This window comes from Osmerus eperlanus, chromosome 20, assembly GCF_963692335.1.
Source record: "Osmerus eperlanus chromosome 20, fOsmEpe2.1, whole genome shotgun sequence".
In the NCBI taxonomy this organism is placed as follows: Eukaryota; Metazoa; Chordata; class Actinopteri; order Osmeriformes; family Osmeridae; genus Osmerus; species Osmerus eperlanus.
The window spans coordinates 11,609,391-11,673,724 of record NC_085037.1 but is presented as its reverse complement, the minus strand read 5'-3'; the positions used below and the strand labels follow the sequence as shown (position 1 = coordinate 11,673,724).

The 64,334-nt window shown below is 45.1% G+C and overlaps 3 protein-coding genes across 5 annotated transcripts; 1 reads left to right on the top strand and 2 right to left on the bottom strand.

Moving 5' to 3' along the window:
• Positions 1–28,751: 28,751 nt before the first annotated feature.
• khdrbs1b (KH domain containing, RNA binding, signal transduction associated 1b) lies at positions 28,752–40,014 on the bottom strand. 2 transcript variants are annotated; one of them, XM_062486452.1, is made up of 11 exons: positions 39,688–40,014; positions 37,923–38,044; positions 36,861–36,977; positions 36,518–36,664; positions 34,812–34,948; positions 34,176–34,407; positions 33,331–33,398; positions 33,056–33,114; positions 32,778–32,967; positions 30,617–30,691; positions 28,752–30,089 (listed from the first exon to the last, which is right to left on the bottom strand). In XM_062486452.1, the coding sequence occupies exons 1-9, from the start codon at positions 39,779–39,781 to the stop codon at positions 32,864–32,866; spliced, it is 1,080 nt and encodes a 359-aa protein (XP_062342436.1). In that variant the 5' UTR covers positions 39,782–40,014; the 3' UTR covers positions 28,752–30,089; positions 30,617–30,691; positions 32,778–32,863. The 2 variants fall into 2 exon arrangements, with proteins under 2 accessions (XP_062342436.1, XP_062342434.1); XM_062486450.1 differs by having other exon boundaries at positions 31,150–32,967; positions 39,688–40,013.
• An 11,079-nt stretch (positions 40,015–51,093) lies between these two features.
• LOC134006929 (CD276 antigen-like) lies at positions 51,094–55,223 on the top strand. Its single transcript, XM_062446042.1, has 4 exons — positions 51,094–51,202; positions 53,005–53,364; positions 54,027–54,296; positions 54,506–55,223. The coding sequence occupies exons 1-4, from the start codon at positions 51,151–51,153 to the stop codon at positions 54,589–54,591; spliced, it is 768 nt and encodes a 255-aa protein (XP_062302026.1). The 5' UTR covers positions 51,094–51,150; the 3' UTR covers positions 54,592–55,223.
• Positions 55,224–56,291: 1,068 nt separating this feature from the next.
• On the bottom strand, positions 56,292–64,285 carry zgc:91944 (uncharacterized protein LOC436941 homolog). 2 transcript variants are annotated; one of them, XM_062487076.1, is made up of 9 exons: positions 63,626–64,285; positions 62,765–62,850; positions 62,194–62,304; positions 60,775–61,017; positions 60,217–60,361; positions 59,055–59,137; positions 58,639–58,734; positions 58,380–58,498; positions 56,292–58,265 (listed from the first exon to the last, which is right to left on the bottom strand). In XM_062487076.1, exons 1-9 carry the CDS (start codon positions 64,051–64,053, stop codon positions 58,119–58,121), a joined length of 1,458 nt encoding a protein of 485 aa, XP_062343060.1. In that variant the 5' UTR covers positions 64,054–64,285; the 3' UTR covers positions 56,292–58,118. The 2 variants fall into 2 exon arrangements, with proteins under 2 accessions (XP_062343060.1, XP_062343061.1); XM_062487077.1 differs by lacking the exon at positions 60,775–61,017.
• Positions 64,286–64,334: the final 49 nt, after the last annotated feature.

The window sequence follows — 64,334 nt, the reverse complement described above, 5'->3', positions numbered from 1 at the left end:
GAGGGAGAGAGGGAGAGAGGCAGAGAGGGATGATCCACAGTTGGATCATTAGAACCGGGAGAGGAGGAGAGAACAGAAGTGGAGAGAGAGCAGACACAGAGAAGGACACCTGACAGACAGAATGTCAAAAAAACTCACGGATTGAGCGGGAAAAAACAAGAAGGCGAGAAACGAACCGAGCTGCTGTTTCACAGTAATGTGAGTGACGAACGTGCTTCAACTGACAACTGAAAGATTGTCTTGACTCACCCGTCATTAAAGAAGGCAACAAACCTAATTACTGCTAACCACATCGAGTCTTAGTGTTCACTGATGGTTCAATCCTGAACAGAACCTTCTGGAAAGCAGGAATGAACAAATGGAGGATTGACAGTTGACAGATCTGCGCTCCCAGCCCCTGGCTTAGCCTTATCACGCAGACGGAAAGCCCAGAAATAGCTTCCTTGCCTGGAGTTGATTAACTTTAATTCATTTTAATTTCCTCCCTCCCCATGACTGAAACATTCATGGCGGATCATGAAATATCCCATGAATATCTCAGATTGCGTCTTGAGCAATGGACTTTACAATTTTAAACAGAACTCAATATTTCAGGTCGGCACTCCAGGAAATGACACGTAGGATTCATCAAGAATCCGTATGTCAATTCCAAACCACGCTGAACTTGGAGAGGAAGGATGAGGGAGGAGGGGAGAAGTGTTGGGGAAGGATGGAGAAGAACAAAGGGAGAGAGGGGTCCGGGGTGGAGTTGGGTGGAGTCAACTAGACCAGGCTAGTTCTGCAACCCAAAAAGTGGGTAGTCCTCTTTTCAGGTATTGATATGCAGCATATTATACTGCACATCAATTCCATCTCTGTAGAGACAGGAAGAGAACATGACAGGGAGGCATAAGGGACAAAAAGGAGGAGTTTATAGGGAAGTGATGTGTGGAGAGAAGAAGAGGAGAGGGGAGACAGGAGGAGAGATCAGGAAGAAAAGTAAGGCGCTACTCTCAAATTATGAATTGGTAAGACATGAAAAATGTATAAATACATGTGTGTGCATGTGTGTCTGAGTGTGTGTGTGTGTGTGTGTGTGTGTGTGTGTGGCAGAGAGCTGTCAGGCACTTCTGCAAGAGAGTTTCAGTAAAGTGTCAACCTAATGGCCAAAAGTGGGGCACCGTGAATTATTCAGCAGATTTTTAGGAGGAGATACTTCCAATATCATCCCTGGGATAGAGTGGGACCTGTCTCCATACACACACACACACACACACACACATACATCATGGATGCACACATATAACACAAACACGCAAACTATAAATACACACAAATCCAGCGAACGTACTTGAGAATCGCAACAAACTGGCGACCGCATGTGGAACTGATGTAGACACCTCAACAAGGGATTGGATTAACATTTTCTGAAGTTGACAAACTGTCAACAGGATTATACAAGGCCTTCCACTAAAATCAGCTGCCATTTAGAAGACTGGGCTTGTGTAACATGACATTTACCACTGGGTCTCTCCCCATCCCCCCCACCTCTCTCTCTCTCTCTCTGCCTGTCTTCTCTCTCCACTCCTCTCTTTCTCCTTCTCTCCCCCTCTCCACTCCTCTCTTTCTCCTTCTCTCCCTCTCTCCACTCCTCTCTTTCTCCTTCTCTCCCTCTCTCCACTCCTCTCTTTCTCCTTCTCTCCCTCTCTCAACTCCTCTCTTTCTCCTTCTCTCCCTCTCTCACCCCGTCTCCTCTTTCTATTTCTCTGTCTCTCTCCTGTCAACCATGCCACACCTCCACCACCCTCTCTCTGGCTTCACTCTCTACTTCTCTCTCCCTTTCCCCTCTCTACCTCTCCCTCATTCTCTCTCTCTCCCCCCCATCATCACCCCACCTTTAATTTCTCCCTCCTTCTACATCTCTGCTCTCTCTCCCCCCACCACCACCACCAACCCCCCACCTCCACCTCCTCTCATTTTCTCTCCCCCCCGCCCCCTCTCGTTCTCTGACACCCGCCTCACTCTGACATTTAATTAGGTGCTGAGTGGAGCCTGCTCTCCTCTCCGGCTCGGCAAAGTCTCTGACCTTTTCAGGCTGGGCCTCTGGTCTGTCCATCACGCTCTCCAGCAGCCCAGCAATACTCCTCTGTGCCCCCCCCCGCAGGAGAGGCTGGACCGGTGGAGCTCTGCTCTCCTCAAACACCCGTGTCGTCAGTATCAGCTGTTTACCCGCAGCTCGTTACGTCTGATCGAAGGAGACTGATTCAATGTTTTGCAACCAGGGCTGGCAGTTGTTGCTGTTGACGAAACATGAGACGCACTGAGACAACACTTTCCTTACTTGAGATTTCGTCAGAATTCCCGTCTCATCTCTAGTCAGGGGAGGGAAGCAACTGTTGGGAACCTTTCATCTTTGTCCAATGAAGATGCCCACAGCTCGCACACAACTGACCTGGTACACACACACACACACACACACACACAGACACACACACCTCACCCTGGCAAACCCACACACTCCAATCCAATCAAAAGTTTCCTCTGCAGTGTGACAGATACCACATCAACATCAATCGCAGGAAGGCACAGAACTCGCTTCCTATCAGACCCAGTTTGTGGCCTTTTTTGTATCCCTGATGGAAAAAAAAGCAGTTTCCTGTCACAGAGGGAGACGCGCCCTCAATACCAACGGCGTCGAGCGGGGAGTCTGGCCGATCGCCTGGCTCAGAGCGCTACCCAGCTGGCTCCAGCGCTCCGGGCTTCGGCTCAGCGAGTTGGAATGTTTGAAAAACATCGACCACACAGATGGAGAATAGCTGAGAAATAAGCTGGAAAGAGGAAAGTGTTGTCGGTGTGTTTCTGTGTGTGTGTGTGATAAAGTAAACTAAAGTGTGACGGAGGTGTCTTGAGAGACCCCGGCGTTTACGTGGTCGGTTGGCTCAGTGTTGTTTGCCTCCGCTGTTCCTCCACAGGGCCGGCTCAGATGAGCCTTCCACATCCTCATGTGTGAGATCTCCCGCCTGCCTCCTTCTCCGAGACCACGGCCAACCAGAAGCTCCAGACCTCCGTCTCCAGAGGCAGCCTTGGCCCGGGTCAGGCCCAGGCCAGGCTGCCTGACAGACGGGCTCGTTACGCATCCCACCAGCCCTCTGTGACCGGTCTGGGTACACACCAGATCCTGTAAGCCATTAGTCACCAGACCAGCCTAGTCATCACACACACACCAGTATGGCTGAGGGGTCACAGACAGCTGAAGTTTTTCTGGAACCTTCTAAAACTGTCGGCACTTGTTGTAGACAATGCGGTAAAAGACGTTTTAGAGTCGTTAAATGAATGGGAAACTCAAATGAGACGCTGTAGACGTTCACGTTCTGAACTCGTTTGAAGGGACCTTGGTCGGATGGGTTGTCGTTTCCATACTTGGAGAAGGAGAGAGGAACCGAGGTGATGTTTGAGAGGAAAACAAAAGATTGGATTCAAACCGTCCCATTCTGCTGCTCCCATGGTTCCCTTGATCCTCACAGCTACTGTCTCATATATGGAAGATCCCCGCAAGAACTGCACACGCACCGCACATAGTTAGCCCTCTCCACAATATGTTATGTAATCCCGAATATACACAGCCTTTCTCTCACTCTCTATCCCTCTTTTTTTGCACTGTCTCTCTCGCCTCTCCTTCTCTCTTCTCATGCACTCTGTTTTTCACTCTCATTTCTTTCTTTTTTTCTATCCATCTCTCTTTCTCTCCCTCTCTCCTCCCAATCTCGCTCTCATTCCTCCATCTCTTTTTCTCTCTTTCCAGCTCTCTCTTTCTCTTTCCCCCCTCGACAGGGCCATTCTTTCTAGTGACTCCGTGTTCCAAAGGATGCTCTCAAAATGGCACATAAGACTGACTGTGGAGATGAGATCTGGGTTCTCTCTGGCGAGATAAGAGATGAGAGGAGATGAGTTGGAGAAGCTTTTTCTGGGCTCTTTGGGTCTGGCTCAGAACCGCAAATTGGCCCCTAGTTGTGGCCCCCTGTGTAAATAACAGAACTCATTAAAAAGAAGAGTTATTAAAAAGTGATGGAGCAAAGGATGGTTCTGAGAGAAAAACGGATTCTGTTTGATAAGAGGGATAAAGGGGAGGAAGGAAGAACACAGCAGTGTTGAGAGAGGGTGGGAGAGGGAAATAAACCGTATGGAAGTCAGGACTCGGGAGATTCTATTTAAGGACAGGATGGTTGAATTAACTTACTTTCCTGCGTCTTCCTGGAATAAATATTGACAGGAAGGTAAAATGTACGGGTTAGAAGGCTGTGAAAAGTCTTGTATTAGATGTAAAATGCACTTTTCAGCTGTTATATACATGATAATATGACTCCTTGATCCATTCCTTAGTAGATAATTAACCGGAGCTTGGGGATTGAGCAAATTGATGGGCAGATGGGCAGACTATTAGAAGCAAACATAAACGGTTTTTTTCCCCACATAAAATGTGTCCATATTATGATTTTGATCTGTTGTTGATGATTAGATATTGGAATCCAAATATTATGTTTGCCACTGGAAGTAGAAATCTGAGAATTGCTTGTGAGTTCATATGGTCTCATTAAAGCTATTAAAAAGAGAATCTCTGTTCTGTACCTGTTTGAAATGCAGACTTTTTCATCTGCTAAATCAAGAACCCTGGTCTCACTCTCCTGACCCTCTTCTGGACATCAATTATCAGATGTGGTGACTTGGACAACAGTATGACATGAGAGAAACAGTCCCCAGGGGAGATGGGAGATAGAGATGGAGAGGACGGAGTGTAAGAGGAGGAGAGACAGAGAGAGAGACAGAGAGAGAGAGACACACACACAGAGAGAGAGAGAGACAGAGAGAGAGAGAGTCAGAGTCAGAGCCAGAGAGTCAGAGAGAGAGTCAGTGAGAGAGAGAGAGAGAGAGAGAGAGAGAGTCAGAGCCAGAGAGAGAGAGAGAGAGAGAGAGAGAGTCAGAGCCAGAGAGAGAGAGTCAGAGCCAGAGAGAGAGAGTCAGAGAGAGAGTCAGAGAGAGAGAGAGAGAGAGAGAGAGTCAGAGCCAGAGAGAGAGAGTCAGAGCCAGAGAGAGAGAGAGAGTCGAGAGAGAGAGAGAGAGAGAGTCAGAGAGAGTCAGAGAGTCAGAGCTAGGAGAGAGAGAGAGAGAGAGAGAGAGAGAGAGAGTCAGAGCCAGAAAGAGAGAGTCAGAGCCAGAGAGAGAGAGGAGGTCAGAGGAGAGAGAGAGAGAGAGAGAGAGAGAGCATATACAAGGAATTTGAAAATGTAACAAATAGAGAGAGACTGGTTTATTTATTGGGAGAAAAACCTAACTGCTGTATTTTAGCAGCAAAGTATGTATCAGCCTGTCATGGCCTTAGAGAAAGCCGCAATGAGGACAATTTATAATATGGCAAACATAACATGTTTTAATTTTTGTTTTAATATTTTGTTTAAATTTTACTGTAATTTTTCAGAATTTCAAATTTAGTATTAGATTTTACTATTATTATTATCATTATATAACCTGTATGTGCGTATGTATGTATATGTATAGGTATATGCGTGTGTATATATACGTGTGGGTGTGTATACATGTGTGTATGCGTATACATATATATATGTAATATACATGTGTGTGTGTATCTATTTACTTATTTATACCGATTATTTGGCAACATTAATAATATACCAACTTGAATAATAATAACATGGATACAAGTTGTACACCTGTGTGGTGTAGATACACTGTATATGTTAAACTGCCGTGTGTGTCTCTGTATGTGAGTGTGTGAAATATAAGTATATATAAGGCCATGATTTACATTGATTAATATTTCTGTAATTCTACCGTTGCTTTGGCAATATGAACAATTGTTGTTTCATGCCAATAAAGCCCTTTGAACTGAAAAACTGAAAACTGAGAGAGAGAGAGAGAGAGAGAGAGAGAGTCAGAGCCAGAGAGAGAGAGTCAGAGCCAGAGAGAGAGAGAGTCAGAGAGAGAGAGAGAGAGAGTCAGAGAGAGTCAGAGAGTCAGAGCTAGAGAGAGAGAGAGAGAGAGAGAGAGAGAGAGAGAGAGAGAGAGAGAGAGAGAGAGAGAGAGAGAAAGAGAAAGAGAGATTCAGAGAGAGAGAGAGAGAGAGAGAGAGAGAGAGTCAGAGAGAGAGAGAGTCAGAGCCAGAGAGAGAGAGAGAGTCAGAGCCAGAGAGAGAGAGAGAGAGAGAGAGAGTCAGAGCCAGAGAGAGAGAGTCAGAGCCAGAGAGAGAAAGAGAGAGTCAGAGTCAGAGTCAGAGCCAGAGCCAGAGCCAGAGCCAGAGAGAGAGAGAGAGAGAGAGAGAGAGAGAGAGAGAGAGAGAGAGAGAGAGAGAGAGAGTCAGAGTCAGAGCCAGAGAGAGAGTTCTCTCTTCAGGGACTGAAGCAGGGAGCTAGTGCAGAGAGAAACCCACACACATCAATATTACCTCCTGCAAGTGTACTCAGAAAACGCTATACGCCTGCTCCCCTTGTCGATGTCCATCACGGTTCACTGTTGACTCACTGGCAGTCTGAACCACGCTAAAGATAACCCCCCCCCCCCCCCCCCCCCCTCGATATCCATCAAAGCTTTGAGAGACGAGGCTCAGATTTGGGTTTGTTCTGCTTTGATCATGATCCTCCGACTTCATGAGTCAGGTGGACGCTGAGAAGGGTGTGTGTGTGTGTGTGTGTGCGTGTGTGTGTGTGAACTGTGGGTGTCTATGTCTTTGTGTGCTTATCTGTGTGAGTGTGTGGGTGTGTGGATGGATGGGCACTGTGTGTGTGTGTGTGCGCCGGCTGTCTGGGTGACTCTTTGCCTCGAGGAACAAGGGAAGGGAAAGACCTCATTCTGAAAGTAGAAAGTGACTCATCACTCCTCCTTATCTCCACATCTCCTCCTCGCTGAGTCACTCTCTTGAGACACCAACAGCCTGAGACAAGGACCCCTGGCCCCCGCTAAGGTGGCCAGTCTCCTGCCTGTCCAGAAAGAACATGCTCTCGTGACACCAGTCTCACCTGCATCCTGGGACCCTGTCAGCCATCTTTAGGATCGCTCCCAGGAAAACCAAACGTGACACAGAAAGAAAAACAATAGTCATTTTGACCTGTTTTAGTTGCAGCTGTGAGTATGGGTGAATCTGCTGTTGACTGGACCGGGAAACAATTGCTTGTTTGTTTATTTGAAAGAGCGTACAGCTGGAGAGGCAGACAGCCTTTTTCAAACTGTGTGACCGAATAACTAGGGAACTAACAACACAAGGCATTACAGGACAAAGCAAAAATGGTCTATTTTGGGATGGCTCTGAGGGTGACAGGTTGAGGAGTGAGTGAAGTCTGTCATCGGGCCGACAGGACAGAGAGAGGACGGAGGGTCACTGAAGCGTGTCGCTGAGCAGACGATCTCGGAGCGCCGCGAGGGAGTAGAAGAAGAGGGGTGCGCTGACCGGACGCTGAACTACGGACGCTCGCGTGTGAGCGCGCCGTAGCGAGAGCCGCGGCCAAGCACATGCACTTAATGAAATAAGCCTCAACAATTAGCCAGGGATAGTGAATATTTTCCCCAAGGCTAGTTTTTTTTGCCGTCTCCCACTCATTTTCTCTCTCCCTCTCTCTCTAACTTACATCTTTCTCACTCTCACTCTTTCTCTCTCCCTCCCCCTCTCTAACTTACATATTTCTCACTCTCACTCTCTCCCTCCCCCTCTCTCTCTAACTTACATCTTTCTCACTCTCACTCTTTCTCTCTTCCCAGGAAGGAAATCACTGTCATATTCTCAATGTCCTTGAGAAAATGAACAAGCAGGATGGAGAGCTGCCAGCCTCGTGCCTGGCTGTGCTCTGTATCCTGACCTCTTCTCTGTCCTAGCCTCTCTAGTCCTGTCCTAGCCTCTCTAGTCCTGTCCTAGCCTCTCTAGTCAAAAAGACAAAGACACACACTTACACACTCTCAGACACCGAGGTGAAGACTTCTTAGAGTATCATTACTCTTGCACCTTCACTCAAACCCAACGCCCCCAATACCTGTAAGACCCGGTTGTGAAATTACGATGTCACTTTTAGCTCTCCAAAAAACACATTTGCAAATATATATTTTTTCTCCTCCCCTCCCCTCCTCTCTCCTCCCCTCCCCTCTACTCCTCTCTCCTCCCCTCCCCTCCTCTCTCCTCCTCCCTCCCCTGCCATTCACCCTGCACGGCGCCAATCAACGCCCCACTCCCTCCCCGCAGAGAAGCAACGGACTCTGAATGAAAGGATGGAGATAGCAGGAGAAGAGAGAGGAGAGGAGATAGAGACGAGGAGGGGAGGGCAGGGTGGAGGGCAGGGTGGAGAGCATGCAAGAGATCGTGCAAGGGAGAGAGAGAGAGAGGGGGAGAGATGGAGAAAGGAGAGAAAGAGAGTGGGGAGAGAGAGAGAGGGAGACAAAATGGGAAAAAGCTTCTAAATATACTCCAGCTCCTACTGCTGTTGAAGCTGCCTGTGGTGTTAGACTCTCACCCTGTCAGGAGAGCCTCACCCCAACCACCCAGTCATGGAGCACACACACACACACACGCACACACACACACATACTCACACGCACACATAAAGCAGCACAGGGTGTATCTAATGCTTAGTTTAGCACTCAGGTTCAGTTGAAACCCTCCCTCCCCATGCCTCTTCAGAGGACATGAGGCTGATTCTGCAAACGTCTGTACCCAGGCTAACCCCTCGGTGACAGGCTCTACCCCATCTCTCTGTCAGGCTGGGCACACACACAGGCCACAGTGAGGACTGTCAAGGAACTGTAACTTAAAGGTTGCTATGACGATGTGAATTAAGACTGCCGTGGGTTTAAGACTCTATCCTGCCTCTTTGGAAAAACGTATTTTCTCCTTTGGTCCCAGCTGCAATGGGTTGCTTATGTCACTAAATAGCAAGTCATTCTATTGATTTCCGCCAGACTATATCATTGATGAATGAGAGAGAGAGACAGAGAGAGACAGAGAGAGAGACAGAGACGGAGACAGAGAGAGACAGAGAGAGAGAGACAGAGAGAGAGAGAGAGACAGAGAGAGAGAGAAAGAGAGACAGAGACGGAGACAGAGAGAGACAGAGAGAGAGAGAGACAGAGAGAGAGAGAAAAAGAGAGAGAGAGAGTCCTTCGTTAGATCTGTGTTCAAAGTATGAACGGAAGAGAGAGTGTGATGTGCTGTTACCTCGGGACAAGGTGGGTTCACGTACGGGCTCCCGGAATGTGCTCTGAAAAATGGAGAAGTGGAGGGAACGCGTCAAAGCTAAAGAGGAGGGGAGTCGGGGAGGACGATGAGAGCAGAGAGGCAGAGATCCAGAGTTCTGAAAGAGTTATGGGCCCTTTCAGAGAACAGAACTAAACAGGAAACGCAAACATGGACAGAGGGGAGGAGGGTGGATCGAGGGTAAACGTTGAGCGGGAAGAAAAAAGAATTGAGACGGAAGAGAACAGAGAGAGAGGACACACAGAGCGAGCGAGAGGGCGAGCGAGAGGGCGAGCGAGAGGGCGAGCGATGAGAGCGAGAGCGAGCGAGAGAGCGAGAGCGAGCGAGAGGAGGCAGGGCTGAGGGGAGAGTCTGAGATGGTGAATGTGTTTTCCGGTTGTGTTGTTTCGTGCTTCCCTGTGGTAAGTTATTCCAGCCTCTAGCCATGCAGGGCCGCAGACGAGGCGCAGGCAGAAAGCAGTTGGTCATTTCACACCGCCCTGCCTCTCACCAAAACAACGTGGAGGCAATCACAGCTAATTGCGCTCTAATGTCTCCCTCTCCTTTTCGCGGCTCTAATTGGCTGAAAAGCCGTCTGGTCACATCACACAAACCACACACACACACACACGCACACACAGACAGACGCTCATGCACCTTCTACCTACCGGTTGATATAGCCCTCTCCTCCCCAGGTCATCATTTTCTCAAGTCGTTAACCCTTTCATGGGCCCGCTGTTAGCTGGCTCGGTCATCTCTGCATTCTTTCACCCCCGACATCTTTACTTCTGGACATGTGACCCTTTACGACCCCCAGAATAGGGAGTGCCTCCTGCAGACGAAACGAAAACACAAAAAAAGAGTTGTGGAAGACTCTTCTTTCTTCAGCATGGTTACGGGAGTGCACGCACGCACGCGCACACACGCACGCACGCGCACACACGGACAGACACACCTTTTCCTGGCTTGGTTTACACCTCCCTCTTGTGCCATGCAGTAAAGACAAAAGGCATGTAAACACAGCGGCATTAGCTAAAACCTCTCTTTGTTTTGCTTATTGGCTCACACATGTTTTGCACCTAGCTGCTGCAGGGAGGAGAAAGGGGGAGGAGGAAGGGAGAGGAGGAGGGAGAGGAGGAGGAGGAGGGAGAGGAGGAAGAGGAGGGAGAGGAGGAGGAGGAAGGGAGAGGAGGAGGAGGAAGGGAGAGGAGGAGGAGGAGGGAGAGGAGGAGGAAGAGGTTTGGGGTCTCGACAAATACCAGGAGTGTGAGTAAGCTGTGTTCCCCACAGTCTCAGAGATTAAAGAGAATGAGCGGCTTGATACTGAACTCAAAGGCCTTGGCCCTCCCTGCCTCTCTTCACCTCACCTCACCCCACCCAACCCTTTCTCAACCCCCACCCCAAACTACCTCTCTACCTTTCTACTCCCCTGTATCTAGGAGAACACGGAAGGTTCAGAAGGTTGAATACAAAAGCTGGTTAGCTCAGCTCCCTGTTTCAGTGAGGGCCGAGAGGAAAGTCTATCGAGGGAAGTACTGCGTTGTGTACATTCATACTGTGGAGGATTTCAGAGGTGGCTCACCGCACCACGCTCAGAGATCCAAGCTTCATCGTTTAGCTGCTGTCCAGGGCCTTGAACGGTACTTGTCGCATCCTTGTTTCAAAGGCAGATCGACGGATTCCATCTGTGCCTGCTTCTGTTCTGCTCCGTGTCGGTCTGCGTGCGCGTGCGCCCGTCTGGTTCTGCGTCTGCGAACGAGGTCTCTGCGCGCGCTGTGCGCGCCGAGCTGTCGTGTGACGTGTCGGCGCCGAGCCGCCAAGCGCAGAGACTGTGAGAGACTGTACCAGATGTTAAACCCAGAGAGCGCCCTGGGCTATCAGCCCTCCGACGAACACAAACGCACCCCCCTTCCACGCGGGGAGCCGCCACAGACCAATGAGGCCTCTTCATGCATTGTTCATCACAATCCTGAGGTCCGCCGCGTCGCGCGGCGATAAAGGAAAACTAGGACAGAAGTTCACGGCGGAGTTTACTTTGGGGGGGGGGGGGGGGAGGCGAGAGAGAGAGACAGAGTTCCGCCATTCCCTCCGAACGCCGTTCAGTTGACGTTGACGCCACCGCCTGTCACGAAGGAGGCCAGCTGTCCCCACTGACGGACAGGTGCTGGGGAAGATGGGTAAATTCAGGAGCTAGGATTAGTGAATGATGGACAGGTAGGTAAACCTTGTTGAAATACCAACTCCGTATTTCCTGTTTTGGCCACTGGGAGGGAGGCTGTTTGGCGTATGCTTGGCGTGTGCTTGCCGTTGAGTTGGGGTGCGACAGCTGGGCGGGGTGCTGGGGCAGTAGACCCGGGGTGCCTGGGAGGGGGCCTCAGCCTCCATGGCACCCTGGTCTAGACCTCCAGGATCAGGTGGCGTGATGCACTCTGACATGCAGGAAACACATGTAGCCGATGGGAATTTGACCATCTGTCTCTGTCTGTGTGGGGTGGGGACAGAATCACACACACACACACTTTTACACACAAGCGCACATCCAGACACACATACACACTCACGAACTTGCAGGCATACAGACTTACAGTTCACACAAACACACACTCCCTCCCTCACTTTCTCTCTCTGTCTCTCTCACACACACACACACACACACACACACACACACACACACACATTGTCCACCAAGTGAGAGGCGAGGCTGAAGTGGCGTTGATAAACGAACCCTACAGTGCCAGAGAGAAGGCCAACAAGATGGAGTGCCTGATGGATCACAAGACCAAGCTTTTCTCCCCTCCCTCCCTCCCTCCCTCCCTCCCTCCGTCCATCCCTCCCTCCCTCCCTCCCTCCCTCGACTGACCGATCTCCTGATCTCCGGCTGCTGTAGGAGCCAAATTAATGTTTAATTCCTGGAGTCACACTGATAATCACTCCAACGTGGATATCCATCCTTCCCTCCCCTCTCCTCTTCTCCACTCTTCTCTAATCCTTTCTTCTCCTCTTCTTCTCTCTCCTCTTTCCTCTCTCCTCTTTCCTCTCTCTTCCAATCAAACCTTCCTCTATCTAGTGACTCTTCATTTGCTTGTTTTCCTCCCCCTTAGACTTCCCTTTCCCCAGTCTATTCCTGGTGGGGGAGAGATGGAGGAGGTGGTGGGGGGGAGAGAGATGGAGGTGGTGGGGGGGAGAGAGATGGAGGTGGTGGGGGGGAGAGAGATGGAGGTGGTGGGGGGGAGAGAGATGGAGGTGGTGGGGGGGAGAGAGATGGAGGTGGTGGGGGGGGGAGATGGAGGAGGTGGAGGTGGTGGGGGTTGTCACCTACAGCAGGCTTCATTACTGTGCATCTGTCACTGTGCCGATGGAGGTTCAGTTGCCAATGGCGATGTGGCAAGCAGTTGAATAGATCAGCATCTTGCCTTCACATATTCTCTCTCAATCCCTCTTGCTTTCTCTTTTGGCTCCCTCTCTCTTTATCTCTTGCTCTTTCTCTCTTTCATGCTCTGTTTTGCACTCTTTCTCTCTCTATGGATCTTTCTCTCTCTCTTTCTGTATCTCTGATGCTCTCTCTCTCTCTGTCGCCCTCTCTCTCCCTGACTGAGAGGAGTTAAATATACCATCGTGTCTGTCATCACTTCCCCTGCAGCCTGAAGACAGAGACATCGTGCAGACAAGGAAAGTCCATTATCGCTTCTCACACTGTCTATTTATCTCTCTTCTTCCATCTCCCCTTGTCACTAGCCCTCTCCCCTCTCTCTCTCTCTCTCTCTCTCTCCATCTTTCTCTATCCCTCTCTATCTTTCTCTATCCCTCTCTCTAACATTCTCTCTCATTCCCTTTGTCCTTCTCTCTTCTCTCTGCCTTTGTCTCTCTTTCCCGCCTGTTTCTCTGAGAAGACATCAGCAGTCACTTCCCTGCAGCTCACTCTGAGGGGGGTGCTGTGCTCTGAGGGGGGTGCTGTGCTCTGAGGGGGTGCTGTGCTCTGAGGGGGTGCTGTGCTCTGAGGGGGGTGCTGTGCTCTGAGGGGGGTGCTGTGCTCTGAGGAGGTGCTGTGCTCTGAGTGGGGTGCTGTGCTCTGAGGGGGTTGCTGTGCTCTGAGGGGGGTGCTGTGCTCTGAGGGGGTGCTGTGCTCTGAGGGGGTTGCTGTGCTCTGAGGGGGGTGCTGTGCTCTGAGGGGGTGCTGTGCTCTGAGGGGGTACTGTGCTCTGAGGGGGGTGCTGTGCTCTGAGGGGGTGCTGTGCTCTGAGGGGGGTGCTGTGCTCTGAGGGGGGTGCTGTGCTCTGAGGGGGGTGCTGTGCTCTGAGGGGGTGCTGTGCTCTGAGGGGGGTGCTGTGCTCTGAGGGGGTGCTGTGCTCTGAGGGGGGTGCTGTGTTCTGAGAGGGTGCTGTGCTCTGAGGGGGGTGCTGTGCTCTGAGGGGGGTGCTGTGCTCTGAGGGGGTGCTGTGCTCTGAGGGGGGTGCTGTGCTCTGAGGGGGGTGCTGTGCTCTGAGGGGGTGCTGTGCTCTGAGGGGGGTGCTGTGTTCTGAGAGGGTGCTGTGCTCTGAGAGGGTGCTGTGCTCTGGAGGTGGTTAGAGTTTCAGAAATCACCCTGTAAAAACAAAGAAGATGTGCATGGCTCAGATTATTTGCAGATTCTTTATGCAAGAGGGAAGAGTCTGATTTGACGTACAGCTTTAAAAATGCATCGAGCAGAAACGATGTGCCTCCAAAGAACCTTGACCCATGATTCCCCTTCAAGTTACAACCAAACTTTCCTTCAGAGGGAAAATTGTTCCCTATTGGAATACACCAAAATCTCTTCTGGCAGATACTCTCTTGTGTGTGTGTGTGTGTATGATATTGTATGTGTGTGTGTGAGTGTGTGTTTGTGAGTGTGACAAAAAGAGTGTGTGTGTGTGTGTGTCTTTGTTTGTGTGGGGGGGAGGGAGTAGGGCGGATGTTCCAGCAGAGAGACTGTGTGTGTCTAAGTGGTGTAGCTGGCTGGTCAGACAGCCAGAGCATATTGAAAGACCCCATCAGCCTTGTAGAGACCCTCTCTCTGCTCAGGCTCCAGGCACGGGGGAGGACCACTTTTAAGACCTCTTTTAAAGGCCTTTCTTTAGAGATGCAGAAGCGTTGCACTCACACACACACACACACACACACACACACACTTTGAGATGGAGTGGACCCTGCTGATTCATTCAGGTGAAAGTATACCATCCACCCACACAAATGCACTTGCACATAAATGCAGATGCACACACACGATGCTTTAAAGTGTATGCTTTGAGGTGGGTGAGGATAAACAGTTGAGGTCTGTTGTGCGGAGCTGCTGCCATTGAAGAGGGGGGAGGGAGGGACGGATGGATAGAGGGAGGTGAGAAAGAAAGGGAGATGAGAGAGGGAGAGGAAAGAGAGAGGGAGGAGAAGAGGAGAGAGGGAGGAGTTCTCCGGCAAAGACAACTCAAAGCAACAGCAGCACACACCAGTAAAGCAGAGGTCAGATCCAGACCGTGTTGATGTTTAACACATCGCTCACATTGACACTGTGTTCTATCAGGTGCCTCAGACTGTTATTAAACAACCCAAGTAGCTCTGTGTTTACCTGCCGTAGCTCTTTGTTGTTATGACTGCAATCATTCAACGTCCACAAACTCAATCACCAACACGGAATTCAACAAGGTTTCAGAAGGAGGATCCAGAGGAGAATGGGAGCAGTCCTAATCACCAGTCTGAGCTCCAGGCTAGCCAGTATCCGTTCTGTAGATGTTCATGAGACCACATCTATTCCACCTGTATTCATCTCCATCAACGGCAGCCTCACACAGCTTTGATTGGCCGGGTGTGAGTAATGAGAGCGGTTGTCAGACGGTACAATTTAATTACGGGTGCGATGGGGGACGTTTTCAGATGGGAGATTCTAGAAGGGAGCAAAGACATGGAATAATGACACACCCTGCTCTCTGTATTCCATCATGGCTATTTGATTTATTAATTAACTATGGTTGTTTCTTCCATTCACAAGATGCGAAATGACGCACGCACACGCACACACAAACAGATAACAATCCATTCGCTCCCACTGGGTGGATGTCCACCCTGAAGGTCTTGAGTTATGGACTGTGCTACAAATATTTTGTTTGTGACCTACATAACACCACAGTCCCAAAAGAGTCACACTTACACACAGAAGCCCCCCCCCCCCCCACACACACACAGAAGCCCCTACCCACCCCACCCCCCCACACGCCACATCTGAATTAAAGTCAAATGAACTTCTTGTTTCAGTGCGAGGCCAGGCTAATGTCATGAACTGTGTTTGCTGTGTGAGGCCCTGTGTCACTGTGTGAGGGCCTGTGTCGCTGTGTGAGGGCCTGTGTCGCTGTGTGAGGGCCTGTGTCACTGTGTGAGGGCCTGTGTCGCTGTGTGAGGCCCTGTGTCGCTGTGTGAGGGCCTGTGTCGCTGTGTGAGGGCCTGTGTCACTGTGTGAGGGCCTGTGTCACTGTGTGAGGGCCTGTGTCGCTGTGTGAGGGCCTGTGTCGCTGTGTGAGGCCCTGTGTCGCTGTGTGAGGGCCTGTGTCGCTGTGTGAGGCCCTGTGTCGCTGTGTGAGGGCCTGTGTCGCTGTGTGAGGCCCTGTGTCGCTGTGTGAGGCCCTGTGTCACTGTGTGAGGGCCTGTGTCGCTGTGTGAGGGCCTGTGTCGCTGTGTGAGGCCCTGTGTTGCTGTGTGAGGCCTTGTGTCGCTGTGTGAGGGCCTGTGTCGCTGTGTGAGGGCCTGTGTCGCTGTGTGAGGGCCTGTGTCGCTGTGTGAGGCCCTGTGTCGCTGTGTGAGGCCCTGTGTCACTGTGTGAGGCCCTGTGTCACTGTGTGAGGGCCTGTGTCGCTGTGTGAGGGCCTGTGTCGCTGTGTGAGGCCCTGTGTCGCTGTGTGAGGCCCTGTGTCGCTGTGTGAGGCCCTGTGTCGCTGTGTGAGGGCCTGTGTCGCTGTGTGAGGGCCTGTGTCGCTGTGTGAGGCCCTGTGTCGCTGTGTGAGGGCCTGTGTCGCTGTGTGAGGAATAAGAGAGCTGGAACAGATCTCACTTCAATCCACAGTAGCTAGATGCCTCGGGCTCGGATTTCTGCCTGATCTCGCTTCAGTCCTGCAGATACTGCGGCACACACACACACACACAAACTACAATTGTCAGATGAAAGCCTGTAGATATATGAGTCATCTAGGCAGCGTACTGAAGTAGGTAAGTAAGTGAATGTTATTTATAAAGCACACTAACACAGCAAGGTTGACCGAGGTGCCAAACAAAAGCACAACAAAACCATGAAATACATATAAAACCAAAATACAAACAGTCAATAACAGTACAATAAGTAACAATACAACTCAAGAGGTATTGGGAAACGTTAGTGCATATAAGTGTGTTTTAAGTTTGGATTTAAAAACAGACAATGAAGGAGCCTGCCTGAAAAGGCAACACGACTGCGATACACATCACGATGTAACGTCTCTCCATAACTGAAGCGTTTAACATGACGGTCGCGGACGAGTTTTCAAGTTTCAAGTTTACATTTGGAATGTTTGTTGGATAAGGGAAGTCGAGATGGATCTCGGAAAATTGTAGTACCCAGACGTAATACACAGAAGTAAAAAAAGTACATTACCTAGGTGGTACATGTTCACCGCAAGAGCTTAAAAATATGACAGTATGTCGGCAGATATAAGAGTTGTTATATAAGGGTAAAGAGTGTGTTTTGTCTACTCTGACACATCACTTTGTTATCATCAACCACCCCCACCTTCCTCCGCCCTCACTCCTCCACCACACTCCGACACATATTGTATAAATATTCCTTTGTGACTACCAAGCTGCACCCCCCCCCGCCCCCTTGTCTGAACCCATCTTGAGTCAAATCAGCAGTCTGACATGCAGGATCTGAGGCAGCCCCCACAGAGACTGTGACACTCTCCAGACACCAGCGGCACCAGACACACTGTTTCCTGTTTGATCTGGGGAGAAGGTCTCTCTTTCCCTCTCTCTGTGTAACTTATTTCACTTTTATTCTCACACAGACACACCTTTCCCCCACTCTATTTGCTGCACTTTTCATATCACATGTAGACGCGCGTGCGCACAACACACACACACACACACTCTGTCTTTCTTAGAAACCCTGACGTTCTCTTTGAGGTTGCGCCACGTCACATTTCCATTTCCAAATCGACCGTGTCATTCCCCGTGCCAAAGTCCTCATCATTCATCCTGGGTGTCCACAAACAAGGCCAGGACACAGCCCCTGCCACGAAGCACCTGCTGTCTCTGTTTATCTTGGAGAGAGAAGGAAAACAGGATGCCCTATCTTCAGCTTCGGTTCCCAGCGGAAATATGCGACACCTCATGAGGCTGACTTTCTCGCAGAAGATCATGTGTCTGTGAGATTCACTCTGCTCTTGCTTTCTCTCGGTGGTATTTCCACACTCTCCAGTGGAATGGGGAAGTGCCGCCGGTGAAAAGCTGAATACAGCCTTCCGAAAGCTTTGAGTCACCTATCCATTACCACGGCCCCTAGGAAGGAACGAGAGAGGTGTATGTTCCCATAGACCCTGCCCAATATCAGCCTGTCCTATTTCTGCTGCTTCTCCTCCTCCTCCTCCTCCTCCTCCTCTTGTCCCTGAGTCCCGGCCCCGCTGTGTTTGATACTGCAACACAAAGCTCGTAATCCTGTCGCTGGGTTTTCCGTAAACGGGCCCCGGTGGTTGGTTCTCCAGGGCCCCCAGGGTCTGAGTAAATGACTCGGTCCTCACTCGCACAGTCAAATGAACACGGTAAGTAAGAGAGCTACCGCACAGCCAGTTCATTTGTGAAACGTATTAGGATTTATGAGCCAATGAAGTGTAAAGGTAATGTAAAGCCCCCCCCCCCCCCAAAAAAAAAAGCACTCCACATTCACGCCTCAAACACCTTTCATACAGCCCCCTATTTCATTCTGTCACCCATGTGCAGGTTCTCTGCCCTCATCTGAGGAGCAGGTGTGGCGAGGCGCTAGCCAGCATCTCTCCAGTCAGCCAGAAGGAAGAGATGGGGGGGAGGGGGGTGCCCGGACTGAAGGAGGAGTTCTTTTCCTGGTTCACTGCATCCTGACTTTGCCGGGAATCAACTGTGTAGATGAGATCTCCTGGGAGGGTAATCGAGGAAAAAAGGACTGCTTGGTTGGTGCACAGTGTGTGTGTGTGTGTGTGTGTGTGAGCATGGACACGTGTGTGTACGCTTGCGCATACGTGTGTGTGTGTGTGTGTGTGTGTCCTTGACTCTGCACGCTCCAGGGAGTCTTTCATTAAGCACCTTCTGAGAAGAGCTACTCCACAACACCATGACATCTCAAGACGCCTGGAGGACACTTCACAACCTGCTGCTCCTTACAGGCGTTAGTTAACATGTGATAAGACCCTTACACAATGCTCATTCACATAGGCGTTAGTTAACATGTGATAAGACCCTTACACAATGCTCATTCACATAGGCGTTAGTTAACATGTGATAAGACCCTTACACAATGCTCATTCACATAGGCGTTAGTTAACATGTGATAAGACCCTTACACAATGCTCATTCACATAGGCGTTAGTTAACATGTGATAAGACCCTTACACAATGCTCATTCACATAGGCGTTAGTTAACATGTGATAAGACCCTTACACAATGCTCATTCACATAAATACCTCTTCATAAGACGAGTGCTTATAACATTAGTAATGGTTAGGGTTATGGTTAACATTAGATAAGATGAGCATTCGTTAATAAGTAATAAGGCCCTTGTAAGACGTTTATTAAGATTAATGAACGTTAACAGGCCTTACTAACTTACGAAGGCCTTTTTACCTTTCAACCAACGCTTATTATTAGCAGCTGGGTCTAACCTGTAACCGACAGTGGATCAAGAGAAGAGACAGGAAGTCCACCTCTCTTTGGTCAGCCATCACAGCTCATACAGTGAATCTAATCTCTGTCCAGTTCTCAAGGCTCATGGTGAATAATGGCGGCTATTCAGCCATAACCGTATCGTGTCTGAAAGGAATAGAAAGGGGGTTTTGTGTTCTTTTCTACCGGAGAGAGGGCAGAGGAAAGGCTTCACAGGTGATTGTAGAGAACACGGCCCTTATCAGCAACACGAGTCGGAACAGTGCAGAGGCTGGGAGCAGAGAAGCTAATTATCACCCTCCTCTTAGTCTCAGCTGTAACATCAATACTCCATTACTGACCCGGAATGGGCCCCCGCATGCAAACTACACACACACACACACACACCTTGACATACATACACAATCAGACACACACAATCAAACACACACCTAGACATACACACACAGGCATACACAAATATAAACGTACAAATATAGACGTACACACACACACAAATGTACACACACACACACAGCCATACATACACACACACACACACATGAATGCACGCACACACACACACACACACACACACAAAGACATATACACACACACACACACGGGACATAAATGTGCGCACACACACAAACCGAGGAGTCAAACAGCATGAAGTTAGGAGGCGTTCAGAAATAACCTGTTCTTACTCAGCCAAGAGCAGAAGGTAACAAGATCACTTGGCCTCACGTTTCCCTGGATCCTGGTGTTCCTTCAGCAGGTTAATGACTGAGGTTGCACCACAGTATGCAAGTACAGGCCTACAGGCATACGATGACAAACACCCAAATCTCTCATAAAATCTCTCATAATGCTGTAAATCTTGGGACTCAAGACAGTTAGGATTCCTTCTCGTACTCATCTCCCACCCCAGTATTTCAATCGTCGCATTCCAAACAAGCTGCACTTGAAGAGTGGGCGTGTTTCTCCTGTGATGGGGATCGAGTGGGAGAGGAAGAGAGAGGAAGAGAGAGAGAGAGAGAGAGAGAGAGAGAGAGAGAGAGAGAGAGAGAGAGAGAGAGAGAGAGAGAGAGAGAGAGAGAGAGAGAGAAAGAAAGAGAGAGAATGACCGCACCTCAAGCACTTCCATTAGCGTGTGTAATGGCGCTGAAAGCTTTTGTACTGATAGCGATTCAGAACTAAAACACACACTCCAACCTCCCCACCATCACCCTCTCCCTCTACTGCATCTCTCCCTCTCTGTCTCCTCTGCAGCTGAGTCTCTCTCTACTGTTGTAGCTCTCCCACCCTCTCGGCGTGCGAACCTCCACGTTTCATGAGAGGGAGAACAAGACGGTGGTTCCTAGCATTTGAACTTTTGCCCCAAAATGAAATTACACTGACTAACCTTGCTATGTCACCAAACTAGAATATCAGGATACGGTTGCTGGCTGAACACAATATTCGGTAACACTTTATAATAAGTCAACGCTTTTTGGCATTTACAAAGTATTAACTAATAGTTAGTTAATTCTTTCTAAAACATTTTGAAACATTAACAATACATTATTAAATAGTTAATAATCTTATTATTAAACACTATGTTGATCATTAATAAACACTGTTAAATATTATGGATTTTATTCCTAATACAATTCATAAGGTGTTTGATAACTGCATTATCATACTTTATAGACAGATTGTTAATATAGTTGCAAACCAGTAGTTTAAAAGGTGTTAGTAGTACATGAGCTGCTATAGAAAGCATTAGCAAATGGTGAACAAACCATTTACATTACCTTTACAAAGCATGAGTAAATAACTAACAACATATTTACTTATGTCTTTAATTAATGTACGCCAAGTCGAATACATATGAACACTAATACTTAGCAGATATCTTAACAACTATTTTATAAAGACTTACTAATGATGCAACTTCTGATTAGTAATGCAAGTTATAAAGCATTTACTAACTGTTAGTTAAGGCTTTTGCGTGACCTAATCTAAAGTGTGAACCATCTATGCCTTATTAAACATTTATAAGTTATTTATTAAGGTATTCTTGTCCATTCTCGAACCTCACATTCACAAGGCTGAACATACGTTTCTCAAAAGGAAACAGACACAACACAATGTGATACACAAGATTACTATTTTATTGAAGTAATGACAGGCATGTGTCTTACTAACTAATTAGCTCTACTAACCGAGAGTGACAGCGGTCGATACGTTAAAACCTCAGTTTGATATTTCCCGGCATGACCGAACGGTCGAGGTTAGTAAGTTGTTTAATATATGCATTTTTAACTCTTTTCATTTAAAACATGTCGTTTTGTTCAGCTCTACTCGTCTTCTCACGGTGTGTTTCAGGTGTTAGCACCTAGCAACCAATCTGAAATCTGAGCAACCAAACCTAGCAATCTGCCTAGCGCTTGTCGTTTATCTCTCTGTGTTCACACTTTTCTGCTCTTTTAGAAAGTTAAGACTTTCCTCGTCGCTGTTGATGTCTTCATTGTCATCTGGATAGTAAAACTCATCGCTTCGGACAGTCACCGGGGAAGGTCAAAGGTGAGTTCATGGGAGTTGACTGCCATGTGGGCTCACGTCTAAACCAAATCAACGAGATCTCCTGTTTCTGTCTCCCCAGGAGGAAAGAAATAGGCAACATACGAGACAAATATTGATCATGTGAATCCTCTTGGGTATTTTGGGGTCGTCAAGTCAGCGCCCTGACACAACGCAACAGCCTCCTATTTTTAAAAGCGCGATTTATCAGCCACACATAAACCAGGCACGAGCAATCCACTGGACTCAATATCATCTATGCACAAGGATCTAAGGCTAAGCCAATCACTGTTTTTTTATGAGGAACTCCTTTGATCTGTTGTGATCCTTTGGGGGAAGTCGACGGAGAGCCTTGCAGAGCGAGGGTTCTGCATCCCAAATGGCGCAGCTGAGCTGCACGCAGAGCCTGATGTCGAGACGTGAGATCTGGCAGCTGCAGAGACACACACACAGACACACACACACAGACACACACACACACTCCACCTGTGTGGATGAGGAGCCCGGTGTGGAGCCTGAGCCGGAGGAGAGGGCACGAGACAAAGGAAGAGGGGAAGACGGGGCGAGCGAGTGAAGAAAGAGTTGAGCCAGGAAGAGAGAGAGAGCGAGAGCCAGGGAGAGAATCTCATTAGCAAGGAAGAGTAGTCGGGGGCCTTGGCCTTTAATGTGAAGCTATGTTTCTGAATCCTTGCCAGCAGTCTGCACAAATTCCCCCTTCTTTCTCTCTCTCTGTCCTCTCTCTCTCTCTCCACCACACACTCTCCGTCTTTCCATCTTCCTTTTTTTCTCTCTGTTTCTCTCTCTCTATGACCCAAACCCCCACCTCCTCTTTCTTTCATCCTCTCTCACCCTCTCTCCCTGCTGTTCTCTTGAGAAGACAGGCACAACTTATTTATGGCCCTTGTATTGTCTGTGTGCGTGGGCTTAAGTAATAATGGTGGCTGCTCGGCGGATGGAACAGAGACTCATTCTCAGCCCACATTTGAAGGATGAAATGGGAGCGTTGGAACCTGCCAGAGGCTGAGACCGAACGCCACGCTGAAGATGCAAAATGCAGTCTTTCTGTTTGTGTTACCCTCCCTCTCTCTCTCTCTCTCTCTCCCCCCCCTCCCTCCCTCCCTCCCTCCCTCCCTCTCTCTCTCACTTCATCGCACTTCCACGTCTCTCTCTCTCCCTCTCTCTCCCCTTCCCTCTCTCTCTCACTTCATCGCACTTCCACGTCTCTCTCTCTCCCTCTCTCTCTCTCCCTCCCTCTCTCTCTCCCTTCATTGCACTTGCACGTCTCTCTCTCTCTCTTCCTCCGTCTGGAGCTGGAGGGTGGATGAGATGAACCCAGAGCAGACTGGGGGGCACTGAGGCAGAAGTGAGCGAGCGCAGGTTCCTCCCATGATGCATCAGGATACAACACTGGCTGACCTATCAAGCGCGCGTACCACTCGAGAAACATGCCTCAGGCCGGCAATTAAGTTTTAACGAGGGTTAAGCATGTTCCTCCAGCACTCCATCTCTCGCTGAGGGTGAGAGGGAGAGCCTTGTGTCGGTCCTACATGGACGAAGACAAACACATATGCACAACAAGTCGACTCCTGAGCAGGTATCAGATCCAGCGTTCGGGAGAGTTCTTCTGCCTTCCTTCCTCCTTCCCCCGTCCCCTTCTCTCTCCAGCTCTCTGACTCTGCCAAGCAACTTCTAATGATGTCCCTGGTGACAGGTGTTGGCTTACCGGTATCCTTACACACACACACACACACACATTCTCGCCAGCAGCTGGTAGCTTTGCCAAATGTGTCTCCCTGACTTGAAAGGGATGAGGAGAGCAGATGTGACTCTATTCTCTCTGACAGCTCAGGGGGGAGAGAGAGAGAGTTAGAGAGAGACAGAGAGAATGGGAGAGACAGAATGGATCAGACAGGGAGAGGGGGAGAGACAGAGCTATGATCCTCTCTTTATCTGTTCTGTGTGGATTCATTGTCCATCTCTAAATTACATTAAACGTCCACGACTTCATCTAATCAATCAAAACACAATTGCTATTAATTGTTATTAATTCATTACAGTACACAGTCCAGCTAAAGCTATCTGAAACTCAGTGCATCAGTGGGATGTGTTGACATTGTTCAAACGAACACACGAAACAGTATGTAGTGATCCACAATTACCCTGCTTCCCATTGATGCCGTAACCACACCTTCATGGTTTTAGCAGGTGAGAGTGTGTGTGTGTGCGTGCATTTGTGTGAGATTGATGTAGATAAGCCTAATTCCAAGCCAAAGATAAGGGCATGTGTCTATTTGTGACAGTGATGACTTAATTTACGTCTTTATTATATCAACACTTACCCCATTTTTTTCACCAAGTCAACAGGCCACTGCTCGTCAGAAATGCTTTACCTCAATGGCTGTTAAATAGGCTGGGGGTTTCAAGGGAGCCCTGTTAAATAGGCTGGGGGTTTCAAGGGAGCCCTAGGCAATACAATATAGTGGACAAAACACAAGTCCTTATCACCCTTAACACCCTGAAACACCCTTAAATATCCAATATGCCTGTTTGCTCTTTCCAAAGCATGCTGACCATGTCTCCCCAGTGACAGGTGGTAATTAGGATGTTAGAGGGAGCACGATTAGGACACACACCCACACACACACACACACAGTCGGCGCTCCTTTCAGCTGCAGACTGAAAACGAGAACACGCCCTGAGCTGAGACAGGAGGATAAGGAAGAGGGAGAAAAGAGAGAGCATTTACATTTAGTCATTTAGCAGACGCTCTTATCCAGAGCGACTTACAGTAAGTACAGGGACATTCCCCCCCGAGGCAAGTAGGGTGAAGTGCCTTGCCCAAGGACACAACGTCATTGGGCATGGCCGGCAATCGAACCGGCAACCTTCCGATTAATAGCATGTTTCCCTAACCGCTCAGCCATCTGGGTCCTCCGTACAGAAAGAGAGGGAATATTGGGGGGAAAGGGAGGAAGATGAAGGCAGAGACACAGAGGACAAGACGATGTAGGAGAGGTGTGCAAGAGGGGGGGGAGAAAGATACGTGTAGAAAGGGAGGGAATGGGAGAGAAAAAAAGACAGTGGGGGAGAGAGACATGGGGAGCGAAAGACAGAGAAAGAAGGCGAGCTCAAGCCTAGCCTTGAGGGCAGGTGGAGTGACACCCTGCTCCTATCTCTCTCTCCCCATCTCTCCAGCAGCTCTCTAACATGGAAATTGATTTATAGAGGGGCAGTGATGGTACCATAGGGACGCTAGCACAGGTGCCTCTAGTCAAGAGGGGGACATGCTAATGAGAGAAGAGGGACTGGCCAGCTAACAAGAAAATGAACGAGAGATGGGGGAGAGAGACAGAACTGGAGAGCTGGAGGAAGAGACGTAGAGAGAGAGAGAGTAAGAGAGACGTAGAGAGAGAGACAGAGAGACTAAGAAAATCAGAGAAGGAAAAGGTCTGGAGAGAAGTGTTTTTCACTCAAACCATTTTACAAGAGCGATTTGAGGGCAGCATGCAAATTTTATACACCATGTTTCAGTGCACCATGTATTTAAGAACACTCTGGCCTGATTTTCTACGCCCCTGGGTAATTACTGTACTTTCATGTTTCCATGGCAAGGCCTCCGCGACTTTCACTTCGCAGACAGGTGTAACCAATTGAAGAGAACCATCTACCAGTTCAAATAAACCACAGGATGACTCGAATAAAACATTTCTGACACAGATGAGTAATAGTCTATAGTACTAATCCTGGCTCACATAAAGGCGTGAATACGCAGGTACTTGAGAGTCCTCTCACGTTGATGTGACGTTCCACTTAAAGGGCAACTTAAGTGGGAAAGTATTTGGTTCACTTTAAAAACAGCTCTCAGCAAGATGAGTAATGACCAGGCCCAAACGTAATACGCAGATTTTTTTTTTCACATTTTCTGCGATTATTCAGACTGAAAATCTGCGGAATTCCGCTAGCCTTGCTGTTCTTATGTCGGAGTGACCAAAGAAGTTCCACAACAGTTTGACTTTGCAAAAAAAGGATTGATCCATCCTCATAAAGATCGCCTGGAAACTCCCTGGCCCTGTCTCTTGCTGTAATTTTGGTCGATAAGTGTTTCCTTTTCAATTCTTATCATTTTTGGCTAACGTTTTAATAATAGAGACGTAATATGAGTTGAAAATTTTATTTAGCTACATTTTGCCTCAGACCAACGCGTTCTACTTGAAAATCTACAAGTTTTCGTCGGAATTCTGCGCCCGCGTATTCCGTTTGGGCCTGGTAATGACTAATCCTGAATATTGAAGAAAAAAAAAGTCGAATGAAAATAATGCAATGTAGTTGAAGATAGTGTGTGTGTACATGTGCGACGTGCATGCGTGGGTGTGTTTAACTGAAGTCCTAATGTAAGCCATCAAGAAACAACAATGTCATCTTACAGCTCGGCAGCCATTTTCTCTGGATGCTGCGTAATCCTCGGATGACACAAGTACGACGCATCATCGTAAACTCTGACTGAAGACCGTTATCACCTCCTGGGACACGTTTTAACAAGTGGTTCTTTCAATATTCCTTCTCTAAAAATAATATATTTTCAATTGGTTGGTGGGGTGGTGTATACTTCACAGCCTTCCCCGATCGACCCGGACAGGCCACTCAGCTGAAGCACTACCACCTGGTTGGGAGCTAAACGCTATGTCATTTGCGTTGTGGCATTTATTTATTTTTTCACCCCTGAAGCCCCGACGTGCAGTTGAGGAACACAAGTACAAGCCGGTAGCTCAATATCAACGGTATTACTAAAAGGTCTGGCTGTCGGAGGCTTCATATCGTAAACTACACTAAAAGATGGCTATGCTGCTCTTTAAATGTGATCCAGAGATTTGATAAATGTTATTTGGGAAACAAGACAGGTATGACATTTCCCAGTAATCCTCCTACACGGATACCCAGACACACTCTCATGCTCAACACACACAAACACAAACGCCTCCTTGAGCTAACTCTTTAATTAGTAACACACTTGCAGACACACACACACAGTTTTTGCTTCAGCACTAAACTTCCACTCTTCTACTTTTTATAGGTGGCCTATATTGGTATCAGAAGTTACCGTGGAGACGGCATATCCATGAGGAAGCAAGGCTTGCTTCCTCATGGAAGCAACTATTTATAATTAAAAGGCTTCACCAGTTATCCAGAACAAGCCTTTTAATTAGGCTAAATATACAGTTTAATAACTAATATTTATAGTTATAAAAACATTCCCTGCTTCTTCTCACGGAACTCCAATAGCAAATACTGAAAGATCCTGTAAAGAAAATTCCATGATTTCCTTCTCAGTATATAGGCCTACGTGTGAAATGAGTTCCTGAAAGCATGTGCAAAGCGCCAAAACTTTGTCGCACTGAAATGTGGAGTTAAGGCCGAATTCTACTACTCCGTTTTCCAAAAAACGGACACATGGGAACGCCCTCGTCTACGTGGAACGCCCTCTTGGAGCTACTGCTAGCTACTGCGCTAGCTAGCTAACGACGTAGTTGACTAACTAGCAGCTAGCAACTAGGTTAACAACTGTTTTAGCTAGGAAGGCACACAAACGCATGGTTGTGAATTATCTGCATGTTTAGCACATAACAGCAACAGAAAAAACATGAACATGCTCGACGATATTCCCTTTCCTAAAGGCTACAGATAAATAGATATTTAACTTACCCAAAGTCGAACGTCGAATTGTATTTCTATTGTCGGTTTTCTTAACAGAAGCGATACGTTTGTTAATAGCAGTGGCTAACTTTCGTAATATGGAAAAAAGTTAAATGTAATAAATATACACAAATCTACATTGCTTCTCAGGTCGATCTGAAGATTGCTGAATGCAGACGTTTTTAAGAGCACGTGGCACATTCGAATTTCCAGGAATAAACTTATGTTTGAATGATATGGACACATTCAAATAAAATCATTCAAACACGTCAAACATACGTGCGCACGTCTCTGTTGCCATCGGTGAATGCCATCTTATTTGCCGATAGCCGATGGCAGTCAACAAGCTAAATATTGGCCGATAGGCCTATAAATGTTCGGTCAAACGATCGGTGCATTCGTAGTTTATTCCATAGATATGGTTTACTCCATTTCATTATTCACTATTCCAGATTCCAGGAGCCTATTGTTTAACTTCTAGAAGGTTAACCCTTGTGTTATCTTCGGGTCATTCTGACCCATCAGTCATTGTGACCCACCGTCGTATTGCGACAGATTTACCGCATACAAAGACAAAGTGAAGCATTTTCTTTTAACCGTTGGGCTGTCTCAGACCCCCCACATTGCAAAGGTTAAAAGAAAATTATTTTAATTTGTTTTCTACTAAGTGGCAAAACCTGTTGCTTGAGATTCCAATACAAGGTAGCCTAGAGCAGCGACATATTGTTACTGAAAAAATGCATCTGTCATCTGGTCTCTAAAGGAAGTAATTTAGCTTGACACAATACTTACAAAGTAAAAAAATAAAATAAATAATATGCGCTTTGAATTCTTTCGTTTCAAACAAAGCTTTGTCAGGGGGAGGTAATGGCCGATTTTACGAGGCAATCGTGTTTTTTGCCCTCAGTGATGTGCGAGACTGCTTCACTGGCTACCGTGTAGGCCTAAATGTAACCTGTTAAACAGCATACAACGTTTCTGTAAAATGATTAGGCCTACAGTAAATTGAGTGGTAAATCTGAAACTATTTATTCCCCCCCCCCCCCCCCCCCCCCATTTTCACAACATCCATTATTGTTGTCAGGAACAAGACAACCCAGCTGCCAACTGTCACACTTCTTTTTTGACACATCCGACTCTGGCATCTCTCACACACCTCTCAGCATGTTCACACATCCGCCCCTGCTCATAGCCCACTCGCTGGTGGGCCTGATTTTCTGTCTCTCATCCATTCCCACCTTCCCACGGCTCAACCCTCCACCCACGTCCTCTCTGTCATCGAGACCGCCTGAGCCAGTGTGAAACCCCACCAGACAGCTTCGCTACACGGGGAGGCATGGGCTCACAGCTTTAAGTAACTCCAGCTGGATATGGTACCGACTACCGACCCAGAATCATTACACCGGAGAAACGAAACACGCAGGCTATGGATGTTGCCTCCATGATTCATTTATTTAATCCATTCGGCTTGTATACATTGTATTCAATAAAGAGAGGCTATATGAAACAAAATGATCGAACTGAACACTTGTGTTCAGAATCAGAATAACACAAATACATTTCACATCGTTCAGCTGACTTTATGTCGTCATCACATTTGCATGCAACCCCGTGAGGGACTAAGCTCTCCCTCCATTATCGTCCCTGTCCCAAGGCCGTCCTCCTTTACGCTAGTAAATACGGGCTCAAGTATTGGCTAATGCTGATTAAACTCTGCATGAAAGGTCTGAGTGATTAGTGTTGTGTGTGCTGCACGGTAATACCAGACTATGCTGGGGATGCCATTGTTTGGAAAGGAAAGGTTTAGATATGGTTTAAAGAGGAATGTGCTATGGACATCCGTCACCCTCTCTGTCAAAATGTCTATCGTGCAAACATTCCTGTTCCTCATAGCTAGATTCTCATATTTGGCGGTCAGGCTTGTGGGAGAAAGCCAACATTTGGTACCAAAGCTTTGCACATGTTTTGTTGGGGGGGGGGGGGCAGGGGGATATATGCAAATGAGTTTCACATTAGCATTTGATATCCACAGGGCTGCATCGTCTGTGTTGTGCTAAGGTTAGTGTGTGTGTGTGTGAGTGTGTGTGCACACATGCACACTTGTAAGCCAGGGTGATTTTCAACGTGCCAAAGCAGCAGTGAATTTAAGCATAGCAGATACAGATTCTCTTCTAGGGCATATTTTGTTCACATGCAAAGCATGTAATGCAGCATGGCAATTATGCATGGAGACAAACGAGCCGCCACCAAAACAAAACTGGGTACTTAGGAACGTAACACAAAGAACATTTTATGCATGAGTCATACGTGGAAGATACAGCTTAGCTTGCAGAAAACATTTCATCTACCAGTACACAAGGACGAGTACACATTCAAGTTCGCAGGTAGCAAAAGAGCTACAATTCATCAGAACATGTGTTTTTCTAAATATAAGGTGTTTCAGGGTAGTATTGACCTTTCTTGAAATAATCCACTAAGGATCGGTACATTAAAGTAAAACTTGAACATTCAAATAAATCAAACACAGGTATTCACTGTGTGAAAGGTCCATGGGTGATCAATCTGGAACATTCCGGCCTTTCTATTTCCATCCACATCTCTTCTACAGCGGGCTCCTACTCTTCCAGGCCTCCCTCGTTTTCCTGGCGGTACGCCCTCTATCCATACCCTTCTCTCCCCAACGAACGGTGCTCCTTTCTGGGACGGTTCGTCACTGGGGAGGCCTGATAGCTTCCCGTCCAGTCCCAGAGTGCGGGGGTGTCACTGCAGGGTGGAGGGAACAAGCGAAACAACGATTCACTCACACCGTCACAAGCGGAAGCATAAATCTGTTACGAAAAAGCCCCAAAAATGGGCTCTAGCTCCCTAGATCCAAGATGGCGCCGCAAACGGCAGCCACGGCTGGTCGCTCTGTTTTGTCTAGTAACTCAGTGTCTTGAGGGGGGTCAGGTGGCTGAGCGGTTAGGGAATCGGGCTAGTAATCTGAAGGTTGCCAGTTAGATTCCCGGCCGTCCCAAATGACGTTGTGTCTTTGGGCAAGGCACTTCACCCTACTTGCCTCGGGGGAATGTTCCTGTACTTACTGTAAGTCGCTCTGGATAAGAGCGTCTGCTAAATGACTAAATGTCTCACTGCCAAGGTCAGAGTTCTCTGACCAGGGAGGGACAAACTCCTCAACTCCAGGGAAACAACTATCCACCTTCCTGCCACAGTAAATTCCTTGTTTGTGTGATCTTACATGGCGAATAAAACAAAGTTTGATTCTGAGAGAGTGAACAAGCAACTCCTACCTGAGGCTCCAACTTGGGTGTGTCCTCATGACTGGTCTTTTCATGTCCAGTCGCTCTGGTGAGCGCTAGCTCTGCCTAGAGGTAAGAGAATGCACAGTCAGTCTTCTGAGAGTCCACAACGGGTCAGTGAGGTCACACACATGCAAATTCTACAAAAGCAGTCATGCGAGTTCTCGAGGGTAAATTCATAGGGGGTCGACACGTCCAATATTAGTCTGAAACGTTTACACAAATATTGCAAAGGAAAGGTAACAGCAGCTCGACTGTTCTTAAAATATTGAAATAGATTTGGCTTTGCTCATTTTTAGCTGCATTAACACTGTTCTTATATATTTTGTTAGTACACAGAAAAAAAATATTTTTATTAAATAAAATCCACTACTGCATAGGTATTGGAAGTTACGTTTTTCTTGTCGGTCGAGTTGTCTTTTAAAAAAACTAAAACTTTTGACTGAATTGCACGCATTTACCATCAAGTTTATGTCAAATGGATAAACACACTGCCAAATTAACACATTTAGGGTTAGGGTTACCTTTACACTGGAGTGCTCTAGGTTATACCCATCCTCTCCAGTGCACTGCATTACTCTGTCACTACTAAAGGGCACCGTCGCGCCACGGCAACCGCGACATGAAAACATCGTACTGTAAAACCTGCGCTAGAATAGTGGTTTGAATTCAGTTAATTTTCCAGACGCTAACAATAACATTTCTCATTAATTATGACCACAGGTAAGAGGATTGAAAAAGTCTTATACATACCCAGGCACTCAATGCTTTAGAACTCTATAGACATTAGGAAGCTATCCAGGTTATTTTAGAGGTCTTACCTCTGGGTCCTTTTTTAAAAAGTATAGAAAGAGAGAGAAAGAATAAGTTGTGCTCTTTTAAAAAAAATCCATCAAACATCATTTAGTAAGGGTTAACGTAGTCAGGCTGTAATGCATTCATTTAGATTTAAAATGTGGGAGTTTTTTTGGAAGGAGAAACAAAGCAAAACACCTATAACTAACTGATGAAGGTTGTTTAAAAAAGGGCATTTCAAATTTTACTATGACAGAAAAAGAAAATAAACAAAGTTATGTTTCATAAAAAAACAAACTAGGCTTTATTGACAAACTGCTGCAAAACATCTTTTGGACAGATTTAGTTACCTATTTAGGCAAGCTTACACATGTAGCATAATGCATTTTATGGAGAGGGTACAGATACTACTGGCAGAGTAAGTACAATTTGGACGTTTTTGAAAATATGTACAGGAGGTTGGATTAAGATGCAGGGTCCCTTCTCCATTGTGAAAGACTCATGTGGAGATTTTTGTCCCAATCCTTCATTGCGTACTTTGTGCATGCAGGTTAAAGAGAATCAGATCATCCATTGTAAAGTGCTGAACTGACTGTTTTAGCATGACAACTTGTTGTAATGACAGTTTGACTCCAGTTTGAGTCTTAAAAGCTACTTTTAACACAAGTTTAGGATATGAGGACAGTCCATCTCAACAGTGTCTATTAGGGCTATATTTCAAAACTCTAAAAGTACAAATGACAAATATTGTTGCCTAAATCTACATTGACCAACTTTTAAGACTATTTAAAACAAATGGGAATTTAAATCAAGAATATATTGTCATGAATCCCATTAACATTGTTTTCCTTCATTTAATTTAATATTTTTGGAGTCTATATTACATGACTTTTATGGTTCTTTTATTACGCTATATTAAGCAGAATTTTGAAATGTAGCCTAAATGGGAATCTGCAACTGTCCCTCAACAGACTTTTAAAAAAAACAATTAAATGTTTTACTTAAGACACTAAAAAGTGAACAATGGGCCGCCAACTTCACTAGAAATGACTCGTTTCAAACATTAAAAAAGGTTTGCGTTCAACAATGCAAAAAAGCTTAAGGAAGAGATGGGGGCAGAAAGAATAAAAGCTAAATAAACCAGAACGGAAATAAGAAAAGAAAAAGAGGGAAAGGAAGAAAAGAGAGAGATGTTCTCTTCTCTACACCATCTAAAAATCATTTTAGGATTTGACGTCACTTCTCAAACATGCTCCGGTCAGTTCTTGAAGCTATTGTACTTTTTTTTTCTTTCTCTCCTCACGGAATAGTCCAGCGTAGAAAATAGCAAAAACAAAAAACAAAAACTAACAATTACTTTTTGTCGGGTTGCTTTAAAGCGAGATCTGCCGTGGTAGACAGGCTGTTGTCAGGGCGACGCGTTAACCGCTAGGTGAAGTCAGTTCAGTATTGTCTATAAGGGTGTTCCCGGTACGTGGTCTTCACAGGTCTGGCTGGGGGCACTTTCCCTCCTGCTGGCCTCGCAGTCCCGTTCCAGTCATCTTGAGCTACAAAAAAGGGTCAAGACACACATTTATAAAAACACATAGTCCATTCACGCAGTCTGATGGAGGTTACGAGTGGCCGGTATCTTACCGTAGGAATCATAGGTCTCCTGTGATTCCCCGTGTCCGTAGTCATAATATTCTGGCTCTCTGGGGGTCGAAGGGGAGGGAACATGAGGAGAGGTACATCAATGGATAGATGTTCAGGGATTCATTCATGTCAAAGCAAAACAGAGGAAAAGTATGTGTCTTCAAATACCAAACCAAGAACATTAAAGTTCAAGGGCGGGAAAATCCCGACAAGTCATTATGGCTGAGGAACTGGTGAACCCCGGATAAGTAGGGCTGTCAGTGGGCATCACTCACGCCTGTGGCTGGCTGTAGTAGCTGTCGTAGGATTCATACTCTGGTTCTGTGTAGGTTTCATCATAGGACTGGAGAGAAGAGAAAGAATGGGAAAGGGGACGACGGTAAACCAGTGAGGCATTCATCCCGTTAAACATTTCTACATTTGAATCCTGATCCTCGAAAGGATCAAATCGCTTTGCCTCGGAAACGAAAGCCCGGTTTGTGCATAAACGAGATAATCAAAGCTACTGTGGTGTCGTCGTGTTGTGTCATCTGAGGGCCTCCAGGCCAGGATGCTTTGCATTTACATTTAGTCATTTATAGGGGTGTAACGATACTCAGCTCACGATTCGATACGCATAACAATACTGGGTGTACGATACAATACGCATCATGATATTTTGAACAACATTTTTAATGAAACAAATTCAATTAACAGATTTTTTTCCAAAACATTAAACATTTGCAATCATTTTCTTTGTTGTGCATACAATTTAGTTCACTCAGTTCAAGCGATTTCTGTGAATGCAATGAATGCACGCATGACTCAGGTGCAGAGTAGGTCGCATGCTGGTAGCTCAACCAATAGGATCAAACGGACGTCATATTGTAAAATTATTGCCATAACTCTACGGTACATATTGTAAAAATGTTGTATTGCGATACAACATTTTCACCCCATGTCATTTAGCAGTCGCTCTTATCCAGAGCGAATGTACAGGGACATTCCCCCCGAGGCAAGTAGGGTGAAGTGCCTTGCCCAAGGACACAATGTAATTTTTCACGGCCAGGAATCGAACCGGCAACCTTCTGATTGGTAGCCCGATTCCCTAACCGCTCGGCCACCTGACTTTCATGCTTACGTAGTCCTCGTAGGTGTCCGCGGCCGGGGGGTGCTGGTGTTGATGCTGATGGGGGGGAGGAGGGGGCATTCTCTGAGGGGGTCCGGCCGCAGGGGGCCTGGCTCGAGGGGTGGCTGCCCCTCTGGCGGGGGCCGCTGGAGGTCCTCCTCGGCCCGCCGGGGCACCCCGAGCCTGTCCGCCCCTGGTGGGGCCGCCGCGGGCCACGCCTCCGCGCGGGGGCATCCCCCTTCCCCTGCAGGAGCGGCAGAACACGTGTTAGCATTCCCACCCTGAGCTGTCATTCTTACCCGAGGGCTGTTCTCAATTGTCAGGGGAAATAAGTCACGAATTTTTTCAAATTCTTCATTATGTGGATCTTCGATAAGTGTAGTAGCTCTCTACTAATACTGTATTTTTCATCAAAAGTATAGATGATCCATTATTGGATCAACTATACTATCCCTATCGGACAGACCGATAGGGATAGTTAAGAGGAGCAGGGCCAAATAATTGTAATGTACCAGTTACTCGTTTCATGTGGCAAACAAACTTGAAATTTGAACTAATGTGAAGACGTCTGTATGACATACTTGTATGCAGACTGTGTAGGTGAGTACGTGTGTGTGTGTGTATTACTGTGGAGGTGTGTGTGTTTACCTGGGCGCTCCTGTGGGTGGGTGTCCTCCGCGAGCCCTGGTCGGAGGCCCCCCTCGGCCCCGGCCGACATGTTCCTGGCCCCCGTTCAGGTAGCCCATCTCCATGAACTGCTCCTGACAGATATCATCCATCATGTCCTGCGCACACACAGTGAGACACACACAAATGGCCGGAGGAAGGAAGAGAGAAAATAGGAGGAGAGACAGGAGGGGAGGGGAGAAAGAGTGAGAGGCGAGAAGGGAAAGTAACAAGAGAAAAAGAGAGAAGCAATTACCGAGCAGGTCAATAAACCACATTCCCCAAATGTCTAGCAGACCCTGCCAGTTGAAAGCCCACGTCACACACATAGATGCTGTGTGAATGCTGGCTGAAACCTGCACATTCAGTAGCCGACTTAATTGTCCATTGTAGCCTTCCTTCTTATTAGAGCGAGGGGACGAGGAACTACAAAAGGAAAAAGATACACAGGGCAGCATTCTCCTGGCTCACTAACACCAGCTTCTCAGGGGAAGCATTTTAGTTAGGCACTGTGACCCAATCAATTCTTTTCATAAATCTCTCTGTGAGCAGGGCTTTGGACTGCTGTAATGATTACGAGTAGAAAAAAAAAGACAGAAAAAAGAAAAACCCAGATTCCAGATCCACATGCGCGTGGGTCCTTTTCGCAATTTGTCAGGTGGCAATACACGAGGGGAGGGGGTGGGGGGGTAGGTGTTGGTCTGATTAGGAATTCATCTATGGCCACAAGCTCTGGGGGCTTTGACTGTCTAACAAGCCGGGCAGTTTATGCACTGGTTGCACATTAAGCGTTTCCAGTCTGAGGAATAATGCAAACCAACCTGGGACATTTCTACAGATCGTCTTATATCGACAGCTTGATTTATTCAGCGGTCTCTGGAAAACTATGATGAAATGCCATACTGAAACAGGCTATTGCAAACTTCAACCTGCCCGGTAACACAGCAGGTGCATTGACAGAACACAAAGGTTACCAGGGAACAGAAAAATAATCCACCCATCATTTCATTTCAAACGGCACTGGTCTGAACTTTGGAAAGTACACTACAGTGATAAGAGACAAAACATTTTATAACCAAAAGGGTTAACTACCAGAGTCATTACATCGAATGACCCCAACAATGATATTCAACTAGCCATCACCACACTAGGTCCGAGGAATTCTTACAAAGCCCCTGGATGAACTACATATTAACTTTCGTCAGATAGATAAGATCGTAAATTCCAATTAGGAGATTACGGTAGGAGGAGGAGGGGGGGGTGAAATCGGCCGTGGACGAGTGACGACCAGAAGGAAAGGTTTGTCCTGATGGTCCCTCTAACACCAGAGGGGCTTAGTGACGGGCAGACAGACAGAGATACCCTGCTGACACCGTGAAAGTGACCCACTTCCTCCTGTTAAGCTGCTGAAGCCTAATCACCATGACTGTCCCTTCACAGGAGGGGCCCCAGGTAAACACCCACCCTGTTCTACACATGTCCGACAAACCATTTAAGTTAGTTTCACACGACTGTGCCCCGGCATAAAAAGCTATTTTAAACCGTTTTCAAAAGAGAGTGCCTAGTTCTTCATTTGCATGCATCTAATGCATACAGGTTGAAGACACCCGTTCTGGAAGACCCAGAGAAACCTCATCCTGCTCCTGCTCTAGTTTGGCCTTGCCTTTCCTCTCGACGGCTCTACTCACAGGAAACAGGAACTTCTTGACTTCCTCCATGGCGTGGGCCATGCGGACGTAGGCCTCGGGCACAGGAGCGAACACCTCGATGAACACGTGCAGGTCCATGGACAGGTGGGCGTACTTGGGCTCTCCTCCTTTCCTCAGACCTTCCTCCTGAAGCAGAGACAGAAGCACAAGAGTCAGACACACATGCACACAGGCACACACACAGACAGAGAGATACACACACAGACACACACCCAGAACCGTATGGATGTGGATGAACTGGATGCGAGTGACTTGCCTGGCACCGTGAGGGATAAACTCGCACCTCTCAACATGTCCTCCACAGAGGCAGGATGTCTCTCACCTTGGCCTTGTCCCTCATGGAGCCCTTTCCCAGAACGGAGATCTTGGCCCCCGTCTCCTCCTGCAGACGCTTGATGGTGTTGCCCTGCGGTCCCAGGATCTTCCCCACGAAGTTGAACTGGAAAAACAGGTCAACATGCAGCCAAGTCAGGCCGGCAGTTACCATGAGGACGCCTCGCCTGCCCTCGTCCAACACTATGAGACCCTGTCTAGGGGTCTGGAGAGATGTTGTACAGGAGGCATTCCACAGAGCAACATTGATTTATATATTTCTTTTTCTTTTCTTCGATTTTATTATTATTATTATTATTATTTAGACAAAACAGTGCATATCGCTACTTTCCACGGTTCAATAGATTTCGGGAGGCGTCACCTTAATTAAAACGTACACAATAAATAGTCAAATTCCGGTGTATCCTGAATTACACCTACACTTCAACAACACATTTGTATGCTTCTGACTCAAACATCATCCTGTTATGTTTAGACGACATCAAGTAACCCGGTTCTGCATCCCAAATAAGAAGCCAATATTCTGCAACATGATATCCTGCTCAAGTCACGGGCTGCATTTCCTGAACCTCTTAACACATGTAATCTGGTCAATAGGACACGACTTAATCCTGCAAAGCCCAAAGCCCTGGTATTAGAACACAATACTCCATGTCTGAGATATGTAAAGGAGTGCGGATGATGATCTACTTTTATAATATTGACATTACATTCAAGATGGATTCCCACGGGTTTGAATGAGCAGATACGATATATACGTCATAACACAGGAACAAACATGTTTCCATGTGCCTCAGAGGGACCACACACACACACCTCAAATATATAATCGTAGGCCCCATCAACGTATATATAGTTGAATATTATTACCGAATATTGTTGAAACCTCAACATGAGGTCTTTATATATTCCTCTCATTTACTGTACTGATGTACCGACAATAAACTGCAAACTAGCCCGACCACTCTGTGCAGTTCGTTCTGAAAGCTGTGGAACGGTAGAAAGGTGTATGGATGAGGAGGAAGGGACAGGGTTGAAGGAGAGGACTCACCTTTGGGTACTGTTTGACTGGGATCAGCACTCGCTCTTTCAGCTTGATGTTCTTGACTGTGAAAAGGTCCAGGTATGTTTCCCCCTCTTTCTTGGTCTCTCCTTTCTGGATTCTCTCGATTTCTAGAAAAAAGGGAGAACAGGTCTTGTTGTTTTCAGCCACACGTTTCAAGCTCTGGTCGTAGGTAACCCTTTTCAACTCATCTCGAGAACAACTACCGTATTTTACCACAGAGGGATACAAGGTGACACATGACAAGCCCATGGCGAGCAAGATCTCATCATACCAAACCAGTTCACTCCCCCACATCGTAATCCTCTACAGTGCCTGCCTTGACAACTTCTAAGGCTGCAATATGCAAACCTGTCAACCAGTGCAGGGCATCTGCTGGGAGTCAAGGTTAGCAAGCTGCTGTAAGACTTGACTGCTGCCACCCCTCTAGTCCTGTATGAACACGTGACACACACTCGTTCACAAGTAGGCTACTGTTCCATCAGCTTTGCCTGCATGCAAATACTGGTCATTTGTTTCCGTGAACCAGGTACCTGTGATCAAAATGTAGCGGCAAATCCCCTTCAGCATGGAACAATCACATTTGGGTAACTAATTTGCACATTGCAGCTGGTCACAAGTACCTAGTGTACTTTTCCATCCATCTAGAGCTTGAAGTGATGACTGTCCATCAAAAGGGTAGGCTACTTTTTTTATAGGGCTGCAACCATCCAATTAGTGTGACGACTAAAAACGTCTACCAAAACCCAATTTCCTGCTCAGATAATGTGTCACAATGCATCGGAAAGTCCTCCAACATCCATATGAATGGAGTACACATCTGGAGTTGTCTGAACGGCAAACCTAGATGGACCATCTGTCTGTCTGGAAAGCAACGGCAGCTGTATGCCTCCAAGGCGAACCACTGTTGCGGTGTTTACTGTCCCTGTACTTACTGTAAGTCGCTCTGGATAAGAGCGTCTGCTAAATGACTAAATGTACTGACGTGAAAGAAGTGACCTGCCCACAATTGGTTAAAAGACACAATGCTGGTCAGGCCCTTACACTGTCGTGTCGAGTTGACCTAGTGCTACGCTGTAACGTTAGAGCTAGTTCTTGCACAGAACGTCAATGACAATCACACAATGTCAATGACGAATTCTTACAACCCTCTACCCGCCATATCCAAACAAAGACAAGTACATCGACATCGCTGATTAAATGTATTATGAGTTGCTTTGAAGAAATTGAAGAAATTGAATTCGGTGGTAAGCTAAATTGTATGTTTATGTGGTAGAAACGCGTTCTTCACATATACAACAATGGTTACTGTTGGTCAGAACGGACAAAAATAAGTCGTTATCTAATGGTAATGGGACTTCGGTCATAGAGAGTAGCGGTTGCAGCCCGTGAGCTAGTCGCAGTCGCCTGCTAGGCTACGCACCTTCTAGAAAATAACTTGTCTACAGACTAAAGAGACTGTAATACTTTCCCATTCAAACGATACATCCACAAATATCCTTTAAAATAGTTATCCTGGGAAGTTTTAATCAACTGTAGCCTTACCCACCACGTGCAAACACCCTGTACAACTGCGGTTAGCGCTTATGAAAGCGTTTATTGTTTGCGGTTAGCGGGCCAGTGTGTGCACGCCAGGTCCATTCCAAGCGCACACAATCCAACCATGGCGTGCCTTGTTCACCCACCGACAAAGAAACACTCTATCCACCAAAGGGAAATCACCTCGTCGAAGAACTCCAAACAGACATTTTACCTGCAGATAAAAGTTTCATAGCGTGCGTAAACGATGTGTCCAGGCTGTCCTTCTCCGCGAGGAGCTCGGGGAGATACTTGCTTTCGTTCTCCATATTGTGTTTAAATTCAGTTTCTGCAGATGGGGCGATGCAAAAGCTATAGTAAAAAAACAATAGCAAAAATAGTCCAAGTCTTTGTCTACTGGGTGGTATCCACTTTGCAGAGTTCGCTTTGCATGTGGCTGCTAAACGTTTGGCGAAGCTTCTGCCGTTTCCGTTATCAAGTTCGACCGTCGCCGCGCCTCGCGGAAAATGGAGACGCAGTTTCTAGTGAGCACAGAAGGATAAAGCTAGCTGAACTGACGCCGCCCACTTTTGCCTGTGATTTTAATGTTGTGTTGCTTTGACCCTACATACCAGAAGTATTTTCTACTAGACCCACCCACGACATTGATTTTTACGGATTGGGATGAGAATCGTGTTCTTGTTCGTGTCTGTGATTATCTGGGGAATGTGGGGCCGTTTTGTAGTCCATAAAAGTTGGCCAAGAGACAGGCGGTCTATTATCTTAAGGGCATATCAACCATGTGTAGGGAGTTACTGTTGAACATATATATGATTTTTTTTTAAATCACGATTCGGCACTATTGAAAGGACTAGCTCCAAGAACTGACTTAATTAAAATGGACTTACTGTGGATGGATTGTATTGAGTGTATCATGCTAGCTGGGAGAACGGGATACATAAACCGGTTTTAACAGTTAAGCATATAGGGTAAGGATTTGATCAAGTAGCTGATTGACCGTGGACCATGTGGTTAAATAGTGCACTAGACGGCAACTTCTGCCCTGAGGCGAGTGGCCAGTGGGAGAAGATGTAGTTCAGAGGTTCATTTCAGGATTTATACTGCCCCCTGGTGGTTTAAACACTAACTACACATTAAAGGGCCCTGGCTGCACAAACTACCTTCCGCTTGAGGAGTGAAAGTGTCTCTACAGATTAGTCATCTGAAAATAATGTCATTTAGAGCAACTATGTGTTTTATTATCACCTGGCTATGTAATATTTAAAACATGACTTTTTCTCTTTGTTTTATCTCTTTGTTATTTGTACGGTATGAAAAAAAACACCTTGTGTAAACCAGTGTACGGACTCAGGTATGAGCCCGGCGACTAAAATGTGTGTACTGTCTGAAAAGTGAGGATGTGCCCGTCTGTAAAATTATTTATTAATCCTCTTTTCGTTTTGAACAAGTGACGTTGCTTTTTGAACAAACAATAGGCTTTGAGCAATTTGTCTGTCACCTTTCACAGCGAAAACTATTAAAATCGACCTGATGTGTGCCCGAGCGCAAATCTATTCAAAACAAATGAAGGCAAATTCCGTGTGCCATAAATGCTTATGGGAGACCGCATCCTCCTTAGCTATCAGCTCTCAAGTTGATCTATCTCAGACCATTACAATGTTATTAGCGCTGGGGGTTGCAAGGTTGTCCTGAGTGCTCTTGTCATTGACAAAATGGATGGCCTCTGAGCTGAATATCAATTGGCTCATAAAAGGTGGAATTACTTTTCTTGGCAGGTGGTTGGGTCCCTATCAGATAGCTCTCTCTCTCTTTCTCTCTCTCTCCTCTCTATGCATACTCTGTTGACCTGACCATCCCTGAATAATCTTACAAAGGAGTCAACAAGGGCATTTGGTATTGAGAGTGTGTGTGTGTATGTGTGTGCTTTTGAGAGAGAGAAAGAGACAGAGAGAAAAGGCGAGACAGAAAGGGTTCCGTGTCATCCGTTGCCTTGCCCTCAGTACACGGTTTTCCTCTCCCCTGGCGGAAGAGAGCCCTGTCTGGGTTCAGAGGCAGGGTCACGCTCAGTTTAGCAGTGCTACGAGGCTACAGGAACCTTTCGGTTCTGTGGAAGCTGTCACACCTGCTTAGGTCTTTAGCATCTCCTCCCCCCCTCCTCCCCCACCACACACCTTTCTCCATCCTCCTTTCCTCTCTCTCCCTGTCCTTTCCCCCCCTGCAAGCCTTCACTCACGTTGCCTCCTCTTCCCGTCCTCGACCTCGGAACACAAAGTAAGTGTTCCGATTAAGTGGTCAAGTCAGACAGGCAGTGGGGAGGGAAACAACAACAGGAAACAACGTCTCCATTTTGGCTCGTTAGTGCCCCACAATTCTGTGGGTGTTGGGACTTGAGTCTTCCCAAACCAGGGTTTGGACCATCGGATCATTGTTGATGAATGTTTATGTGTCATGAGCTGGGGGTCTCTACACCAAATTATGAGGATAGAAGTTCTATTCACACATCTCATGGGTCAGCCAATAGTTTAGTTGTTCAATGTATCTCAACCAAATAGTGACACATAATGTTCATGTTTACCAGCATGGTCATTTATTAGTTGTTCTTGGAAAGAGAATGTCAATAACAATTCTTTCTCATGCAACACTGGATAGCTGGAGGAACTAAATGAGAACTAGATGAGAGATATTGTTGGTGTGTGTGTGTAAAATAATCATATGTAATTTCTTTGTAAGACACTTAACATTTTTGGGTCTTCCTTCTCATGAAACTGTTTCTGCCCCAATCTGATGTAATTGATGTACACTGAACCATTGCATATGCATAGCTTCAACATTGCAGAAAGGTCACAACAAGGTCAGAAAGAGGAGGACATAATACAGTGGTTGGAGCACTAATGTGCAGGTTCAAATTCCCCCCAGTACCATTCATTGCTTTGGATAAAAGTGTATGCTAAATGAATACATTACAAATGAGTTTTACTACAGGATAATCAACCATATTTACTATGCAATAAAGATGCTTTATAGACCAGTCGTGACCTTGCTTCAACAACTTGTGCAGTACAATGGAGCATTTCAAGTGCACGTAACACACATTAAACTTATCGCAATTTTAGTCTCTAAAATGGTGTATGTTATTGATTGTATTGTGTTCATGTGCTGGATGGAGTTTTTACACAACTTCACCATTTGCATCTGAAGTCTCACACTTGGAACCTGTAAGAAGCAGCTACAGCTACTCTGCGATTTCAACATTCCTGTCAGCAAATGTCAAAGATCGGGACTCTCTCTGTACGCCTTTTTCCTGGAAGGGCACACTAATGACTGTCAAACCTCTCTCCGGTCTCATTCCACTCCTCTTCCCCGAGGCCTGGAATGTTTCAAAGAAATGTTTTCTAAACCTGTCACAGCTTCTGTTTTAATGATAGGCAACTGATAGACTTCGCTCAAACCACTTCAAAGGTGCTACTTCCTTACCGAGATAACACAGAAAGAAGGGGGGTGTTTCCAGAGTGTGAGATGCTTTTCAGGTCTGTCTTTTGATCGTGGTGTGTGTGTCTGTGTGTGTGGTACAGAACAACATGTTCTGTTTAATGGAGAGGTGTGTGATTACATGTATCAGGTGCGGGGCTGGGGTCTCAACATCATGATCCTAATGACTTGGAGGTGATTGTGAATACCTTGGGGAGAGAGAGAGAGAAACATAGAGAGAGAGACAGAGAGAGACATAGAGAGAGAGAAACAGAGAGAGAAAGAGAGAGAGAGACATAGAGAGAGAGAGAGAGAGAGAGATAACGATGTTGCTTGTGGTTTATACAGTTGAGGCTCCCTAATGACAGGCAACCCTAAACACCAATGCAGGAGAGAAAGGCATTCCACTGTCAACTTTTCTTTCTCACACTCATGACAAATTCACAACATTTTTATTCATCATCTCTTTGCTCTGCATACAACTGAATATTATTCATAGAAATATACAATTATGGAGAGATGGCATTTTCCTGTTCACTTCCCAAGAACAATATTCTCGTTCAGTTGTCTCTCAGACTGTCACAGTGCCAAAGCATGACATTTGTGACATTTGGCTTATGCATTCCACATTTAAATATCTGAATATTCAATACTAGCTAATCATTTTGTACACTTTTTGTTAGTGATTTGGTTATAAACTGCAAATCCCAGAGAGAAGGTTTGTGAATAAAATTTACAACAATGCACTGTCTTTACAACAGAGCAAGAATTGTATGAAAACGTACCAAATATCTAGACAAGACACCTGTTTGTCTTACATATTTGTGTTGACATCAAAAAGAGCCCTCCATCAAACGCCTTCGGGGTTAACGTAAAGAACACTGAATGTCAAATAAATAAAATCATTTCTATGCAACCTGATTGGTTGTCAGGTTTGGCCGCTCCTCCGCTTGGGTCTCAAGGTCAGTCATGACTGTCCTGTCAGATTTGTCTAGTTTGGCCTTTAGGGAAAACACACACATGAGTGCCTTTAGGGAGATAGAGGGCTGAAGACCATGACTCACATAACACCTGTGTTCAGACAGGTACATGTGATTCAGCCTGATGTGTCTGCTGCAGAGGTTTAGAATCAGTCACTGAACACTGCACGTGTCTCTTCACATATTATCCAATAGCTGTTTTTCTGTTTTTCCTACTGACACTATTGTAGTTCACACCAGACCTGACTTGAAAATACAGCGACTATATGTGTCAATGTCATGTGTGTCTTCACAGCACTCTAAGCACTGAAATCACACTCGTTAAACCCTCTAACCACCACGCAATTATGGAACCATGTCTAATGCACCAGTGTATCTATTCTGGGAGTTCATCACAGTTCCCACCCTTATTCATATAGTTATGTTTAGAAAACTGTAGCCTGCAGTAGGTTTGTCCTTATCATGGCCCTACTGGAGTTAATAACAGTTTTAATTATGTACCAGGCCCACTGTGGCTCTTAGAGGAGAGAGAGATAGAGAAAGAGAGAGAGTGAGACAGAGAAAGAGAGGGAACGAGAGAGATAGGGGGGCGGTCTCTCTTTATTCCTGAGTGAGACATCGTTATGTCCGGGGTTTCAAGGTTGCTTCTTGCGTCTTCTCTCACCTCCTCTGTGGCTGTGAGTGTCTGTGGTCGCACGGTAATGAGAAAGATTACAATAAACCAAGGTCAGAGGTGGGTGTGTGAGAGGTGGGGAGGGCATGGGAGCTGGGCATAGGCAGACCATGTAAGAATGGAAGGTTATGAGGGAGGAATTGAAGTGGAGGGGGGAAGAACACACACACAGAGACACGGACACACACACACAGAGACACGGACACACACACACAGACACACAGAGACACGGACACACACACACAGAGACACGGACACACACACACAGACACACAGAGACACGGACACACACACACAGAGACACAGACACACACAAAGAGACACAGACACACACACACAGAGACACACACACAGAGACACAGACACACACACACAGAGACACACAGACACACACACACAGAGACACACACAGAGACACACACAACACACAGACACACACACACAGAAAGTTCTCAACCTACCTTTTCACAGAAGGTTGGAAAGTCTGTGTTATGTTTATCAATCTGCACAGGGAGTTGAAAGGACTTATCAGAAGCACGTCTGGTATCTCTGCAGCTGTATTCTGAACTCTGTCCTAGACGGGCAGGGCTCATACCATGCCTGAGAATGTAATGGGTTGACAAAGGGAAATAGCTGGCCTCAGGAAATGGAATGGTCCTTTTTACAGCCTCCCGTTTGTACAATAGTTGCATGCTTGGAGCATTCAAGAGGGCAGGTGCTCATTTTGGCCACTAGGTGCCATTGAAGGACTGTCCCAAACTCACAGAAACACACATTTATTTGTGTGTGTGTCTGTGATATTTGTGAATAAGTGTTTTTACAATGCCATAGGAAACAATTGTTTGTTTCGAGAATGTTATATTTAAACGTTTTATTTAAATTATATATGTGTAAATATATAAATATTAAATTATATAATTATATATATTATATATTTAAATTATTATATGTTGTGTCTCAATGTGTTATATTTTTATATAATATATAAAGTATGTTAGATGTTGTTTTATTTATCTGTCCTTCTACTGTGCACTGACAATAAAGTTTAATCTAATGTTTCAATCTATTCTTATGTTTTACCTGAATTATATCATATTTCAATGTGTTACTATATATCTCAAGGAGATTATATAAATATCAAACCATACAGGTACTGTATATTGACTGTATATTGAGTGAAATGCATACCTTATTGGGGAAAAAATCACTGTAATCAAACACACCCTGCTCATAGCAATGCCGGTCCTAGCACATTTGGTGCCCTACGCAAGATTTATCACCGATTTATCATGGACCTACTCCCCATTTGGGGGTAAGCCTCTCTGCACACAAGGAACGCTGAACACAGTATAATTTTATACTGAGTAAAGTTACATCTTCAATTTTTCCAACAAAGCCTAGTTTCATCTATAGGTCATGTGGGGAGAGGGTTCTCTACTGACAAGGAATGCTAAGCACCAGTATTTTCAGAATATAACGTTACATTCTAAATTTCTCTGACACACGAACAACACAAAAAAACACTCCTTCACTACAGTTCGTTACTGACGTCAAACAATGGAAGGAACCAACTGAAGTTAAGGGTGGAACCTATTCCCATATTTACATTTAGTCATTTAGCAGACGCTCTTATCCAGAGCGACTTACAGTAAGTACAGGGACATTCCCCCGAGGCAAGTAGGGTGAAGTGCCTTGCCCAAGGACACAACGTCAGTTTGCATGACCGGGAATCGAACTGGCAACCTTCGGATTACTAGCCCGATTCCCTAACCGCTCAGCCACCTGACTCCCCATATACGTATCAGAAAATGCCCACACAGCCGGGAAGGTCTAGTCACTCTTCTAGAAAAGAGGCCTTTTGTGTGGGACCCTGCTAAGAGATCACGTGATCTCAATGAATGAAAACTTGGAACAAGGACTTCCATTGAAATGTATTCATTTGATTTTATCTGTTTTTTTTCGATGGAAAGTAAAATGGAGCAACGCAAAGAGAAGACACTGAAGGAAGCAACACTACAATCCTTTGTTCATTCATCACATGGTTCATGTGGGACATACCCAGGTGCCTTTGAGTGATTATGTATGAAAAAAAGAGGGGTATGTCTACTGAAGCTTAAGGAAAGAGGGAGAAGTTGAATCTGATGACTAGGAAGTAAGGACAAAGGCTTGGATAGAATCAAAGGCATGAAAACCTCTATGTGTGTGTTTACTTTTGTATGTCTGAAGGAACAGAACGTGGTAATGGGGTTCTACCCAGCTTCTTGCTTGTCAGGGCAAGGGCACATGCCTTCACACTGTGATGGCCTCCTCAGCCGTTAAGTGGCTACACCTGGGCCCGGTGGTCTCTTCTCCTTTACGAGGACGTCGGGAGAGAGAGAAGATCTTCCGTTTGTCCGCAGCGCACTTTTGTTTTAGTTGTGGCAACCTTTTGAACTTTTGTTAATACACCTCCCAACACTGCTCACTTTTATGGGACACTCACACACACACACGTACACCACTGATTTACTGACTTACATACCTCACTTTTTGTTAAGTTAGATTAATATTCTTTAATAAATTACCACAGTATTAGTCCTTGCGCATGTGTTCCCCTTTTGTCTGTCTCACCCCCCCCCGAGCCGGGTTCGTGACAACACACACACAAACACACAATTCAATACACAGCAGGCTGGTCTGAAGGTAACCTTTTCCTCCATATTTATCTTTGTATCTCTCCTCTTCTCTCTCTCGTGTTGCTGTGTTGTATCCCCTGTGTGCAGGACGTTCTGTATCAAGATAATCGGAAACACAAATCTGTAGAACAGGTGGCGCAGGCGAGGTTGAGCCAGTAGGGTGTTATGGTGTGTAAGATGTGGTAGAATAGTGAAAGTAGTCTCCTGTGTAAAAGCCTGAGAAAGGCCCAGATTGAGTTAAATTATTATTATTATTTTTTTTTTTTTTAATTAAATTTATAACTCAATCTTGCTTGAGTTATAAACTTGCTTGCTTGGCTTGCTTTTTCCACAACTAAAGCTAGAAACTGCGGGAAGTCTTGACTCCAACTGGTTAAAAAAAAAAAAAACAAGATTAAGGGTGTCATGGAATGCTTAATTACCTCTCTTCAGCCCAAAAGGCTTCTAAGAGAATAAATGATAGAGCATTCGTGGTCAAAGCATTTGTAGGCTGTATTTTAAATACAGTAAAAACGGGAGGGGGAAATAAAACTGCGATAAATGAGACGAGTGAAACCCCCTTGCTGCGAGTAGTTAGTATAAGCAAAGGATAGGCTACGTAATAATAAAAAAAAGCACTGTAGGTGTAGCTAGCAAGTATTCTAATTAAGCCCTACTCAAGCTAAACGTTCGAGACAAAATCAGCTAAATCACAGACTTATTCAAACTCTAACCGCTGATGAGTGAGTAAAGTTAAAAATATTCTAGGAGGGCAGCGAGAGAGGGTATAATATCTCCTCCCATGCCACGTTACTGAACAACGCAGTTATTTTCAAAGCACTGAAACATTGCGACGCGTAGAATTGTGCAGGTAGCCATTAGCAAGGAGTAATGAAATTGAATAATCGACATATTTTCTGTTGTCTGCATGTTGCACTCTCAGGTAAAATCTTATTCTTATTACCTGTTTCAAATGTTATAACTTTGGCAATGACTTTGAAATCCACGAAAAGAATCATGGATGATTCTTACAATCAACGTCATTATGTTCCTCGTCAGAAGTCAGTCTGGTCATTTGCCTCAAATTTTGCACACCTGATATGCTTTTCACACCCCTAAATAACATCATTCGGACCCATATATTGTGTTTTATACGCGGTTAACAATATCATATGATTTTCTTTACCGAGGTGAAATCAGTTTCATATTCGAGATTCAACAGACATTCATATTCTTACCTCCGTTCAGGCTCCGCGTCATATTTAGGGACCGGGGTAAAAGAGTAGACAGTCAGAATGTTTCTTCAATATCTTTGTCAAAATCTACCATACAAACTTCAAACTTGTTGCACATTCTTCTACTACTGACTGACCAATTTGTCCAACCTTTGGATTGGTGATAATGTTGATTATTGATTAACCCATAGCCAATAAATCAATAAAAATACCAGTATTTCCTCATAAAGTTGATAAAGTTGATTACTGATTAACCCATAGCCAATAAATCAATAAAAATAACAATATTTCTGTTTCCTCAATATCTTTGTAAAGAATGAACATAGAAACTTCAAACTTGTTGCACATTCTTCTAATACTAGTAGACCAAGTTGTCCAAGCTTTGGTTTGGTGATAAAGTTGATTGTTGATTAACCTATAGCCAATAAATCAATAAAAAAAACACACCAATATTTCAGTGTTTCCTCAATATCTTTTTCAAATATGAACATAGAAACTTCAAACCTGTTTCACATTCTTCTACTACTAGCTGACCAAGTTGTCCAAGCTTTGGTTTGGTGATAAAGTTGATTACTGATTAACCCATAGCCAATAAATCAATAAAAATAACAATATTTATGTTTCCTCAATATCTTTGTAAAGAATGAACATAGAAACTTCAAACTTGTTGCACATTCTTCTAATACTAGTAGACCAAGTTGTCCAAGCTTTGGTTTGGTGATAAAGTTGATTGTTGGACCAAGTTGTCCAAGCTTTGGTTAACCTATAGCCCATAAATCAAGAAAAACACAGTTTCCAATATTTCATCAATATCTTTGTCAACAATAACCACAGAAACTTCAAACTTGATTCAGATTCTTCTACTACTATCTGAACAAGTTGTCCAAGCTTTGGTTTGGTGATAAAGTTGATTATTGATTAACCCATAGCCAATAAATCAATAAAAACACCAATATTTCAGTATTTTCTCAATATCTTTGTCAAAAATGAACATAGAAACTTCAAACTTGTTGCACATTCTTCTACTACTAGCTGACCAAGTTGTCCAAGCTTTGGTTTGGTGATAAAGTTGATTATTGAATAACCCATAGACAATAAATCAATAAAAACACCAATATTTCAGTGTTTCCTCAATATCGTTGTCAAAAATGAACATAGAAACTTCAAACTTGTTGCACATTCTTCTAATACTAGTAGACCAAGTTGTCCAAGCTTTGGTTTGGTGATAAAGTTGATTACTGATTAACCCATAGCCAATAAATCAATAAAAATACCAATATTTCTGTTTCCTCAATATCTTTGTCAAAAATGAACATAGAAACTTCAAACTTGTTGCACATTCTTCTAATACTAGCAGACCAAGTTGTCCAAGCTTTGGTTTTGGTGATAAAGTTGATTGTTGATTAACCTATAGCCAATAAATCAATAAAAAAAACACACCAATATTTCAGTGTTTCCTCAATATCTTTTTCAAATATGAACATAGAAACTTCAAACCTGTTTCACATTCTTCTACTACTAGCTGACCAAGTTGTCCAAGCTTTGGTTTGGTGATAAAGTTGATTGTTGATTAACCTATAGCCAATAAATCAATAAAAACACCAATATTTCAGTGTTTCCTCAATATCTTTTTCAAATATGAACATAGAAACTTCAAACCTGTTTCACATTCTTCTACTACTAGCTGACCAAGTTGTCCAAGCTTTGGTTTGGTGATAAAGTTGATTACTGATTAACCCATAGCCAATAAATCAATAAAAATAACAATATTTCTGTTTCCTCAATATCTTTGTCAAAAATGAACATAGAAACTTCAAACTTGTTGCACATTCTTCTAATACTAGCAGACCAAGTTGTCCAAGCTTTGGTTTTGGTGATAAAGTTGATTAACCTATAGCCAATAAATCAATAAAAAAAACACACCAATATTTCAGTGTTTCCTCAATATCTTTTTCAAATATGAACATAGAAACTTCAAACCTGTTTCACATTCTTCTACTACTAGCTGACCAAGTTGTCCAAGCTTTGGTTTGGTGATAAAGTTGATTGTTGATTAACCTATAGCCAATAAATCAATAAAAACACCAATATTTCAGTGTTTCCTCAATATCTTTTTCAAATATGAACATAGAAACTTCAAACCTGTTTCACATTCTTCTACTACTAGCTGACCAAGTTGTCCAAGCTTTGGTTTGGTGATAAAGTTGATTACTGATTAACCCATAGCCAATAAATCAATAAAAATAACAATATTTCTGTTTCCTCAATATCTTTGTCAAAAATGAACATAGAAACTTCAAACTTGTTGCACATTCTTCTAATACTAGCAGACCAAGTTGTCTAAGCTTTGGTTTTGGTGATAAAGTTGATTGTTGATTAACCTATAGCCAATAAATCAATAAAAAAAACACACCAATATTTCAGTGTTTCCTCAATATCTTTTTCAAATATGAACATAGAAACTTCAAACCTGTTTCACATTCTTCTACTACTAGCTGACCAAGTTGTCCAAGCTTTGGTTTGGTGATAAAGTTGATTAACCTATAGCCAATAAATCAAGGGTATAATATCTCCTCCCATGCCACGTTACTGAACAACGCAGTTATTTTCAAAGCACTGAAACATTGCGACGCGTAGAATTGTGCAGGTAGCCATTAGCAAGGAGTAATGAAATTGAATAATCGACATATTTTCTGTTGTCTGCATGTTGCACTCTCAGGTAAAATCTTATTCTTATTACCTGTTTCAAATGTTATAACTTTGGCAATGACTTTGAAATCCACGAAAAGAATCATGGATGATTCTTACAATCAACGTCATTATGTTCCTCGTCAGAAGTCAGTCTGGTCATTTGCCTCAAATTTTGCACACCTGATATGCTTTTCACACCCCTAAATAACATTATTCGGACCCATATATTGTGTTTTATACGCGATTAACAATATCATATGATTTTCTTTACCGAGGTGAAATCAGTTTCATATTCGAGATTCAACAGACATTCATATTCTTACCTCCGTTCAGGCTCCGCGTCATATTTAGGGACCGGGGTAAAAGAGTAGACAGTCAGAATGTTTCTTCAATATCTTTGTCAAAATCTACCATACAAACTTCAAACTTGTTGCACATTCTTCTACTACTGACTGACCAATTTGTCCAACCTTTGGATTGGTGATAATGTTGATTATTGATTAACCCATAGCCAATAAATCAATAAAAATACCAGTATTTCCTCATAAAGTTGATAAAGTTGATTACTGATTAACCCATAGCCAATAAATCAATAAAAATAACAATATTTCTGTTTCCTCAATATCTTTGTAAAGAATGAACATAGAAACTTCAAACTTGTTGCACATTCTTCTAATACTAGCAGACCAAGTTGTCTAAGCTTTGGTTTTGGTGATAAAGTTGATTGTTGATTAACCTATAGCCAATAAATCAATAAAAAAAACACACCAATATTTCAGTGTTTCCTCAATATCTTTTTCAAATATGAACATAGAAACTTCAAACCTGTTTCACATTCTTCTACTACTAGCTGACCAAGTTGTCCAAGCTTTGGTTTGGTGATAAAGTTGATTACTGATTAACCCATAGCCAATAAATCAATAAAAATAACAATATTTCTGTTTCCTCAATATCTTTGTCAAAAATGAACATAGAAACTTCAAACTTGTTGCACATTCTTCTAATACTAGCAGACCAAGTTGTCCAAGCTTTGGTTTTGGTGATAAAGTTGATTATTGATTTTAACTGCTACTATGTTAAGACCGCTTCTATTTAACCCTTGTGCTGCCTTCGGCTCACATGACCCAAAGGTTCATAACGAACCATCGTTGTGTTTACCCAATTTTACCCAATACAAAAACAAATAAAAATCATTTTCTTTTAACCTTCGCAATGTGGGGGGCCAATTAACTATGTACATATAATTCAAGACGTTGTGCATCCCTGGTAATAATCACTTTGGATCTATTGAATCATTTGTTTAAAAAATATGACTCTCCCCCCAAAAGTGGTGTCTTGGCTCAACTTGCCCTGATGAGGGGTAAATTGAGCCTAGGAGATGATAAGTTGAGCCACATGGGGGTAAATTGTGAAAATGCTTATGTTAAAGTAAAACTGTTTTTTTTATACCTCATTTAGTCTACTCAATACCAAATACCTTCTTAAAGGTTTTATATGAACGAAGGTTACAACCTTAGACAACAACTTTCATGTGACATTTTTTTTATTTTTAGGGATACTTGTTGACATTGTGTGTATCCACTTGGTGGTGGTTTCAACTAGGAGGGCCAAGCTGGGGCCAGTTGTACTGTTACAGGGGACAGTTACATTAAAAATAAATGTTGTCATGTAGTTTTCGTCATTCAGACTCAACATTTAGGGGGGACACAAGGGGGTCCAAGCTTGTTGTCACAGGGGCACTGGCCCCCCTCCCCCCCCCCCCTAGAAACGCCCCTGTATCCACTGTATGTGGGATTGTTAAAGCAATGACCGGATTTGTTCTACCTCCAGTTGCGTTTCAGGTGCGGACCCCAGAGTCCACAGTAGTGGGTGCGTATGGTGGTCCAGTTGTACTGGGCTGTGTGTTCCCCAGCATGGACCCGGGACTCCCTGTAGACCCGGGGCTTGTGGTTACATGGCAGACACAAGGGGACTCCCGAGTGCTTCACAGCTACTACCATGGGACAGACCAACTGGACCGCCAAAGTAGGGAGTACCACAACCGAACCAGGCTGTACCATTCTGAGCTGAGAGTTGGGAATGCCTCCCTCATGCTGGAGCGAGTGCATCTGGAAGATGAGGGCCGGTATATCTGCTCCATCAGTACCAAGGACGGGGTTGGCAGGGCCGAAGTCCAGCTCACATACGCAGGTTAAAGATGGAGGGGTCTCTTGTCATCTTATCTTCTCCTATCTTCTATCTCCTATCTTCTCCTCCTTCTCCTTGAGGGTTTAGGTTGGTTGAGGAGCAGTTCTATGGGCGTATGTGAAGCCCTCTGTGACATGCTTGCGTGTAAAAAGGGCTATACAAATAAATTTGATTTGATTTTGATTTGATCCTCTCCCCTCTTCTCCTCTTCTCAACTGTGAGAAGGGTCTTTTTCTTATGACTGCTATTTTTAGCCAGGAACATCTCCGTTTTAGGCCTTTAGCTGGTTTAGGCAAGTTGCCAGCAGAAATTCCTAGAACTGGGTTTCCCAGTTGTGGACAAAGAGCTTTTCATCAGCCTCTTTGTTTATGGTCAGGCAGTGCCCACTGAGCTACCATAGGGTTCATTTAGCCTCTTGCAAACAATGTGGCCTGGTACAGTATGTAATATCCAAGAAAACATGAATATTATGACTTAGACATTTACATTACATTGAGCAAATGCTCTTATCCAGAGCGACTTACAGTAAGTACAGGGACATTCCCCCGAGGGAAGTAGGTTGAAGTGCCTTGCCCCTTTTTAACATCCGTTTTCTTTTATCTTTCTCACACCCTTTCATTCTTTCTCACGCACACACGCCCATACTGTAACTATTCTCTTCATAGCTTTCTACAACGAGCCTTGTCTAACCATCCAGGCCCACCCCAACAGTGTGACCTTTGTGTATGAGAGCGAGGGTTACCCAGAACCCCAGGTCCAGTGGACAGACCCCTTGGGTCACAGCCTGGACTTCAAGACCAACGTTTCCTCCAGGCAGCCGGGTCTCCTCTCTCTGCGGACCCAGCTTGTGGTGCAGCAGGGTGGGGCAGTCAACTACACCTTCTCCCTTGGAAACCCTCTCCTGAAACAGGTCATTCGACGGCCTGTGGCTTATGGTGAGCTTGATTTCTGATAATTTTTTTGTATCATGTAAAAAAAGTACTTTGTTGCATATTGTGATAGCCAAACAACACATTGCAACAAATACCAATGAATCTAAACCCTTAAACGTATTTTCTACCAAGAAGAAATAAATGATTACTTACCCTATGCTTGAAAATTCTACAACTTTTGACAGTTTAAAAAACTGTCATCTCATCTCCAGTACCCAGTCGGAGTGACATGGACCAGAACCGACATAGATTCACTGGACTGCTTCCTGTCTTTGCTGGACTGCTTTTGGTCTTCTGACTTACCGCCAGATCTTTCCAGGGGTGTCAGTTATGGTAAAATCGGACTCACGGTAAACATTTATTCATTTCATTTGGTCATGTCCCATCGGTTATTCTCAGACCAGGAAAATAGGCAAGTTCCTGTTTTTCAATGGCTTTCATTTCTTCCATACCAAACCCAATTCCTTTATGTGATCCTGTGTGTAGTCTAAAATTGGTACATTCCTTGACATAATGAATGCTTTGTCTGTTAGCACATGACAAATAATAATGTTTTTAGGGCTAACATGAAGATTTCTGTCAGGCTTTCTCAAATAGGTATATTTCAGCCCCTATAGTGGCTGTAAATGACAGAAGACAGAATAAAATAAAACAATTTTTTTAACAAAAGTCTGTCTGCAGACTGTACACCATGTTCATTTAATAAGATCACTTGCCTAAGTAGTATTGTAATTTGAATGTCAGAAAAGGGTTTTATAGATACACTTTAGTATTTTTATTGACAATCTGCTGTTCGCCACATACTGTCTTCTTACTTTAGTTAAGCGAATCACGTAGTTTGAAGCCTTCATCTTTTATAAAGTTTACTACTACCATATAAATCATGAGTAAAATTGGTATAGTTCAATAAATAAAATACTACTTAATTACTGTTTGACTATTTCCAGTATGTATGATCAGGTGTCCATGAAGGGTCTTGTTTAATCTATTATTTAATTGTACATCCTGTCAGACATTGGGTAAACAATCCACATGCTGGTTTATATTGCCTTGTCAAGTAATGTAGCAAAATGTCTCCTGCTTCTGATAACCCCATTACTCGTCACAGGGTGCCACCCCAAGGCTTGTTTTATTTTGGGGGGGAAGATTAAAAAGGTTTGAGGTAGTGATTTATCGCCACCTTGTGGAATAACTAGCTCTGAGTATCCACTTTCAAGGCAACTGTCTACAGAAAGCCTCATTCCTTTCCCATACCTTTTAGCACATGTTTATTGTTTGCCATTTTTACCAATTAAACTACACTCAATTGGATATAAATGAAAAGAAAGTAAATTATTTTTTAAATGTATAAAGAATGAAAAACTTAAATCTCTGTTGGGTTCTTGATCTCGAGCCTAGAGCATGTACTCTGCTCTAGGCTTCTGTCCTCTCTCTTCACTTCACGTGTGACATTGAAAGAGACATTTGAAAGGTAAAAAAACGAAAACAAGTATTTTTTTTTGTAAAGGTTGAAAAATATTTTCAAATAAAGGTTTTGAAAAGTTTTTTTTTTTGAGGTTCAAACAATATTTTGTACGAGAAGTTTTGAAAGGTTGGAAAAAAGTTTGCATCATTGATGAGAACTCTACCCTACTGTACTGTACTCTGCTCTAGGCTGTGAATGTGAAAAAGTCTCATGTGTCTTTGCGAGCATTTCACAAATGTGAATGTGAGTTTTCAGTAGTTTGAATGTGTTTGAAAGTTTGTTTAAGGACAGTCTGAATTATTTCTTAAACGGCCCCTCATACATGGAGTTGGTATTTCACAACTATTGAGGCCACTGTACTCACCCCTTTGCCCTAATAATGTCTCGCCACAATATTATTGCAAACGTCTAGAGACGTGATTGGAATTCATTGCTTGGTTCTTGTCCTGACATACAGTGTGAATTATTGAATCAATTTGATTAGCCACAGGCTGTCTACAGTCGACTCGGAAAAATAAGCTTTACACGTCATGACTTGTTTACATGTTTTATTATTTTTCCTATGTCAAGCAAACCGAGAGCATCTTAAATCTGTAACACAAGCAGCTTTTTAAGTCCTGCCTGAGACTTGGAACACGTCAACACGGGCCCATCATCATGAGCGCTACATTACACTGTTATAACCTCAAAAGAGATGTGGTGAACAGTAAGAACGGCTGTCGGTTCAGGTCAACTGACTCGACACATTCACGACACGTTCCGGTTCTGAGGTAATTAAGCCGGTCGGCTAGCATTAGTAGCTGGACAACGAGCAGTTATCTGAACAGCGGTTTGCGTCGCGATAGTGTTAAGTCAGGTGTCTTGAGCAGGCGTAATGTCCCAACGGTTTTCTATCAGCACGTTAGCCTCCGGGTTTGTCTCTACCTTGGCATAGCTTTGGCATTAAGAGGTTAATGGTGGCAGGTTCAATGGGGCAGGAAAAAAGGCTTCGTTCATTTAATGACAATTTACAGCCTTGTTATAACTCAGAAGGCCTTTGGGCCAATGGGGAGTGAGGAAACATTCTAACATTTAGAAAATACTTTAGTAAATACAGTTACCATTACTGAAAGGGGCAAAACAGTTCACAGTGAACCACGCATACCCATGGGGTCACCCATCACATTGCTTGTTTTCCTTCTTTCAGTTAAAGATTATCTAAACTTGGAAGTGCATCTTCGTAATCATACAAACATACATCCACTTAGAAGCTTTAGCTTATTCTATAAACGAGGAAAAGTGCTCTTTAGCTAATTAGTAATTATGACTTTCATGATAACATTACATCAATTGCATTGTTAAAACCCAAATCTAACAGTAGACTTGCATTTAGTCTAGCTTCCCTTGCTGGGTTCAGATGATGGAACAGGAGTTCCTCAATAACAAAATAACAGATATGATAAAATACAAATAAAGATGTTAAAATGAAACACATAATAAGCATATCCAACCCAGGATGAGGTTTGCTATATATAAAATTAAAACATAGTTCTCAAAAGTTTTGGCAGAACACATGATATGGAACTATGCTTTGATTAACACGGAGAGGTTCTTTTTTTTTTTTTTTTTTTTACATTATTATTTTTTACTTACAATTCTTCACTATCGTTATCCATTATCTTTGGGTTTACCTGAGATTCCATTCGTCCCTCAGGGCAATACTCTTAAAACACAGGCTTTCAGACTGATTGATTGAGTTGATCAATCGATTGATTGATTAGGCATAGTCAGTTACATACGTAACCAGACATTCAGGCGTGCAGAAGGCATCCTCATATTAGCATTATCTGATTGGACATTTCCCACGAAACCATGGTTCAACCACACTCTCTGGTCTTACCCAGAATGCACCTGACCTGCAGGCTCTGCCACTTTCAAACCACTCATGACCATCACACAACCTCTCCAAACAACTTAAAGGAATTTGCTAAGAGAAAAAGAGAAGTTAGGCTTTAGCTTCACGAGAGGGAACTATCCTTATACACTCCCTCTAGGGACTGTGTTTGTTAAGACTGTCTTGGAATGCACTATATATATTTTTATATATATATATATAGAGAGAGAGAGATGGAGAGATAAATATTGCCATTACTAGAAGCATGATTACTGTTAATACATACTGTGGCCTCCTTACCACTAGAGGCACTAGACCGAGATTTAGCACCTTTCTCTTCCTCAGCTCTCACTAGCTCTCGGAGTGTCATTACCTCTGAAGGCCACTAGGGGGCGGAAGACACTCACAAAAGCCTTTTTCTTCTTTTTTTGTTGTCTTTTTTCTTATATTCAAATTTCTGTTTTTCCCCACGTTCCTCCAGCTTTGATCACTCCTCATCCACCGTCTCCCTTTTCGATTCGTCGGCTTTCTGTTCCAGGACCTGAGGGGCGGGGCTAGGCAGGGTCACAACCTCGGCAGCTGTTAGCAGAGTCGGATCTTGGTGATCAATGTCCTTCCTGGAGGACAAGTCATCCTGCGAAGAAAACAGGGTTTCTTTCTCCGCATTTCTTCTGTTTTACAACCGAAATCTAGGTTTGGCTCGTCTCATTGGATAACAGATAATGCCGTTTCGCGGGCTCAAACTCACCTGCTCTGCGAATCGGGGGTTCACCTGCTCCCCAAACTCCTGTGACTCCGCCTCTTCCCCGTTTGAGTGACAGCTGGGACTCGGAACCTCGATGCCGTGGCTTTCCAAGATGGCCGCCTCTGACAGAGACAGCGACGGAGGGAGGAGATGAGAGAGGAGAAGAGAGGGAGAGGGAGGAGAGAAGGGGGGTGATATGGAATCAATGTTCAGTGTGTAGTAATATACTATATAGCTACATCCTCAATGGTTGAGGTCTCACCAATGTTGGCCCTTCTCTTCATCTCCTTCCGCCGGTTGGCGAACCAGTTGTAGACCTTCAACGCCGTCACCCGCTCAAACTCGGACAGCTTGCATCCTGGGGGGTGACAAGACAAGCTCAGGCATGAGAAACAGGCATATAAGCCCACACCTGGCTATCATTTGATACATGTCCACACTGTATCCACAACTCTTTTTATAAAAGTGTGTATTTTTTGTGTATGATAATAATTCTTATATCATATTATTTCATATTACCATAACCATATTTTGGATCAAAATGAGTAATGAATTCATGATGAATATGAAAATCTGACATTTAGCATACACTTTACAAGGACTTTATGTGTGTTTATATTGGAAGAAGCTTGGAATCACATGCAGATCTGCTGTATGAGGGAACCCCCAGATAATTACCAGGTTTTTGGATGACAGAGTTGCAGGCGTTGGCAATCTCCTCTCTCTTTGCCTCATCAGGATACTGATTCTCCATGAAGAAACTGTCACATGCAACACTCAGCCTATTACAACACAGCTATGTGATCCCCAACCAATAAGAATGAGTGGAACCAAACACGTAACCAATGGCACTGCGGCAGAGTAGGAATACAACATCTAGCTAATGACACCCTCTCTGACCATCATGCAATCAGAAGTTCTCTCCAAGTGGTAACACTTTAGATTAATGAACACATTAGGGTTGATTGCATTCAGTACTTTTATCACTTCAGGTTCCCTTCTCTTCTCCTAGGGTCATAAATAAGGTAGACCTTGGTGGAAACAGTCCTACTGGGAGGAGAAACCCCTGCAATACTTAAGTCACTCCCTCCAGCCTCTCTTAGTCACCGAGGGTAACAATTCCTGTGTTTTCAAAGAACACGCCTTTCTCTCCCCTGTTGGCACCTCGCCCTATTAGGTCCCTCCATCCATTTATGTATTGACCCCTCCCACTATCTGGATATGAATGACCTTACTCTGCAGAGACAGAAGGATCCCTCCCTCCATCCCTCCTCATCTCACCCAATCCTACCCTGCATCCTGTCTGTCTCTCTATGTCTGTCTCTCTCTCTCTGTCTCTCTCTCTGTCTCTCTCTGTCTGTCTCTCTCTGTCTCTGTCTGTCTCTGTCTGTCTCTGTCTCCCTCTCTCTCTCTCTGTCTGTCTCTTTCGCTCTCTCTCTCTGTTATCCTAACCTCTGTATTGTCCTTCAGCGCAGGTCTAAACTAGCCCATAAAGAACAGCACTGCAGCAGTACTGCGTAATCCGGGAGCTGGGAGTGAGGTACTCTGCTTCTAACCACACACACACACACACAGCTAATGCTCACACTGGCCACAGTGAGACAGACATGGATTCAGTCTTACCTTACAATGCTGTCTAGACAATTTTTGTAAAGCTTGAAAACATACTTGACTATTGGTGGGTGTTAAAAGTCAATCAAAAAAAGGTTATATACAGTACTGTGCAAAACTCTTCTTGCACCCAAGATTTGTTTTACATGAAAATTTTCATATATAAAATTGTGCCCAAGACTGTTGCACAGTACTAGATAAAGGGATTGGGATGTTCTGATTGGCCGACCTCTCCATGATTGACTGGCACTCCTTCCTCCAGGTAAACCTGCTGCCCCGACGCAACCTCAGGGGCCCGCCCCTTTCCCCAGGTAGGATCGCCGTCCTCCAATCAGGCTCCTCCTTCACCAGAGAGCGCATAGACAGCGTGGCACCTGTAGGGAATGGAGAGCGACACACAGACACAACTCACACCTTCCGGAAAAACATCGAAAGCCGACCAATCAAATCAATCCAAATGGTTGCGCAGACGATAAGAAAACCTGTCGTGACACGAGATGACTAAACAGAACAGAGTTGCTGGGATGTATCTCAACAGTATAACAGCGTTTCCCTCTCGTTTTATTCCAATCAGATATTTAAATTATTCATAAAGTTCCCATTACAACTGTAAGCAGCAGATGGTGTGCCGATCGAGATTATTGAGGTGCATCCCAAACACCACACAGAGAGCCAGTGGTCACACACAGGCATGCAGGCTATGTGATGATTAGGTATCAGGGGGGAAAGGCTCCTACACTGTCCCACAACCATAGTGTCTAGGCCCCGGCCTAGACCTGGGCTTTACCTGGTTGGGTCTGGGCCTGGGCTTGGGCCTGGGTCTGGGCCTGTGCGGCTGCCGCTGCAGCAGTGTACCATGGGAGCAGGTGCATCAGCAGCTCCCTCTGTCTGCCCCAGGGCGTGCTGGAGACACCGGCGGCGATGGCCCCTGCGCCCGCCGCGCCCGCCGCCGCACCCGTCCCGTCTCTGTCCCCTCCCCTGGCCCTGGCCACGGGACCCTGGCCGTGCTGGCTTTCACTGCATCTCAGCCCTTCAGGTCAGGACAAAACCAGGGGTCAGGCAGGCCACAGCCACGGATGGGCAAACCAATAGTAGGTAGATAAGAGACAAGAGGTCGGCACACTTCTTTGGAGGGCGTTTTTTTTTTTATTATCATTATTATTTGTATTTTTTTCCGAAGCGCTCTCGTTCAATCTCGTTCAATCTGAATCAAAAGCACAAACTAGTCGCGTTCAGGACACGCTCAGGTCGAGAGGACATCAGCCGTGTCTGTCAGGACAGACGTACAGGAGACCAGAGGAAGGCTAGTTAAGCCAAAACAATTAGCAGTCCTTTGTTAGTAAGGGTGTTATTGTTAGCCTGTTAGCCATGTTGGAATGAAAACCAGCACCCGAGTACCCCTGGGATCTGAAGGGAATGCTAGTCGGAGGAGCCACAGCAGAGATTGAGGGGTGGGAGGGGAGGGGGTGAAGAATGAACAGGGAATGCACTGATGGACAGTAGGTGGTCCAGGGAGGTATGTTAGATGCAATAATAACAGAAATGTATACGAATTACCATTACACCATTAATAATATTCATCATTTCAGTCTAAATTAACAAGAGCCAATTATAATGAGTTTTTTTCCCCCCGTTATATCCCCAGCGTTTACATAGACATACTCCCAGTTGATCATCTCTAACCTCGGGTTAAGGTGGTTGGCTCAGGGCAGGTTGAAACCTGCCTGTGTAGCAGTTATACAGCCCACCAGAGGACACAGAAAGGTCGATGGTGCCAGCTGTTATCTAGGAGCATGTATGGACACCACAACCACCCGCTGGAATTCCATCTGAAACATCAGATGACTTCATTATCGATTAGCATCTAGAGTGACACTTCTGTTTTTATCTTTCACATCTTTCCTATTAGAGCGACCTGATAGGTTGTTTGCCCCCCCCCCCCCACACTAACTCCTCCCCCCCGGACCAGGACGGATGGAGGGGGAGGAGGGAGGGGGGGTGTACAGTGCCAGCCATTGGGTCAGGGGATGGATGAGTGAGGACAGGTGGGACAGGGGAAGAGAAGTGGCAAGCAGCACAAACAAATATCGTCCCCCCAAACACACAGCATAACCCTAACCCCATCCTTAAATATCTTAGCCCATCAACTTCCCCCTTCATCCCCCCCCCCCTCCCCCTCCCACCTCCACCCTAATCGAGCCCTTACCAGGGCTGTTCCTCTCCAGCAGATACCAGCGGTAGAAAGCCCTGCGCTTGGTGTCGCTCATCTCCAGGCCCTGCTGCAGCAGCCACTGGGATATGTAGCTCTGACTGATGCCTGGAGGAGCAGGAGGAGGAGGAGCAGGAGGAGGAGCAGGAAGAGGAGCAGGAGGAGGAGGAAGAGGAGCAGGAGGAGGAGGAGGAGGAAGAGGGGGAGGAGGGGGAGGAGAAAACAGGTGGAGGAAGAGGAAGAGGAGGAAGAGGGGGAGGAGAAAACAGGTGGAGGAAGAGGAGGAAGAGCAGGAAGAGGAGCAGGAGGAGGAGACAGGTGGAGGAAGAGGAAGAGGAGGAAGAGCAGGAAGAGGAGCAGGAGGAGGAGACAGGTGGAGGAAGAGGAGGTTAAACAGGAAGGGGGGGGAGAGGTTAGAAGTGGGGCAGATTAATAAAAAACATTGTTTTCTGAAACATGGGATGCATTTTTTTTATAAATTAGATAAATGCATAATAAACTATACTTATCCCCAATTAGGATCAGATTTGGTCCACTATTCTGCAAGCTGAGATAGTTAGTGTGGTACCTGTGACCTGGCCCACGATGGCTTGGGATATCCTGCGGTTGTTGAGGAAGGTTTTGATCTCCTCCTTCACCAGGTTACTGTCCCTCCTGCAACACCAAGCGTCACACAGTCACAACACACACTTCCTGTTTCCTAAGAATCCACAACAGTCCACTACAGTAAAAAAAAAAAGGGTTATAATGACAGGAGAGCAGAGTTGCTGTGGTGTTTTTCCGGAAGGGAGGTTTCCCCCAAAAGGGCCAAAACATTTAGAGCCATTTGAACCTATAATGTTCCGTTCTGGCCCAGCAGAATCTAACATGGTCTGTTTCCATCCTTCCCTAAACACCCGACCCACATTCATCACGCTAACTGAGAATAACCCAGTCTCTGGGGACAGTTCCTGTCCTGTGATGTTATTATGGTCTCCATGTCTCTGCACACTTTTATGGTCCGTTTGTCTCCCTTCAGTCTAACCTGAATACCCATAATATACATCTTCTTTTTTGTGTGTATCTTGCCACATTGCAATTTGCACTGTTACACTATTTGTATCTTTTGTACTATTTGTATTTTTTGTACTATTTGTATTTTTATATTGTAAATTATGGCTACTTTATATTTTATATATTTTTTTATATTCTAAATCCCCTTAGTATTAGTTAAACCTTGTACCTTTAGTATAGTTAGACCACATATTTAATATTCCTATATGTTGAATGTATGCACCTTCCTGCCAAAGTAAATTCCTTGTCTGTGCAAACTTTCATGGCGATTAAAACCCTTTCTGATCTACCCTTTTTGCTCCATCCTTTTACGGTAAGCTTCCATTATTATATTGTAATATTACCAGTTATTAATATTTTCTTTCTGTCTCCTCACCTCATGTACTCCTCCACCTTCTCCTCCAGATCCCAGTCTTCCTCCCCCAGGATGTCGTAACTGAACGACCTTTGAACTCCGACCCCCGGTGGGTACTGGGGCGGGGGCGAGGCTTCGTAGCTGTTGCTAGGAGACAGCGAGGCGCCATCCAGGCCAGGGGTCTGCGTGGTGGCTGAGGCCAGAGAGAGGGAGGAGGAGGAGGAGAGGGAAGAGGAGGAGGAGGGCGCAGGGGCTGGGGCTGGGGTAGGGGTGGTGTTGGAGGGGGCGGTGTGCGGGTCAAAGTATGGAGGCCGGGGGTCCGGCTCCAGGCGCTCCAGGGACTCCAAGGCGTGGATGATCTGGGGCTTGGTCATCCCTGAGAGACGAAGGCGCTGTAGGAGATCGATCTGTTCTATGGTGTAGCGTGGCTCCACCTCACAACACTCCATCCTGGCATCTTAAGGGGTTGCCATGGAAATACACGTATTATGAAGGGCAATACAAAAATAAAAAAATATGTTTTTATTTTTCTTCACATTAAATTAACATACTTAATTACATAACACTGCGATAACACTATCAAGTAACTGTCTAAAAATAACCGTAGGCTATAGATTTGTCACAAATGTGGAAATAAAACTATACTTTGTTTCCTTTCTGTAACAGTCAAGCCAGCTTGACCACCCACTGCAGTGTCCTCTCAGACGTATCGGTCAATTAAAGTCTGGGC

Coding starts and splice junctions, on each gene's coding strand:
- khdrbs1b (XM_062486452.1), bottom strand. CDS start 39,781: ATGGAGAACGAAAGCAAGTATCTCCCCGAGCTCCTCGCGGAGAAGGAC. Junction 36,978..37,922: donor CAGTCAAACAGTACCCAAAG/GTGAGTCCTCTC, acceptor CTGTTTTTCCAG/TTCAACTTCGTGGGGAAGAT. Junction 36,665..36,860: donor CCATGAGGGACAAGGCCAAG/GTGAGAGACATC, acceptor TCTCTGCTTCAG/GAGGAAGGTCTGAGGAAAGG.
- LOC134006929 (XM_062446042.1), top strand. CDS start 51,151: ATGAAATTGAATAATCGACATATTTTCTGTTGTCTGCATGTTGCACTC. Junction 53,365..54,026: donor AGTCCAGCTCACATACGCAG/GTTAAAGATGGA, acceptor TTCTCTTCATAG/CTTTCTACAACGAGCCTTGT. Junction 54,297..54,505: donor TCGACGGCCTGTGGCTTATG/GTGAGCTTGATT, acceptor TCTCATCTCCAG/TACCCAGTCGGAGTGACATG.
- zgc:91944 (XM_062487076.1), bottom strand. CDS start 64,053: ATGGAGTGTTGTGAGGTGGAGCCACGCTACACCATAGAACAGATCGAT. Junction 61,018..62,193: donor GCTGGAGAGGAACAGCCCTG/GTAAGGGCTCGA, acceptor CCTGACCTGAAG/GGCTGAGATGCAGTGAAAGC. Junction 58,266..58,379: donor ACCCCCGATTCGCAGAGCAG/GTGAGTTTGAGC, acceptor TTTTCTTCGCAG/GATGACTTGTCCTCCAGGAA.